This window comes from Pinus tabuliformis, chromosome 2_1 (genome assembly GCF_031772625.1).
Source record: "Pinus tabuliformis cultivar Carrire ecotype Pingquan chromosome 2_1, CPIR1, whole genome shotgun sequence".
NCBI classification, from domain to species: Eukaryota; Viridiplantae; Streptophyta; class Pinopsida; order Pinales; family Pinaceae; genus Pinus; species Pinus tabuliformis.
This window is the reverse complement of record NC_142299.1, coordinates 292,897,918-292,970,006: the sequence shown is the minus strand read 5'-3', so window position 1 is coordinate 292,970,006 and position 72,089 is coordinate 292,897,918. Positions and strand designations below refer to the sequence as shown.

Sequence of the window (72,089 nt, the reverse complement as noted above, 5' to 3'; positions counted from 1 at the left end):
AAAGACTCCACAAATTGTTATCAAGTCAATAAAAATCACACTACACCTAATTTCCCAAGATTCTTCAACATGGTATCAAAGCTAAGGTCACACAGTAAGGAAAGGGCATCTCAAGAACACTCATCAAGAAAGGACATCTACAAAGTCGAAGCATCAAGCCAAGAAGTCTCAATTACTTCAAGGATAAGAAAGTCTATCATCTATTATTCATCAAGGAAGACTACAAAGCAAGAAGAAGAGTCATACATAAAGGCACCCACAAAGAAGAGCAGATCAAAGAGGGACCTACATCATCTACAAGTCATCAAGAAAATCTCATCATCAAGCAAGTCCACTTGGAGAAGGAAACTTGAAGAACATCAAGACCAAAGGAAGGCAAGCCATCAAGTCCTCAAGGACAAATCAAGTCTACTACATCTCAAAATCTATCAAGTAAGCATATGTCCCCTTCTGAGTATACATCAATGTATTTTTGCAAGGAAAGCAATAAATTGGTAGACACTAATAACTTTCTTGCATGGAAGAAGAGGATTGATTTAATTCTCAAGGATAATGAACTCATAGAACACATCAAAGGGAATGTTACTATTCCTGCTAAGGAACAAACTCAAGAATTAGCCAAGTAAAATAAGGATGAGACAAGAGCTCAAAGGATTCTAATAGAATCCATCAAAGACTCTCTCATTCCTTATGTCTCCAAATTTGAAACATCAAAACAAATCTATGATGAACTAGTAGAGCTATTCTCAATAACCACAACTGGAAAGGAGATATATCTAAGAAATGAATTGTACAAGATGAATATATAAAAGGAAGGAATAGCTCCCTACTTCATGAAGATCTCTGAGATGAGGGATCAAATTCAAGAGCTAGGGGAATTCATGTCCGACAAAGAAATGATAACTGTAGTACTCAATGCTCCACCTGAGGATTGGGGCAACTTCACATCAAGCATATATGCCAAGAAGGAATCTACCACACTAAGTGAAATGTGGTCTATATGCAAGACTAAGCAAACCAGACTCAAAGCCAAGGAAGATATCATATCAAAGGAGCAAGAATTTTCTACCATGGCCAAGAGAAATGGAAAATTTGGCAAATTTGGTCAACGATAAACAAACAAAAAAGATATGTCCAAAATCCAATGTTATGGATGCCAAGAATATGGACACTACAAAATGAATTGTCCTAAACTTAAGAAGGACAACAACAACAAAAGTAAAACGGAAGAAGCTCATGTGACTCAAGAAGTGTTATAGCATCATTTACCACTTTTATATACTTTATGCTCTAAGTCATGGCCTTGGGCAATCCTTTCCCTTCAGACTTGGTCTAAATATTAAAAAATATTATTTTAAATTCCATACGTGACTCTGCCCTGCATAAAACACATACACACACAGGTTCAGCTATACCCAACCCACGTATATGATTTAAAATACAAAAAAAAATGAAATTCCTATTTTTTGGGAGGTGTTTACGGGTTACACCGGAAGCCTACCTACAGGATCAGGTGGCCTAACTGTTTCCCAATTGAAAAAAAAAAATCAAGTCATATAAATACACCTCATGGAGAAGGCCTAAGGGGACATAAATATAGGATATTGAAATTATATCCAACTTGTCCCTGATCGAGTCTGATTTATCCCTGTGCCTCCTACACTCTCAGATATAGGAAACCCCTATTTCCTCATTGTGATGTCCATCTCCTTTATATGGAATCCATGTCTATGCGTTTGAAAGAGGATTGTTGAGGCTTGGGCTAGACGGATCCGGAGGAAGGTTTCACTTGGAGCTGTGGACAAGTCAGGTTGTATTCTTCCACATTCTTTTGTAGTCATCAATAAAGAAGCCATGTCTTATTCCTGATGTTATGATCTTAATGCTTTAATTTGTGTTTTAATCTAACTAATGTATGATTTCATGTTTTATAATTTTATGATTATATGATCTAACATTTATATCACGAACATGATTTCAACTACTACTGGTATATGTTTTCTTGAATGAGTTACAAGTTTCAAAGCAGTGGAGGAAGCAAAGGGTTTGCAATCTACGAGAACAACCTCAAACGTAGGACCTTTGGGTAACACTCCTTCTTCTTACTTCAGAGGTTTAAATATTAAGACTCCTTGTTTATTTTATTCTTTCTGTTGTATGCCCTCTTCTCTGTTGAGGTGCTCAACCCATACCCTAGGGTGTATTATTCCCATAACAAGAAGTGAAAGAAGATGAAAAGAAGCAAAAGAAGGAAGATCCTTCGGATATCTACTATGACTAAGTCAAACTCTTTACTTAAAGGCTTCTTTGAAAGGTTTGAGTAGGATAGTAGCATGTAGGAATAGAATAAAATTGCATAGCTAGAAAAACCTTCTAAAATCTAGCAGGATGAAGTACATAGAGGTATAGATACTCATGTAGAAAGAGAATTTATAATTAAGAACAGAATGCATGGTTAGAAATAACTTCTAGAATATAGGACCATAGTAGATATAGCTCAAGATATTCATGAAGAAGGAGCATACCTAGAATAGGACCTCATCCAAAATGAAAGAAAATTGATCATGATTAAGAATCTTAGAAGACCTTCATCATAAAAAGGAAAGAAAATTTTGCAAGGTAAGGATCTTCAAGATCCTATGATGGAATATTCAAAAGAAGACTCATGAATAAGAAGCAGATGTTTCATTGGGATCCCATTTAGGGATTCAAGAAAAGGATGATATACAGGCAAGCTAAGATGGAGCAAGAAGGGCCATATCAAGGACAACCAAATGAAGCCAAAATGATCAAAGGAGAATCAAGATGAGGTATGTATGCATCAAATTTTAGTTATGTCATCATTTGTATATTATTGAGTCACGCGAATATTTATATGACATGATGAAGTAGGAAAGAATATCTTTCACCAATGACATGCTTGAAGGCATGTACTACAATGCAGTGAAGGTCAACAAAAGAAAATCCTCACATAAGGCGTATAAGATTGCTGACTGGGAAGCAAGAAGGAATGTTGACTAGTGCTAGAAACGAGCAATAAATAAGTGCTCCCTCAAGAAGTAGAAGGTAGTTGACCAATTATCCAAGATGAAGCAAATGAAGAAAGATATCAATCATGTGAAGTACCCCATGGTCGCAAGAATCACTATCTGGTAAAGATCCATTAAACATATCTCCTGAAAGAAGGCATGACAACTCATACAAAGGAACGAAAGACCGTTGATACCTATGAATTCCTTGGAGATACAAAAGGTGAAGATAACTGATTCTACTCCACAAAGATGTCATGAGTAATAAGCCATCGAGCAAAATTTAATGTTGAATCAATATCAGGATGAAGTCATGAAGTTTTACTAGATCAAAGCATGGGAGCAAGCAACTACAAATAAGAATCCATGAGAAGAGTATTTTGAAGCATGGACAAGATGACAAAGGAGTAGCTAGATGACAAGAGATCCTAATATATGGCAAGAAGACCACTTTCCACAAAGAGAGGAATCACATGAAAAACCAAGAAGGAAAGTGATCAATCGATAGTGCCCTAACAAAAGGAAGTTCAAATGAAGACTTCATGACATCAAAGGAAAGAAAAAAATCAAGCAACTGAAGAACCCACGAAGAAGAAGTTGTTGATGAATGGACAAGTCCCTAGGTAAGAAGGAGTTATAACAAGTTCCCAATTACAAAGGAACTTGGACAAGTACCTTGTCAAAGGATACTTGGGCATGTCTTCAAGTGATAGACACAACATTTTTGTCTTCACTTGCAAAGAAAGAGTGGGAGGATTGGGTAATCATCTCATATCCAATACTCTTTGAGGATGTGTAGGGTATCAAAGACAAGAGTAGGCAAGAGGACTAATATTATTTGAGGGTTGGGAACCCAAGATAAGAATATTCCTATAAGGTCATACTCAGTGAACACCCGGGTGGGTATGTACCTTGAGAGACATTGAATAAGGTGTCTATAAGTCATTGGTCTCACCAACATTGTGCTCTAATCTATTGAGATATAAAGTTGTCATTCAAGGCCTTGCTGTGGAAACAGTGATGGTTATTATGATGTTATAATAGATGGATTACAAATCAAATTTATCTTATGTGAATTCTTCAAGATTGAAACATAGCCAAACACGTTCTAAGGTTGTATGAATACCTCCCTAGTTAAGATGGAGTGTTGAAGGAAATATAACTAGGTCTGGTCTTCATAAATGTACTTTTGATATTTGTATTTATTGAAGAAAACAAATATTAATTTGATAATATATGTCAATGAGTTTCCTTCTCAATTAAATAGGTCTAGCACATGTTAAGGTGCTATAGGTGAGTCAAATAGTCAAAAGAAAATGTTTAATACCTTAAGGGAATGTTACACCATGTATATAATTGTATTAGAGTCAAAATGAATACCTCCAAGCAAAGTCAAAGTCTCCTTGCAACAACATCCTTCAAGCAGCAAAATGATGATTAAATATGTCAAGTTGGCATAAAGGAGGGAGAGTCCTCTATATATAGAGGATTTTGACTCCTCTAAATAGAAATCTCTCATATCTTTGAAATTAGAGAAGAAAAGGAGGCAAGTAAAGGTTGAACGAAGGACAAGAAAGGTTCTCCAAGTGTAGAGAAGACAAAGGGTCTGCAACTGAGATTAAGAAGATTGTTTTCTAGGAAAATTTGTAGCCACACATGCGAGAAAAAGAGGGTTGTCTCTACGGTTATGACAACAACAAATCACAATTGATATATCTCACTATTTGGGGCTAATAAACTAGGCCTATAAGTCCTCCCAATCAAGAGAAGAGGAAGGGAACTCAAGCGAAGGAGAACAAAGCCTACAACATCAAGTAAAGCACCACACATGAAAGGAATGAGGGTTGTAGGATAGTCATACTAATTCTGTACTTACATCTTAAGGAAGAACCTCATTTGGTCAAGAGGAAGGAAGGGATCATCATAAATAAGGAGTCTCATCATATACCAAGAAGAAGTACCTCTTCTAGAGCAAGTGCAATGAGGTTTACCAATAGTTGAAAGAAGAATGAAGTGCCAGAGGGAGGGGGATAAAGTGTATGGGAACAATGTGTCGAAAGAAGGAAGTGTCAGGGAACAAGGGGAAGAAAGGAGAAAGGACTTTACTTTTAGCTTGGAGGAAATTCTAGTCAAGGGTCTAGTGTTTGGCATTGATCAATAAAAAGTTTCAATAAGAGAAATTTACCAAAGGGTTTTCCTCTCAAGAAAATAGAGGTTTTGGCCCTGGCAGAGAGCCAACATTTTGTGTTCGGTGTTCTTATATTTTTTATAGCAGTTTGGTGAAGTACACACATATGCATTAATAAGAAGAAGAGGATTAATCTAACATTAAAAGTAAAAATACTCCACACATTGTGATCACTCATCAAGATGAACTGCCTGCCAAGAAGATAGTGTGTCCACATCTTCAAAGCATGGATGATCGTTGCCAACTCAAGATCATGTGTCGGATAATTCTGCTCATGCTCATTCAATTTTTGTGACTCATAGAACACTACATGTCCTTACTACATAAGGACTCCACCAAGTCCTTTCTTTTAAGCATCTATGCATACCACAAATTATTTTTATGGATCTGCAATCTTTAACACTCGAGCATTTGTTAACAACTACTTCAATTGCTCAAAATTGGTTGCACAATCCTCTGTCCACTCAAAATTCTTACCTTTCCTCTCCATTGATGTACTCAGATATGTAATTTGATATAAGTTCGTCATGAACCTCCTATAATAACCTGCTAACCCCATGAATGACCTTACCTAGTCCACATTTCTAGGAGCTTCCCACTCCATGACAACTATTATTTTCTTTGGATCCATTGTTATTCCTTCCTTGGAAACAACATGTCCCAAGTAATGTACCTTTTTTTGAAAGAAACTGAATTTTCTAATCTTGGCATAAAACTTATACTCTATCAGTAATCTCAACACTATTGCTAAGTGCTCGGCATGATCTTCATCATTTTTAGAATATAATAAGATGTATTCAATGAATACAATAACAAAGTTGTCCAAGTAAAGGACAAAAGACACTATTCATCAAGCACATAAAAGTAGTTGGAGCATTTGTCAATCCAAATATAACTAAAACCAACTCATAATCACCATACCTGGTGCTCAAAGAAGTCTTCTATATGTCCTCTTCCTTGACGCGTACCTGATGGTATCCTTATCTCAGATCAATCTTTTAGAACACTAATGTTCCCTTCAACTAATCAAAAATTCATCAATCCTCGGCAACAAATACCTGTTTTTGATGGTCAGCTTGTTCAAATCCCTGTAAACAATGCATAGCCTGAGAGTATCATTCTTCTTCTTCTCAAACAATACTAGTTCACCCCAGGGTGGTACACTTGGCCTAATGTACCCCTTGTCAAGCATTTCCTTCAATTGTAACTTCAACTCTACTAACTCTAGTGTGCTCATCCTGTATGGTTCCTTCAATGTTAGTGTTGTTCTTAGTACCAAATTAATGGAAAATTCCACTTCCCTATGAGGCAAAAACTCTGAAATATATGTTGGAAACACATATTGAAACTTCTCCAATATCAGGTACCTTCTCAATACCTACGCATCCTCAACATCCTTACTTTTATTACTAGAAATATGCATTGCAAATAACACACTTTTTTCTCTGATTGCTCTTTTCCTACATAGTTGTCACCATTCTAACTAATGTTGTCTTCTTCTTGCCCTACAAGATCCTTTGTTCTCCATTGTCATCCAAGCACTCAATGGCATTGTCATAAAAATACACTTTTCCCTATGAAGATACAACCAGTCCATACCCGAAAACATAGTAAATGATCCCAATGGAAATACATTCAAATGTGTTGAGGTAGGAATACTATTCAAATCAAATGCACAAGCTCTTACCCAGTGATACACTCTCTTTTTTGTATTTAAAGCCAACTGCACTAACCAGTGTTATGCATGCACTTCTTTATTCATACCACACTTATCCGCTAGGTCAGGACTAACATAATTATAATTAGATCTAGGGTCAATCAAAATGGAAAGAAGTTCATCACAAACCTTATCGTCCATCTTTATAATACTTGTCTGGTGATCTTCTTGTTTGTTACCAATGCTACATAAATCCATAGAATGCTCTGCCCAACATCTCCAACCGTCTGTGTTTCCTGTCCACTATAAATCTGAGGCCTAACACCCTGATTCTGCGTAAAATCCCTCTTAGGATTCTCCTTGTCGCATGTCCAACACTGCAACCATCTTGTACCATCATGTTTATTCTACTACCCTCCATGTTGTGACCCATTAAAATTCTTGTAAGGTGCAACATTCTTTCTCACCTACACCCTGAGGACTTGTTATTTTCAGCTGTCATTTACCTTTACCTTGGTCTTTCCCTTTCCACTGTTGTTGTGATTATGTCTTTCACTTTGACTTCTCATAGCAATGCTTGAATTTAACAATAAATTCCTCAGGTGAGTGACGCTCATAATACTCAATCTAATCTCTAAATGTTATTGGAAATCGACTGAAAAATCTCTAAACTTTGGTCTTGTCATCCTTAAGATACGATACATACCTCAATAACTCTAAGAACTTGGTTGTATAGTCCTCATTTGTCATCGATCCCATCTTTAGCTCATAAAACTCCTTGGATTTGATGTCATAGTACCACTCTCTGACTAGTAGTTCTTCGTGAAAAGTATTTCAAATTCATGAAACTCAACTCTTCTGTTGTGATGTCTCTAACCTGCTTCACATATTCCCACCAGATGTCTAATTTACCTTTGATGTTGAAGATAACTATTCTAACCTTCATATTCTCTGTGTATTCATGCAACTCAAAAAAATTATTCATCTGAAGTAGGCATGCTTCTGCATCCTCTGAATTATTCAAATCCCCTTGAAATGTAGGTGGCTTACCTTTCCTAAACTCATCTGGAAAATATCCCCTATCTCTCCTCCTATAAGGATGATAATGATGATGATCATAGTGTCAATCAAAAACCAGAACTAGAATAGAACCTGTGTCCATCACCTGTCCTATAAGGAGTGTCCAAGAGCTTATCATCTCTAATCGTTTCCTCTCTATCCAACCTCTGTAATTCTGAAAAACTTTGAAGGATTACTACATTGACTTCTAGTTATTTCTCCTGTGCCTGAATGTTCCTGCCATTATCTTCCTTGCAACTTATTATTTCTTCCTTCAAGCTTTTCAGTGTGTCTGTTAAGTTAGAAGAATTTCGAACACCATGTTGCTCATATGACCCATAGGGAGAATCTCGTGAACTATAGTCTACAATCTTGCTAGTCATCTTTGATATTTTTCCTGCAAGTACACCATGTCATCTAAAACAAAAAAATAACATAATAAACATGCCTAATTATTGTTCAGGGGAGGATATCTCATCTACAAGATCCACCATATTAGCACGATACAGGTATAATCATAATCACATCAACATATAACACCAATTTAACCACTATCCAGTTATCAATGTCTAATCATACCAACCAGATTCCATGACTTCATGCATGACAAGTACAACCATATCATTGTATGCATAACAATATATAAGCATTAGCATGCATGACCAATGCATGAATGGCATACACTCACGACAAACACATCTGATAACATTGCCATCAAATTCCACATGGCGACACCGCTACAACCATGACCATGATCTAGGTGGATACTGGCAGTAACCCACCTATTCCACTTGGACCTCCACCACTGTCTCGGTCAATTTGTCGGTTTCCTTAATTGTAGCACAATTTACTATTTTTGGCTCTTTTTTTTTGGGTTGTGAACTTCCGGAGCCATTTTGAGGCCCTAAACGATGTTTTGTTTTTGTTTTTTGTTTTTTTGTTTTTTTTTTTGTCTTTTTATTTTTTTGTTTTTTTGTTTTGTTTTTGTTTTTGTCTTTTTTGTTTTTTTTTTGTTTTTTTATTTTTTTATTTTGTTTATTTTGTTTATTTTTTTATTTTTATTTTTATTTTGTTTTTTTGTTTTGTTTCGTTTTGTTTTGTTTGTTTGTTTTTGGTTTTGGTTTTTTTTGTTTTTTTGTTTTTTGTTTTTTTTTTGTTTTTTTTGTTTTGTTTTGTTTTGTTTTGTTTTCTTTTTGTTTTTTTTTTTTTTGTTTTGTTTTGTTATGTTTCTTTTTTTTTGTTTCTTTTTTTTTTTTTTGAAAATGAAGGAAACATTGTTACTTCACTGCTATTTACAATTAAAGCTTGTAGTCCTTGGATATATGTTTCTAACAAGGCATTGTGTGCATCAAATGAAGATCGTATGCCAAAGTTACGACCCCAGGAAGTTAATTTACCAATTTACCCAAACAAGGCCCATGGTTTTGGGGATTCATCTCTTAGGGTTAGGTTTTTGGATGTTTCTGGTTTCCCAATGTTTCTTAATAAGAAATAGGCCTTCAATCCTCATTGTAACACAATCGAGAGGCATGTAGCCGCCACATTGCTTCTCATAGATAAGTTACCATCACCTGAGCTAGTTTATTTCCATTCTACATGTAAGAATATTTTAGTTCTTTGATACTAATGAAATGAAGTTTTATTTTTGCTGCATCTCTGAGTTTATGTTTATATCTGTATTTTATTATGTTTCTGCATAAGTCTAGATTAGTGGTATTAGATCGGTTCGCTCTTTCTCTGTTTTTCTTTGCATTGCCCCAACAAGGTCAGGGTATAATGAGTTAGGGCTCGAATTTGTTGAACCTTTGCAAGACTATCCTCACAAACCATAACGACCTCCCATGGTGGAAAAAAATAAAGATGAGGGAGCAGGAGGTCCCTTCAAAATATTGTTTGAAGAAGCCCTCGAGCGACAAAGGAGCACGATGATGGACATCTTTTCCTAGATCCTTCGACGGATGCCCACATGCGACACATCTTCATCCGCTACCCACTTTGCATGCACCACTCCCTTGAAGGTATGAGTCAACTTTGATATTCCCATATTTGAAGGCCAGATAGATGCAAACATTGTATATAGATGGTTAAATCTATTAGAAGTGTATTTTTCGGTTCATGATTTTTCTAATAGGGGAAATATTACTTTTGCACTCCGCAAAGTTGTCCCCCATGTATGGGGCTAGTGGGAAACCTATTGTGAGCATAAGGACGAGAGGGAAATCTCACTGTTTTTAGTGACACCCACTTCAAAATATTTATGAGATGCCATCAATGAGCAGTATTACCCTGTAGGGAGATATTAAGATAAGTACATAAAGTGGACCACACTACGATGGGGAAGGGACCAAGATGTATCGGAGTTGACAAATATTTTTCATACCCTTAACATGAAGTTTGGTATCAAGGATTCTGAGCGGCATCTGTTACTAAAGTACAATGGTCATATGAAAAAATACATCCAAGATTAGATGGAGTTCCTAGATATCTCCTTGCTTGGTGCTGCCTGCCGATACGTTATGAAGATCGAGTAGAAGTTTAAACATAAGAAGCGAGACTTTGGATGTGCGAATCTGAAGCAAGTGAAAGGCACCCCCAAATCCCAGAACATAGGACAAAGCCAAGGTAGGGTGACCCAGGACAACCCGTGAAAGCCGTAAGTAAATAACAACACCACAATGTCAAAGAAGGACATAGGAAGGCCGTGTGAGTTCCATAAGAGCCCCACTCATAACAAAAGTGAGTGTTAGGCCAAGCAGTCGCTGGTGGCTGAGCTGAAGGCCTCAGAATCAAATGGATGTTCTGACCCTGAGTCAGAACCCAGCAAGAGGAATGACAAAGGGAGGTAAATTATTGATGCAGATCCCAACGACATTGTTGCCACCACCAAGATCCAGAAGAATGAGCATGAAGATCGAGAGGAGGGGGAGCACCTCTTCCACTCATAGATGTGGGTGAAGGTTTCAACGTTGTAATTCATTATCAACAGTGGGAGCCAAAAGAACCTCATTTCAGAATAGGTTATGAAGCAGTTGGGTCTATGGACCACACCACACCCACAACTATACACCATCATGTGGCTTCACCAATGATGAGATCTGTGTGTCAACCAAGAGTGTCGCCTTCCTTACAGTTTCAAAATCTTCAAGGATGAGGTATTTTGCAATTTTTCTCCTCTTGAAGTTTTTGATGTATTATTAGGCCAACCATACTTGTGGAAGCATCATGCTGTATATGAGTCTAGGCCTCACACTATTATTATTTATTTGGATAATAATTTATACAGGATAACTACCACCATATCTTTGATCTCTTCTAAGAAATCTAGTAAGATCACCTTCGAGACTAGAAAATTTGTTTTCTTTTTTATTCCCTCTAAAAGTAAGGGGAAGATCATGGGCACATCCATGGGCCCTAATAAGGGTTCCTCCATGCAGCATAAGCAGGTGGATAAGGCCATCGAAGAATACATTGACATCTTCTCCTCACCCACAGGGGTACCCTTGCACTATCAGGTCAAGCATTCAGTCAATCCGACTACCGAAGAACCTCTACCCAACAGGCCTATATATCACCACCCCATTCTAGGAAATCAAGAGATCAAGTAGAAAATCTAGTAGTTGATGGAAAAAGAGCACATCCAACCAAGTTCCTCGCCTTGTGGGAGCTCGAATATACTTGTGTAGAAGAATGATGGAACCTAGAGGCTCTACATTGATTATCAGACACTAAACAAAATCACTCTCTCGAACATGTATCTAATCCCACAGATTGATGACCTTAGGGACCAACTCAAGGCTGCCAAGTATTTCAACAAGATTGACCTAAAGTCTAGCTATCGTCACATTCCAATAGAGCCCACAGATCTATGGAAGACTACCTTCAAATCCAAGGAAGGTCTTTTTGAACGGTTGGCTATGACCTCCATGTTGACAAATGCCCCAGTTACTTTTATGAGGCTAATGCATGACATCTTGCATCCCTTCACCAACTCATTCATGTTTTTTTATATGGACAAAATCCTCATCTTCAACAACAGTTAGGAAGAGCACTTGCAACACATTCGGCATGTCCTTCAAACTGTTCAGTAGCACAAAGTGTGTGAGAACTTGGAGAAATGCACCTTTGGCATGAGCCAGGTCTAATATCTCATTTACATCATAGATGAGCATGGCGTGCATGTGGATTTGACTAACATCGAATTCATTCAAGATTAGCCAGCCCCAACCACTCTAACAGAGGTTCGCAACTTTTTGGTACTTGGAAATTTTTATCCGAGATTCATGCTAGGATTCTCCCATATCATTTGTCTTTTGAGATAGATTACCAAGGTTAGAGTGAAAGAAATTTTTTCCTGCTCCGAGTCCCAACAAAAGGCATTTGTTTAGTTGAAGTACCACCTCTACTTTGCACCATTACTCACATTTTCATACTTGCAACAACCATTTGGAATTAAGGCAGATGCCTTCAACTTAGCATGGGAATCAAGTGGGCTATCATAGTGAGACATGTTGCGATACAATTTGAAAGTACCTCACCTATGATAAAGATATGTATTCCATCGTACATGCTTGCTGACAATGGAAGCATTACATTATGGGGAAGGAGACGGTCATCCACATCGATCACCAACCTCTTCAGTTTATACAAACACAAGGGAAGTTGTAGTATGATCTCCATCAAAATTGGTCTACATATCTGCAATAATTCCACTTTAACATTAAATACAAAAAGGGCAGCACCAATCACATTGCAGATTGCCTCAACCCATCCCCAGTTGCAGCATTGACTACTGTTCTCAACTCTTGTGGCCACGAGACCTCTAGATGTTCGAAATTATATAAAAATGATCTAGAGTTTGCCTCCACATACCAAATGCTAGTAGATGGAGAGCAATTTCTTGATTTCCACATCCAGGATGCAATATTATGCTACCTGGGCCACCTTTGTGTTCCTTCAAATGAGCGTTCCAATCTGATTTGCGAGGCCCACTACAGTCGGGTGATAAGACACTTTGGTGTGGAGATAATTATGGTTTTACTACAAAGTACTTTTATTGGCAAAAACTCCAATTGGATGTTGGGAAATACATTAGATATTGCACTGTCTGCACCATCACCAATCCAACCATCAAGAAGCAAGGCTTATACACTCTTCTTCCTACTCCCAACCAGCCATAGGAATCCATCTCTATGGACTATATGTCTGGCCTCCCTTCTACAAAGCATGGTAAAGACTTTGTACTTATGGTTGTGGACATATTTTCTAAGATGTCTATATTGGAGGCCTACAAGAACAATATCACAGTAGAGAACACTACCAAACCCTTCTTTGAATGAGTGTGGGTACATTTTGGGATCCTGCAGGCCATTATATCAGATTGGGATAGAAGGTCCCTGAGTACATTCTTGTCATGCCTATGGACACTATTGCACATGAAGCTCACCAAGTTGACTGCATTCCATCCCTAGACTGATGACCAGATGGAGGTCATTAATAGGATGATAGTGCACATACTCTGTATGTACAACTCCAAGTATACACGAACCTGAAATGAGAGTCTTCCCTATATGCAACACATCTATAACAGTTATCTCCATAGCTCGACTAGTCGCAATCCCTTTCAAGTGGGTTTAGGATTTCAACTGTTGTGTCTAATTGATGTTGCCAGGCCTCATGCGACTACACAAACTAAATCCACACATGTATTTTCTGAGGATGATAAAGTAACTATATTTATTGAATGCATCCAACACATCTGCTAGTAGGTTCACCACATCTTGGAGAATTCAAATTCTTAGTACAAGTACTGACATGATCAACATCGGGTGCCACACAAGTTTCAAGTCGGTGATAAATTTTAGTTGCATTTGCAAAAGAACACCTTACTAGAGCCCATCAGAAGCTCATACCACTATGATATGGACCTTACACCAGTACCAAGGCCATGGGAGACATTTCTATTGAGCTCAACATTCCCACATCCCTTGGCTTGTACGTAGTGTTCAATGTGGACCGCCTTTGACTATCCTTCTCGCCATTACTGGACACATCAAACAATGTAGAATAACTCATACAGATAGAGTTAAATGCATACGGCATGGAACAAGACACAACTGATCGGATCATGGACACATAGATCAAGAACACTCACCAACAGAAGATCCAACTATATCGGGTTGTCAAAGCTAGCCAACTCCTGCACCAATGTAAGTGGCTCACTAGGGACCAAGTTCAACATAAGTTTCCCCATCTCATGGAGGTACTCAACGCAATGGGTACCATTGCCTCATAAGGGGGGAGGAATGATCTAGGTGGATATTGGTGGCCACCTACCTATTCTATTTGTACCCCAACCATTGTTTCTTTTAGTTTTTCAGTTTCATTAATTGTAGCATAGTTTACTATTTTTGGCAGTTTTTCGGGACATGAACATCACAAGTTATTTTGAGACCTTAAATGATGCTTCTTTTTTTGAAAAGCCAACAAACATAAATAGTTGATTTATGTTTTGATTTGAAAGTTGTAGTCCTCACATAGATCTTTCTAGCGAGGTATTGTGCAGGTCAAACGAAGATCGTATGCCAAAGTTACGACCCCAGGAAGTTGATGTACCAATTTACCCAAATGGGGCCCATATTTTTTGTGCTTCATCTCCTAGGGTAAGATTTTTGGATGTTTAGGGTTTTCCATTGTTTCTCAATAATAAATATGCCTTTGATCCTCATTTTAACATAGTTCAGACCCATGTAGCTGCCACATCTCTTCTTAGAGATAAGCTACCATAGCCCAAGCTAGTTTATTCCATTTTGCAAGTAAACATATTTCAATTCTTTGATATTAATGAAATGAAGTTTCATTTTTATTGCATCTCTATCTTTATATTTATATATGTATTTTTTTTTTGTACTAGCATAAGTCTGTATCAAACCACCAACATACATGCACATCAATTACATAGACCACAAGCATAGAGAGCACATATATGCAACCATGAATGCATGACCAACACATCATTGATCCAGTCCAAGAGGTCATCAATGTTGTAATACCAATGTATAACACCCTCCTCCCACATTTACCTAAGTTAACTAGTCATATGGGATAAATATGTGACGAGAGACTACTATGATGTGACTCAAATCCCCATGTATAGTTAAGGACATGGAATCGAGAAAACCAAACCAATTTGACCTTCCACACATGCTATAGAACCTTTAGGAGCTAACTGATTCTTCTACGTGACCAACCCCTGAGGCAATTTGACCTTTCACTAATCTGGACCCCCAGCCGCTTCCATGACAAGCCATGCATGAAACTGAGGACTTCCATTCGATCCCATAGCAAGGGCATTCCAACGACAATGGACTTTTTCAGCTACTTCTCAGCCATCAAACTCAAATTCTGTACCACATTTTCAGGGCTAAGACTGAGGCCACTGCCGAAAACATCATGAAACTTTCAGGAATGTTAAATAATAATAGAACAAAGGTACTAGTACAAATATTTTATCATGACTTGACTGGACCTCTACTAGCCATGACAGGAATTTCGTCAAAAATGTCACAAATATGCAATCTATAGGTCATAACAACAGATCTAAGCATAAGGGTCTCATAATTTTCTAAGATTCATAAATGAGTGTTGTTGCCATATCACAATAACTATATTACCATCTATTAGGTCATATATTCATTGTAGTTTTTGTAACTAATCAAAACATGATGAGAACCATACAGCAAGTCTGTCATAAAACATACTCTTAACCAACATATAACCAACATAAATAACAAGGATATAACAACCATATAATCCACGTATAATCCAATACAGTTACAAATGAAATACTACAGAGAATGAGCTCTTATTAATGAATGCAAAAGTCAACCAAGTTTGGGACTTCCATGAACCACCTGGCCATAGATTGGTTGAACCAAATCTTTCTTTCAGCCAATCACCCTAATTCCATATTCCAAGTACGAATGTGGGGCCCAAAAAGAAACCACACTAGGTTTCCTTAGGCTTTACTGCAATCCCCTCCGGATCACTAGGCCCTAGACAATCATGGATGCCACCAAATTTCTCCACCTACACAGTGAGGAATTTGTGTGTCTCCTAGTCTCTAGGATTTACTGTATATCCCGCCATACAACAATCGACGATTCCTAGGTCTAATCAAGACTCCACCTTCCAAGTTTTACCATCTATCCCGCCATTCACTGGTCAAGGATTCCTAGGCCTGATCAAGGGCACACACCTTTACACTTTCCGTATATCCCGCCATTCACTGGTCAAGGATTCCTAGGCACACAAAATATGGCTTTACAGCAATCCCAACACAGTTCCGGGATTGTTAGGCCATGTGTTCCTTCTTTCATAGACCACCTCACTTAATTTCAAAACGATATGACAATCCTTCTTGACCAAATACAAGAGAACCCATCACACCATTGCTATCTGAAGATGGTAAGGCAAGGTTGAAGAACACTGTCACACTTGGAAAAACACATGCCAATGACAACAGAAGAACCAAATACACACATGCATGTATCATGCATGCCAAAACTAGAAAGAAATGACACATGCCAATTGACACCTGCAAATAATCCCGCTATAGCATCTAGATGATGCTCTTCCTTGCTTGATTTTTGTCTTCTTGGTCCTTTGGTTGTTTTCTTGATCCAATGCTAGAGTGCTCCAAGAAAACTCCAAGTGTCCAAGAGTGTGTGAGAGAGAGAATAGAAAGAGAGCTCCAAAACTAACTGAAAAAAATTACCAACTCATCCTGAGATACTTTTTTATTAATGAGACCTCTATTTTTTTCAATTTTCTATTATTTTCCTTCTCCTATTTCCCATTATTTGCATAAATAAAATGCCAATTAATGCCCCTTGCCTTTTCAAATATTTTTCTATGTTTTTTGTGAATTTCCTTTAGCCATACTAACCAAAATAAACACTCACTGGAATGTTTTGTTCAACATTTAGTTTGAAATATGTATCCTATAACTTAAGTTATTATTTTTCTTTTATTAATTTTATTACACATATTTTTAACGAAATTTTTTACCGTAACAATTTTTTAACTTTTATATTATGCTTGTAACCTTAAAGTATTGAACACTTCAAATATTAGATATGCTTGTGGCCTCAAAGTATTGAACACTTCCAATATTATATCAACTTCCAATATTAGATATGCTTGTGGCCTCGAAGTATTGACCACTTCCAATATTAGATCAACGGTTTAGAAGTGTAAAATCTGATTGGGCATATTATCCCAAAAATGACGTTTAACTATATTGTTAATTCGTATGAAATCGAAACATATAATTTAAATTTCATTGACTACCTCTTGAACCTCTGTGATATATATATATATATATATTTATATTTATATTTATTTTTATTTTTATTTTTATTGTATTCTCTCGAGGGAAGAATTTAGAGGAGATCCATTTCTTCATAGTTTCAAAATGAATATCGTTAATTAGCGTTATTTAATTTTCATCCTTTCAATGTATTACTAAAATAGGCAATCACTAAAGGTAATAACAACTCTTGACAAATATGCAATATCTAGTCACGCTCTCTGCCACCAATTCTTTTTGTAAAGAACATCAGCCTCTTTGTCATCATTAAATCAAACTTATTTCAAATTTGAGCATCAACCATTACCATTTATTCATCATTCAATACGTCTTTAAATATTTCTGTTTTGTGACTTGGTTGGGAAAATGACAAATGATCATCAATATGTTTTACTTCGTGGCAGGTATCAAAATGCCCCGTGCCAATACTAATAACTGGAGCAACCGACGAAACGCGACAACATCAGCGATGCTCCAACGAGCATTTGAATTAATGTAAGATGACTTCAATTATTTGCAAACCAGACTTTAAGTCAATTAAGCTGGGTAGACATGTTAATAAATTTGGCGTTGTAGCATGTTTCCGTTATTACAAAACTAAGTCAAATTATCACATTCTTAGTTATATAGCCAGTATATATAATTATGGATTATTATTTTATTTGATCTTAGTCCTGACACATGGGTTGCATGGGAATGTTGTAACCTAATGTATTTCTCTATTAAGAAATAAATGAATTATCAAATCTTATTTGATGTCACATACTATATGGATTATATATCAAGTATAAGCATATATTTTAAATTCTTATTCATAATGCAAAAGTTTTTGGGGTTGTTTTTAGTATTTTTCCTTTTTAATTTTATACTAATTTTATGGCCTAGTTTTCCGGCAGTGTTTTTTTGAAATCTTCTTTGAAAAAAAATCTACTGGTAAAGAAATTATAATATGGGGTTGTTTTTAGTATTTTTCCCGCTTAATTTTATACTAATTTTACGGCCTAGTTTGTCAGGTGGTGTTTTTTTTTAAAATCTTATTTTACAAAAAAGAATACGGGCAAAAAAATTATAATATGAATGCCAAAAAAGTGATATTTAATTTTATTTTTGGAAAATTTATATGTCATATATTAATTTTAATTTACATAATTTTTTTATAATATAATTGCAATAGACTTAATTCTTTAAGATTTAATATAAATGTGATAGGTGTATTTGTTTAGTATTGATTAGTAGTGAACTTGTTTAATATTGATAGGTAAGTATGATTATTTTTTAAACTCTATCTTTCATATAAATATATGAATATTGATTATTTTTTGAAATTCTATCTTTGCAATAAGTTTTTATTTAATTTGGATAGTGATGGATATAAATAGTACAATATCAAATTGTATGTAATGAAATATTTAAATAAGATACATTATAAATTACTACAATAATTTTTTATTTCATTTGGATAGTGATTTTTCCTTAAAATTTTACCGAAATTCTAATATATATATATATATATATATATATATAACTTTAGCTGGTAAATCTAAACTAATTGAGAGATTCTAACTACTCAAAGCTATTCCATATAACATATATCTAATTTTCATAACTAGTAAAGCTATTCCATATCAATTATATTTAAGTTAGTCTTAACCACCTGTTACTTCAAAAGGAGAGTTTTTTTTACATTTGTATTAAAAATATTTTTAAAAATATAAAATAATGGTGTAGTTATTTTTATTATAGTTATAGAGTTATAGTTATAGAGTTATTTTTATATTTGGTTAAGAGTTATTTTTTTGGAATTAAAGAAAAAGTTCACAGCTTACCATTCAAAATATCTGGCAAAAGCCTACCCCTTACAAACCATTAACTGATTAAAAACCTGCATCTGACCACTAGCTAATTTAAATTTCTCAGTGTAATTAGATAGAATGCTAAACTAATAATAAAATTTAACCCTAACCAGAATAAAATACACACATTATTATGGTATCACAGAACCAAAAACGGAATTACCGTCAAATTGGCCAAAGTCTCCGAGTTTATTTATTCAGATCAAAATGACGAAGATAAAGCAATGAAAACGTAATTAGTGTCAAATTGGCCAAAGTAGCCGAGTTTATTTATTCACCTCAAAATGACGAATATACAACATCCACTGGCTCAATGACAGAACCGGGAAATAAACAATAATCCGTAAATGGCTCTCCATATTAAAAACAAAATTAACAAAACAAGGAATCGTATGTGATTATCTGCAATAAACGGTGAAACCAGATCAAGTCATCGATCCTGAAAGCTTCTCTTCAAGTTCAGTACGTTCATCACAGTCGGCGGGGTAATGAAATGTTGGCCAACTGACTGAATAATTTCCCTTAATCTTCTCAGCATCGTCTCTGCAACTTTAAACACCCCATATCCACCCAAGACCAAAAACTCTCACACGCTTCGCTCTAACATGTCCCGATATCGCTGGAAAGAGTTTTGTTTCTGCAAAAGCATCTGACTGCGAAACCTTTTAATGAAATCCTCCGCCAGAATGTCGATCTCGTCCTCGACAGAGCACGTAGACATTCGCGAGCTCTCAATAGCTGAAACATAATTTCTAGGGTTATCAGAGGGCGACTCTGACTCAAGAATTGCGTGGGATATATGCCCCAATTCCTGCTCGCAATGTTGAAGAGCTTCACAAGGCATCTCATCGACGGGCGTCGAAGCATAATACATCGTCAATGACGTATTGTTGTCACTGGAATAATGCCCTTCGCTATCCTCAAGTCCAAACAGAGAATTCATCTTGTGAGAAATTGCAGCGAATATCTTCTTGTTCTTGATGAGGCCGAGAACAACAATCTTGGTCTTCATTGCGTGGGCTGCTTTTCCTTTGACAGCATTTGATTTCGATTTGAGCACAGAGCTCAGGACCGACCACACTTGCCTCACCACCCATGGGGACCCTGCTATCTTCATATTTCCTGCTGAAATTTACAATTCAGCCCAGTGGTGCATATAACAGTATAATCCTATGGATTATAACAACAATAAGTCTATTGCGTACAGACCTTACTTTGTCCCAACAGGCAAGCCACCTGATTTCCTTTCTTCTCCGTATATGTCCTTCCCACCTCTCTATATATAACAACAATTTGCGCGAGCGTTCGTCATCACCCTAAAAAGCACAGCACATGCAGAAGCGTGGTGTATAAAGAAAATATAGACAAAGGAGAGTAAAGTTGGTTAGTCTATTCTGAGTCCGCAGTTTCACAAAAACTGGACATTTCAGTATAGGCTGTCGAGTGCCAATAGAGAGATGTAGCAATGGAGGAGGCTGTTTCATAGCTTAAAAAATATTTCTTCTCTTTTCCAACAAAAAAATATCTACGTGTTCCATTAAACAAATTCGCACTATCAAAAGGTAGAAACGATGGAGGGTGGAGAGTGATTCTTGTTTCTGCTTTTCTGTGCTTTCTGAATCCATTTGTTATTTTAAAAATGTCGCATAGTTTTAGCACTTTAGACAATCAACTTCAGCACTTTCTTCAGTGCGGGCAGCTTCCGAGAAGCACTTATCGCGTGATACAGTTCAGCCTTCAGAGAACTTATAGGTCATTTGTGTTTTACTGGACTGAAAGTCAAAAGTTGATATTCTTTCCAACATGCTGTTTTATTTGAGCTAATGGATCCATGTGTAGTATGTTTTCAAAGCCTTGAACCGACTTCGACACATAGCCCCCGAGTTTGAGTGAGCGTCCAATTTCGGTTGCCTCCGCTTGTGTAAAATTTGGGTAAAACAAAATTATGTAAGTTAATTTTATTTGCTTTCCATATGTATGTGAGATACAAAATTCGATAAAATTATATTATATAAAATAATATAATTTTATAATTGTAACATATAAATCTGTGTTTACATAAAATTATTTCTAGCTTTATTTAATATTTTTTTTAAATTTCAATAAATATAATGTTAGAAACTATCCCATCAAATTTATTTAGAAAGATAATATATTAAATGCTCATGTATCATTAGCTCTTCAATGTAAGGGGCCTCCATCTTGTCATATTATTGTAAAAGGCTTTCTGTGGACTCTATCCTATTATTTAATTAAAATAAATATATTATTAATTAATAGATATATTATTAATTATATTGATAGGTATGTTTATTTCAAAAGAGAGTTTATGTAATTTCAATTGAAATAATCTAGATCTTTCTTAATTTTGGATCTATCAAGGATTCAAAAAAATCAAATATCTTTCTATTGTAAAAGAGATTTGAATCTATGATTTTGCATTTAAATACATCTGATCTCTCTGGATAATTGATAGATTTGGAGTTAAGACGGATGTAGACTGGTTTAATTATTAGTTTTATGTGTGCATAAATTTCTCTTAGTTTAAATAGGCTATATTATAGAAGAATACTATAAGAAAAACCAGGAGTCCAAAAACCACTAATGTTTACATGACATGACAACAACTCTTCCATATTGGACTCGATCTCAACAACAAAGAATGGAGCAATAATTTCAAGAGAGAGATTATTAATGTTTTTAAAGCAGTTGCTTTTAGTGAGACTTTTTGGAAGCTTTTCAGGTTGGTTTTTTTTGTCTAATTTCTCTAAAATCCCGTAGAAATTTATTGAAATCACAAGCTTGATGGGTAACCCCTGCACAGTCATATCACCCATAGCACCCTAGGGGTTAGCACCCATAGCACCCTAGGGGTTTTTCAGGGTGTTGAATCCATATATACAGTAAAAAAACCAATTTAAATAACACTAAAGACAGCTCCATTTTATAATACTTTTAATTAAAACATATATATAAAGATTCTAAATATTATATATTTCTTTCAGATTTAGTTGTAGAATGCACTTTAACACAATCACTAGATTTATTTCAAAGATTTTATGTTTTGGCTGTTTAGAAATTTGGGTGAAATTTTTTTTTTGCAATAATTTTTAATTATTTAAAATGTGATTTTGAAAATATAAGTTATTCAATGTTATTAAAAAAGAAACTTGTATTGAAACATTTAGACTAGACCACTTCAACTTACATTTAAAAAATCCCTCTAAAAATGACATCAATCATTGACAACACTTGTGAGAGAACAAGTTAACCCAGGTGTAGTGTAAATCAACTTGCGACCATTTTGGGAGCAAAGCTATGAGCTAAAGCACACTTTTACCACTTTCAAGTATTCTGATGGTTTGTTTTTAAGATTACTGAACCACCTCAATATACCTCAACACTATATTGAATCTTGCAGTACACAATTTGGCTCAAGGAACAAACTCTAATTTAGAAGACAATTTAGAAAGTTTTAAATTTCCATGAAAATATGTAAGAATTTTGTAATTTGAATGTTGAGAGATTTTTCAGTAAAAAAACACATAAAGAAATTATAAGTGGGCAAGTGTGCTTCATCTTCGAGACAATATGAAGAACCACGTGATGAGATTACTGACATTAGATTAAATAGATGAAGAGACATGTTTTCTAGCCTTTAAAATATAACAACTAGTTTTGACTAAAGAATTATCATTAATTAATAAACAATTTTTTTATTAAAATAAAGTAATAGATGAAAATTATCATTAATTAATAAATATATTTTTTAATTAAAATAGAGTAAAAGATGGAAATTAGTTGTAAATAAAAAATTAAATTAATTTTATTATTATTATTATTATTTCATCAAAACAAAAGTAAGTAATAATAAGGTCAAACTTAATTATTATAAAAAATAATAATAAGAAAATGGAAAAAATAAAAATAAAATAAATTAATAAACAAAATCAGCTTGAGCCCCTTCTTAACCATACAAAATCCTTCATCAAGGACTCTGCATCATTTGCCAATGAGTTAAAGAGTTCCAAACTTGATCCACATGACAAGCTTGTGAGCTTCGATGTGGTCTCCCTCTACACTAATATCCCTATCAACAGGGCCATCGAAGTCACCAAGCACATTATGGATCTTGATACGACTAATTTAGTTGGTATTTCTCTTACTTCTACTTTATTTTCATTCGATGCAGAATTCTATGAGCAAAGTATCGCCATGGGTTCACATCTCTCCCTTGTGGTAGCTAATCTATTCATAGAGGATTTTAAATCGGAGTCCTTAGCTTCTTCTCGTCTTCTGCCTAACATGTGGAAGAGGTTTGTGGATGAAACTTGTGTCATCTCGTCCCATGGTAAGGAAGAGATGGAACTATTTTTCCTCCATCTTAACAATCAATCTAGTTCCATATAGTTCACCATGGAATTTGAAAGTAATGGTAGTCTTCCCTTCCTTGATGTCCTCCTCTGAAGGAATGATGATGCCTCTTTTTCTCATCAGGTATGTCATAAGAAAACTCATATGGAATAATATTTTCATGCTAATTCTCATCATTTCCCAACTCAAAAGCTTGGTGTTCGCAACCCCCTAGCAACTAGAGCTTTAAAAGTTTTTGATGACAACCATATCAATAAAGAGAAAGGAAATCTCCTAAGTGTTTTCTTTAATAATGGGTATAGTAGACACCAATATACTAAGGCTTTCCTCAGAGCTGAAAAAGGTCCTAGTGCTAAGAAAGATACCAAGGATTAATTTTCCATTGTTCATCTTCCTTTTATCCAAGGGACCACTGACAAGATTCCGAGGATCCTAAGGAAGCATAAGGTGGCTTCAATCTTTAGGCCTTTAAATACCATCCAGATCTCCCTTAGATCTATAAAATACCAGTGGAACCCAAGAATATGAAGGGTGTTTGCGCTATCCCATGCTCTTCTGGGATTCCCTATATTGGTGAGACTGGACGCTCGAATAATCAAACGACTCGTGAGCATGCCATTTACATCAAGCATGGTAGGACCTACTCCTCTGCTATGACAGAGCATGCAGATAAGTCTAAGCATCACATCTGCATTGAGGATGCTCAAGTTGTTGCAAGGGTTAGTCATTTCCATCATCGTAAATCGAGGGAGGCCTTAGAAATGGAAAAAGACCCAATAATTTGAATAGAGACGATGGTTGGATTATTAACAGAAGTTGGGTCCATGTCATGTCCTCCTAGTTTATTAGGTTTCTTTTTGGGATTTATTTTTCTTGTTTACTTTTATATGTAGGTATTGGTGTCGTTTTTATAGTATTTTTTGTTGACTTATTCCTCATTAGAGTTTATATTCTTGATCTTTGGTGTTTTCTTAAGTATTTTATCATCCTATTCATTCTTAACTCCTTTTAGTATTTTTGTTATTTATTTAATGGGTCTTAACCCCATGTTTTATTTATTGATTACTTTTATTTGAATATATATATATATATATATAGATATATATATGTATGTATGTCTTTTGGCTTGTGTATATTTTTGTTTTATTTTGTTTATTTTCCACTAATTATTAATATTTTTTTAATGTATTAATAAATTGAACTAATTATTTAAAGGCATTCTCGGAGAAACTTGACGAAAGGATGGGAGGCGGGTGCGCTTAGGGTTTGACACTGCTCTTCATCTGGCAGACCATCACAGACTGCACCGCTCTGCCATTAACGTCCAACCATAAGACATCTACACCGCAATAAGGCACAGCTGCCACACGATGGAACCCCCCCAGGGAGACGACATAGTGCCTCCCCCCGCTAACATGGAAAATGCCCTGCGACAAACTAAAAATGTTAGGAAGGACCATCAAGAAGATATAGCAACAGAGAATGAAAATATGACAAGGAATAACAACGCAAATGAAGAACTAGGAGTGAAGTCAACCACCTGCAAGCCTGTAGTAGTTGACAGACCCAAAATCGAGCTCCCAAGTTAGCAGATTAACACTCAGATCCAATTTATGAAGGATCATGCTCTGATAGGAAAGTTCATAGGCCTTTGGCCAATGGAGAAAGCATTGCATGGCTGGATCACAGCCAAATGGAAGCCAAAAGGGCACATAACACTGCAATTAGGGCCTAAGGGCTTCTTTATTGCCATTTTCGATTGTTTGGAGGACCGAAACATGATACTGGATGGCGGACCTTTCTTTTTCAATGCAGCAAGACTATACCTGAGAGGATGGATTGAGCGCTTTAACCTGGACAAAGAAGATCTGAGCTGGGCCCCGGTGTGGTTGCACGTTTATTCTCTCCCTCTGGAGTATTGCGACGAAGACTCTTTACAAGACATTGGGAATGGCTTAGGCGAATTCATCAAAGTGGCAGAGGAGACAAAACTGAAGCGGTACACCTCCTATGCATGGATCTGTGTATACATGCACCTCAGCAAAGCTCTCCCAGATGTGGTAAGCCTTTACCATGATGATTATGAATGGTTACAAACAATAGATTACGAGCATGTACCATTCCTCTGTCGAAAATGCCCCACCCTAGGCCATTTATTCCGAGACTGTCCCTCCAATAAGAAATCCACGACCACCCCCTCATTGGACAAACCAGACTCACATGGGTTCATAAAAGTTCCTAATCGCAAAAAAACCCATAAAAAGCCCTCTTCCTCAATAAAAGAACCTGTCACCAACACCTCCTTGCCATCAACAAGCAACAGCTTTGAAACCCTGCTCCAGCCGGAGGCTCAAATAGTAGATAAACAGGAACAACCTGAAGCCATTCCTAAGAATACCGCCCATTCTGCTCCCTCAAGCTGAAAGAAAGCCCTCATTTCTAAGCAACCCGCAGATACCAAATCACCCTCTCCCAGTAACCCCCCAAAAAGGACTGCTCAAGGAATGGAGATAGATGGTACTCAGATGCAACTCACACTTGTAGATGATACAAATGAAAAAGCAGGAAGCAGTTCAGCACATGGAAGAAGAACCGGAGAGCTTTGATATCGGAGACCTAGATATACTGGGACTTGAACAGGCATGTAAGAAAAAAGAACATGACAAAATTCCTGAGCAACAGCTACAGAACTTAGAAGTAATCCTCTCAAGAGCACAAAAGCAAAGATCATTAGGTGTCCAAACTGGCAGTCAGTGGGATGGAAGAAATATCTTCAAAGACAATAAGAAACGAGGAAGGAAAACAGATCTTCAGAGAACCATCTGCATAGGGGAGATGCTGGTGGAATCTGGAAGATACTCCAAGTTTACCAAATATTATAATCCCCTTCCCAATCGTGAACCATGAATCTCATCTCATGGAACATTAGAGGGCTCAACAGCCCGAGAAAGGGTCGACTAATAAGGAACATGCTACAACGGGAAAAGCCTCAAATTCTCTTCTTGCAGGAGACCAAGTGTAATTCTACAACGTTGGATCAGATCCTCGCCAAAGCATGGCCAGGATGCAAAGAAGTGGTTGTGGAAGCTATAGGAGCCTCAGGAGGGCTAACCATATTTTGGGATGATAGAGCTATAACACTTACTAACATACATGCTAGTAAGCACTTCGTTCAAGCCATGTTTCATTTAACAAGGACAAACATTCATGGACAGTTAACCAATGTCTACTTTCCCCGGGAGGAAACAAACAAGGTAGACACACTGAATACCTTAACTCAGATCAACTTAGAAAGATCTCACTAACTTTGGATCACTGGAGGAGACTTCAACATGATTACAAGATTAGAGGAAAAAAGAGGAGGATGGGTCAAGTTGGACTGTGAAAGCACTCACTTCAAAAACTATATTCATAAAAATAGGCTCATAGATATGGAATTCAACAATGGCGTATATACATGGAACAACAAGCGTGTAGATGCACACCAAATAGCATCTCGGTTAGACAAATTCCTGCTCTCTGACAATGCAATACATCTTGGTGGGGATCTCTTGGCCTCTATATTGCCACTTTCTGGCTCGAACCACTGGCTGATTAAGCTTCACTGGTAAAGAACGGGAGACAATGTTTGTAGGCCCTTTCGCTTTGAAGCTTTCTGGCTGAATAACCCAGACTTTCACAACCTGATAACAGAGACATGGAAAAATTTCAATCCACCCGAAGGCACAAAAATGTACAAGTTCCAACAAAAGCTAAAAAATCTCAGGGAAAAAATAAAACAATGGAATCGCTTTACCTTCGGTAATATCTTTCAGGTGTAAGACGCTCTTGAACAAGAAATTCAAAAATTACAATAGAGAATCATAGCTAAAGTCAGATCTGAAACCATAGTAGGACATGAATGTCAACTACAAATGCAAATCTCAGAAAGAGCAAAACAGGCCGAGATTCTTTGGAGAAAAAAAAGTCGAGGATTAGATGGCTTAAAGAGGGTGAACGCAACACAAAGTTTTTCCACCATACAACTATCTAAAGGAGAATGCATAACAGCATTATTCACCTCCAAAATCGACAAGGGGAACATCTAGAAAAGCATGAAGATATAGAACAAGAACTCCTCACCCACTTTCGGAGGGTGCATCAGGAAATGGAGATTGATCAGCTGCCAGCTATAGACAAAATCACTAAGAATATTCCTAAGATCATCACTGACGAACACAATCAAATCCTCCTCAGGCCCATATCTTTACAGGAAGTGGAGATAGCTATGCGACAACTCAAAGTTGGGAAAGCACCTGGACCAAACGGCTTCACTTCAAAATTCTTTCATAACTTCTGGGATCTCATCAAGGAGGAAGTTTAGCAAGTAGTCGAGGAGTCCAAAGTTAGCAGATGGATGCTCCCATCCTTGAATGCCACCTTCATCGCTCTCATCCCTAAGGAGAAGCATAGCCAAACTTCGGACAAATTCTGACCTATTGCACTATGTAATGTCATTTATAAAATTGTCTCCAAAGTGATCGCCATACGCCTCAAGCCCTTGCTTCCCTTACTTATATCACTGGAGCAATCAGGATACGTGGAAGGAAGGCAAATCACCGATGGCATTATTCTCACTCATGAAATCATTCACTCCCTAAAGCAGTCCAAAAAGGCAGGTGTGCTCCTAAAAATCAACCTCTCAAAAGCTTTCGATACTTTAAGCTAGAAATATATTCAAAAAATGCTGCTAGCCTTTGGCTTTACCCCCCCTTGGGTTCGATGGATTATGATTCTCATCACCTCTACCTTCTTTTCAATTCTTGTCAATGGGATCCCTTCCACCCCCTTCCACCCGTCCAGAGGCATCCGACAGGGGGACCCTCTCTCACCCTTTCTATTTGTTATTATGGCGGAAGGTCTCGGACGTTACATCAAATATGCCCTACATAACCAGCAACTTCATGGCCTTTCTTTCTAAAATACCCCTGCTTTCACCCATTAGCAATTCGTGGATGACAATATGTTATTTGGTCATCCTTCAGTCCAGGAAGCCTGTAAACGGAAGTCCATTCTATCTGACTTTTCGGATGCCTTTGGCACATTCATTAACAAATAAAAATCCCAAGTCTTTTTCTTTGATACACCCCCCATCACTCAATCCTCCATAGCTAGAATTCTGGGATTCTCAATTGCAACTCTGCCCTCCAAATACCTAGGATCTCTAATGACAGCCTCTGCCTTAAAGCACTCATCATGGAAAATACTCTTAGAAAAACTGGAAGCCCGTATCTCTTCATGAACTTTCAAAGCTCTCAATATGGCGAGCCACCTAGTTTTAATCAAAGCAGTGCTACAATCTATGCCACTCTAACTTTTCTTAGTCCTGGAAGCACCCAAATGGGTTCTTAAAGCAATCAAAAATCTTCAATGGGATTTTTTATGGGGGGATACGAAAAAAGAAAAATAAAATTGGCTCTGATAAAGTGGTAAACAGTGTGCCACCCAAAATCTTCTGGAGGCACTGGCTTACGGGATCCTCAGCATAGGAACGAGGTCATGGGAGTGCACATCTGGTGGAAATGGCTCTCGAACCCTCATACTCCTTGGGCAATCCTCTGGACAGCTAAGTATGCTAATAACAGACCGGTGGATGATTTAATTCAGCTCAAAGAAGTTTGCACATGCTCTCTAATTTGGAATGTTGCCAAACAACATAAAGATCTAATCCAACAACACAACTTTTGGGAAATTAGGAATGGAGACAATGCAAGGTTTTGGCAGGGCTCCTGGTAGTAATGACCCAATTGAAGGATCTACTCACACCCCACCAGCTTCAGGATTGGGTAGAGCAACCGACGATTAAAGTAAATCAACTTTGGAAGGAAGATCACAACCACGGTTACAGATAATGGTTAAGTTCAAACCTCATTCTTGGGCGAGCCACGCAGTCCATCAAAGATAGCCTGGATACAGAACCCTCTAACAGGAAAATACGCCAATCAGATAAGAAAGACATCATTAGATGGGGTTATGAAACGAGAGGTACCTTCACATCCCAAGAAGCATATCATATAATACTAAGGGACCATACCATCAAGGATAGCCTCTGGCACAAAGTTTGGGAGCCACCAATTTGGCCGAAAATCTCCACCTTCCTCTGGTTGTTGTGCCAAAATAGAATCCTTACTTGGGATAATCTAAGGAAACGGAGTTTTCGTAGACCTTCCATCTGCCCAAATTGTAAATAGGCAGAAGAAACTAAGGAACATATCCTAAACTCATGTCTATTAGCAACCTGACTTTGGGAGAAAGTTAGCTTCAGATGTCAAAGAGATGGACGAAATAAGGAGAATTCAACCAGCACTATTCGCTCTTGGGCACCTCACCCTTACAAAAGCAAAATATTAAACGCCTTATGGAAGCTAATACCAGGTTTCCTCATGTGGACAATCTGGAAAGAGAGAAATAGCTGCATCTTCAAGGACCATTCATCTCCCATAGAAGTTCTATGGAACAACATATGTCAAAAAATACGTGAAACCTTGATGCTCCAAACTTGGCTTGATGATGATTTCCCCTCCACTCCACAGGAAAAAAATATATGGGTGAATTGGGACCTTCAGTGGAACCATGACCAGGTACACAAAAGGAAAATCCCTCCATCTAGAGCTACACCTAATAAATGGACTCCACCCCCACCACCCATGGTACAACTCAACTTTGACGGAGCGTCAAAAGGAAATCTAGGTAAAGCAAGATTTGGAGGAATATTCAGAAATGACAAGGGCAATGTTCTCTAAACATTTATGGGGTCAATCGGTTGGGATACTAATAACTAAGCTAAATTAGAAGGAGTATGGGAAGGACTTCTCCTTGCTCAGAGAAATAGATTCTTCCCACTCATAGTAGAAGGGGAGTCTCAGATTTTAATTAACATGATCAATCAGATCTTACAGGGAACTCCAACACAAAAAGTGGGTAGTAGTTAGCGATTGGCAGAAAGGCTGGAACAGATTGAAAAATGGCTACTCATTCATCGAGCTATTACCATCAGGCACACTCGTCGGAATGGTAACAAAGTAGCAAACTTCTTAGCAAATATTGGCGTTGACAATGGTAAGACTCTTCATGTGGGAGCTCTTAGCATTATAGCCAACACACATCAATTGCAGGATTTCAATGATCTAATGCAAAAGGAAAGTGCAAATGCAGAGGAAACACACCTGGATGCGGGTGAAAACAATAGCATTTAAATGACAAGACGGAGTGTCGATGGTTGAGAATCCATCTGGCTACTTGCATCATCCTGAGAGCCCATCGTAGAGGGATTAAAAACACCTTGCAGGTGACATTTATTGACTCCAAAAGCTGTGACGAGCTCACCTCATTCATCATTGGCCCCTACAGATCGTTATGTCAATCCTCCTCTGCTCCATGGCATTTGTTCCTCCCAAGCAGCTGAACCATGTATCAGAACTGCGACAAGCAGTCGCTGCCTAATCCTCCCCTTTCAGGATTTTCGTAATGGTTTTCATTACTCGCATTCCTGTCATTACCTCCTAGATTATGTCTCGCCCACCCCTGCTCATGCTCAGCATCACCTTTCTTCCAATTCTTCCACTGTCAATTTAGCTTACATCTATGCCATCGCTCGCCTCAGGCACCGCATGCGCAGTAGATGTGGAGGAACGCGTGGAGGTTATATCTACTCGCAAGCTTCAACCAGCTCCGCCTGTGATTCCTCGGACTCAACTACTGAAATTACCAACCCACAAATTTACCCCACTCATCGCTACCCAAGTACCAGAAGTGGTAGAGGTAGGCGGGACAATGCCGTCCACACTATGGATCTCCCAATTCCCCCTTTTTCTGCCCCTCACAACACCCAATTCCACTTCTGCAATGCCTTAAATAGGCCTATAATCACTGCAACCATTACAATTTCCTTAGAGGAAGAGTCTATGACGCAAGCTCCTCTGTCAACTCACGAGAACAAGTAGAGTCAGGAAATGCCTGGTAGTTACGGGAATAGCAACAAGCAGCGAGGTGAAAGCAACAAGGTTCTTCATGGCAAAGCCAATGAAGGTGACACTTCTGGTGAGGAGGACAAGCATAATGACACGAAAGATTCAGGCAGTAGGCAGAACGACTCTGGTAAGTGACAGATGGATGCAAAAGGCACTATGGAAGATCCACCTTCTCAGGGTCGAGGCGCATCTAAAGCGGATGACGATTGGTATCAGTTTTCCTACCCGATTGAGGAGGAGCCAGCTCTGGAGGAACCACCGGCCTAACACGTGGCCTCATGCAAAGGTCTTCAGCTCCCAGGTGGATACGTTTCACTATTTTGTTGTTTCCTGGCTTATGCAAAGGGTCCGGCCTCTAGGTGGATATGCTACTTTGTTTCGTGGTTTTGTGGTCTGGGTGTGTTCTATTTCTATGCCATGTGTTTGGTTGAATCTCCGCCAGGTGGACATGTCTCACTAATTCTTGGTTATGTCCCTGTTTTTGGTTTTAGAATTGCACTCCTTTTTGTCCATTTTGGAAAACCAAGGTCTACTTTGAAATAGTTTCTCTGGTTCAATGGCTGGTTTCCCCCATAACAGGGGCAGTCTTTAAAACTTCTTGGACTCGTTTCCCCTCTGTTGGGGCAGTCCATTACAAATAGTTTCATTTTGTGTTGCTGAATATTGTTGAACATCTCTGAGTTCAGGTCTCTCTGTAATTTTTTGTATCATATCAATAGATCAATACTACTTAGAAAAAAAAATGTATTAATAAATTAATATCATAATTTAAATATTATTGTTCAAATATAGTCATTACTTGAAATTATGGTCTCTACATTGTTGTCTATTTAAGCCTTTCTCATGGCTTGCTTCTTCATTTGGTCCTGATAATGAGCCACACTTGTTGGTTCGAAACACGTCAGCCAAAAATTTCTCTTATGTGATTTCTACCAAAAGACTTTTCTTAATTCATTATGGATCACAGAAGCCCGAGTTTAGAAAATAAAAATGATGAGGTTAAAATTAACTATTCTAAACAATAAAACTAGAAATAGTAATAACAAAATAAGAAAATAAATAAAATAAAATATAAATCCAAATAATAAATTAACTCAATTTTATTATTTGAATAAAAGAAATAATAATAACAATAATAATATGGTAAAAAAAAGTAAATAAATAAGAAATAAAGGAATAGTGTATTGTCCCCAATTAAATTAATTTTTTCTAATATGAATTTCTATTCTTGTAATTGGGTGTTGGGAAATAATTTTGCATGTAAACTTAGATAAAGTGGATGGAGGGAGTCCCCACTTAAGTTTTTAAGAGATGGAGGCCATCAACATTAGGGAAAAGGAAAGGTTAAATTGCTAGTGGAATATGTGGCCCACATAAAGTACACAATTGGGGAAGAAGGAATTCGAATTCCTTGAGGCAAATCGAATTGGTTGAGGGACCCACAATGAATGCATGGCCAACAATTATAAAAGAAGGAATGAGGGAGAAATAGTCTATTTGAAAATCAAATTTTCCATCACTGATAAGATCAACCAATATTGTGTTGTTTAGCACGCAAGTGTCTCTCAACAGAGATCTTAGTGCTTGCTTCAGTGGGCTTTGAGTGCCAACCGTAGGAGGGAGTTCTAGTTAGTTCCAAGTAATACCAGAAGTAGTGAGTCAAGTTACAATAGACGTAAGTTGAGTTACAACAACAGGGGTAGTAAAAATAAGGAGGTCGAGTTACAACTGAAGGGAAAGTAGCAACATGAGGGTCGAGTTACTACAACAGGAAAATAACAGCTAAGTTCCAAAAGTAGAGAGATTAGCAATCGTGCAGAGTAGGGAGAGTAAGAACAATGAAAACGAAGGAGAGTAACAATAGAGCATGGACTATGCAGCCAGTGGAGTGAGATCTGGTGGGGAAACACTATCCTGAGGATTTTGGAGCTGGGGAGATCAGAGATCATTTGGAGGGACATCTGGGGAGCATTTCTATAGTTTGGAGTGCAGAGATTGAAAGGATAAGTCACAGCAACAAAATTCATATTTGGAGGAGGGCCAAGCTGTGAAGGGTCAATTTTTGAATTTTTCAACCAAGGGAAACCCTTTCTGGGTTTTGGGCAAGGATCAAAGTCCCAAATTCCTAGAATTGTATGGGCACTATAAAGTGCAAAGATCAGGGGGCGAAGGAAGGTAGCAGTGTAGTGTTAGAGCAATAGCGCAATTTTCTAGAGGAGATGGTTATTGAAGCCATTGAGATTTCTTGTACTCATCACGTGGTGATTTTATCTTTCCTTGTCCAAGCCTAGGTGCACTTACTCCAACTCTTTATACCACAAGCTGGTATTATTAATAATATCTTGGCCAGTTCTGGGATTTGTAGAAATTTCTGGTTCATATGTATTGGTTTCTAAATTTTTTTGTGTTATTGTATTTGCATGTCTTTGTTATCATTGTAAAATTTCCATTAGGAACATTATAGTGGTATTGAGCATGATCTTGGCCAGTTGTGGAGCAACCCACAAGATCGTGGAAGATTTGGGCATGTATGTGTTGAAGAACGTGTAACTAGGTTCGGTCTTCATATTGACTAAGTAGTTATGTAATGAAAAGACAAAGATGATAAAATTTATTTTTGTAAAGCTTTCCTGGTGGGTTTCATGAGAAAGAAGTTTTTATAAGTCGAATACTTCTTCTTAATGTCTTTAGGGATTCTTCATTCAGTCATAAATATATTTTAGAGTCATGTATATGAAATATTGTTACACTTAAAAAGAACAATTTATTGAAGTAATTGTATGCTCCAAGACCTTGTCAAGAAGCTCCATAAGAATTCAGCTCAAGTATGATTGAACATGCCCCTTGATGTAGTCGGCCTACCCACAAAAGACTAGTCGTCTTAAAAGATGGAGACAACATATATAAAGGAGGAACTGTGTCTTCATTTAGAGGAATAAATTTGGTCAAGCTCTGAGATCAAGTCCGAGAAGAAGTTAATGTTTCGGTGCATTAGGAAGAGGAAATTAAAAAATAGAAAATAGAAATATAGCATATAATAAGCTCGTTCTGGTTTGGGTCTGTAGTGAACTTGTATATCAAAGATAATCAAAAGTTCACTTCAGCAAAAAGAATAGTAAAGAATAGAAGTTCACTTCAAGAAAAGAACAGTAAAGGGTTTTCTATATAGATTTGAAAGGAAGTATGAAAAGAAGGACCATACAACAAGAAATAAGGGACTGGAAGGTGTGTAGAAGAGAGACAATATCTATATCGGTCTTGATCTTAGATATTCCTAGAAGAGACTAGAAAATATACAAAGTATGAAGGAAGGTTTCCACAATAAGAAGGAGAGTTTGACATGGTGCATCATGTGGGTATAGAGAAGGATCAAAATAAATCTAAGAAAGTATGAAAATAATCTTATTGTGAAGGACTATTAGATTAGGGATTGAATTTCCCTAGTCTTGGCACAAAGGAGTGCAGAAAGAAAGATCAATCTAAGGTGACTAAAAGGAGTAATGACAAGGTCTTGGAAGCATCTTGAATTTAAGGGTCCAATGTTTGGAAATTTTCAATCAAGGCTTCAATAAGAGAAATTTTCAGAAGGGTTTTCCTCTCTAGGTTGGAGAGGTTTTTCCCTAGCTAAGAGCCAACATCTTGTGTTCTTGTCTCTTGTGTTTTTGGTAATTGTTTGATGAAGTAAGGAAAACACACACTAATAATAAGAAGAATATCAAGCTAAGAAAAATTTTAAAAGAACTTCACAAATTGTTATCAAGCCTAGAAGAATCTTACTAATACTAATTTCCTAGATTCTTCAACATGGTATGAAAGCTAAGGTGCAGATTTCAAAGGAAGGGAAAAAAAAGAGACAAGCAGTCTACATCAACAAAGAACCTTTTCTCCATATTCATCATCAAAAAGGTCACCAAGAACCTTATCAATATGACTACAAAACAAGGTAACTCAAAGTCAAAGATTATCATCTTGGAGAAGGTTGAATATCCAAGAATAAATCCTAATCTTCACTATAACAAAAGGAAAACACAATACCTTTCATAGTATCAGTGCTAGCCTAAAAATATATGTGTCATTACAACCCATGTCATACCACTACAATATTAATGACTTAAACAATCTCGATGATTGGTATTGAACAAAGCTCAAAGGCCACAAAGATAATTTCTCATCCTAGTCAAGTCAAGCAAGCTTCTACTCTAGCAAGGAGCATTGCAACAAGGTTGCAAGGATATAAAGTCATAACATACATTACAACAATATCACTTTAGAAGGAGAACACAATCCGACATCTTGGGTGGACACCATGACAATGCTCTTAAAATTCTTGATTTCGATTCCATATGCTCACAGCCAAGGAATCAAATAAACTCAACATATCATAAAAGGAAGTAGTGCTTGGTGCTTAACAATGAGAGGAAGATCCAAGAAAGGTTCTAGAACTCTATTGTACCAAACAACTCCGGCAAGAATCTCATGGAAAGAGATCATTCAAGAAAGCCTCAAGGTGAAGATTTCATCTTCACATGAAAAGTAAGTATCTTTTCATTCTATATTCAAGTTTGGTTAAAAGACTTCATGATTGCAAGGACATCTATGAATTGGATGGGTTATCAAGATTCCTTGCATGAAGAAGGAGAATAGACATAGTCCTCTAAGTACTGGAGTCATCAAAAGGTTTACTCTGAATTTATGAAAAGGGATATTTATGAAAGATTCCCTCACATAGAAAAATAGGAGACATCAAAGTGATGTATATGATAAACTCATTCTGTTAAGGTGCAATAAACAAGGTCAAATGAAATATGATCTAAATGAAAGTACAAAGGCATCAAAGGATGTAGGATATCTTCAAGAAGCAAAATGATGATTAAATATGTCAAGTCGGCCTAAAGGAGGGACAATCCTCTATATCTTGAAGTTGTCCACTCCTCTAAATAGAACACTCTCATATCTCTAAAATTAGTGGAGAAAAGGAGGCAAGGGTGAACGAAGGAGAAGAAAGGATCTCCAAGTGTAGCAAAGAAGAAGGATGGACAATCGAGCTGAAGAACATTATTTCTCTGGAAAGCTACAACCACACATGTGAGAAAAGGAGGGTTGTCTATGTGGTTATGACATCAACAACTCAGAGTTGATATATATCAATATCTGGGGCTAGTAAACTAGGCCTATAAGAACTCCCAATCAAGCAAAGAATAAGGGCACTCGAGTGAAGGAGAAAGTAGCCTACAACATCAAGTAAACAACCACACATGTGAGGAATTAAGGTTACAGGACAGTCACACTATGTCTTTACTTACATCTCAGGGAAGAAGCTCATTTGGTCAAGAGGAAGGAAGGGATCATCATGAATAAGGAGTCTCATCATAGACCAAGAATAATTACCTCTTCTAGAGTAAGTGCAACAATGTTTACCAATAGTTGAAATAAGAACAACATGTCGGAAGGAGGGGGACGAAGTTCTGGGGAACAAAGTGCCGGAAGAAGGAAGTGTCAGGGAACAAAGTGAAGAAAGGAGAAAGGACTTGACTTGTGCTTGGAGGACATTATAGTCAAGGGTCTAGTGTTTGGCAGTGATCAATAATAAGCTTCAATAAGAGAAATTACCGAAGGTTTTTCTTCTCATGAAAAGAGAGGTTTTGGCCCTCGCAGAGAGCGAACATCTTGTGTTCTTGTTCTTATGTTTTTTATAGCAGTTTGATGAAGTACACACACATGAATTAATAATAAGAAGAATATTAAGCTAACAAGAAAAGTAAAAAGACTCCACAAATTTTTATCAAGTCAATAAAAATCACACTACACTTAATTTCCCAAGATTCTTCAACATGGTATCAAAGGTAAGGTCACACAATAAGGAAAGGGCATCTCAAGAACACTCATCAAGAAAGGACATCTACAAAGTCGAAGCATCAAGCCAAGAAGTCTCAATCACTTCAAGGATAAGAAAGTATACCATCTATTATTCATCAAGGAAGACTACAAAGCAAGAAGAAGAGTCATACATAAAGGCACCCACAAAGAAGAGCAGATCAAAGAGGGACTCACATCATCTACAAGTCATCAAGAAAATCTCATCATCAAGTAAGTCCACTTGGAGAAGGAAACTTGAAGAACATCAAGATCATAGGAAGGCAAGACATCAAGTCTTCAAGGACAAAGCAAGTCTACTACATCTCAAAATCTATCAAGTAAGTATATGTCCCCTTATGAGTATACATCAATGTATTTTTGCAAGGAAAGCAATAAATTGGTAGACACTAATAACTTTATTGCATGGAAGAAGAGGATTGATTTAATTCTCAACGACAATGAACTCGTAGAACACATCAAAGGGAATGTTACTATTCCTGCTAAGGAACAAATTCAAGAATTAGCCAAGTAAAATAAGGATGAGACAAGAGTTCAAAGGATTCTAATAGAATCCATCAAAGACTCTCTCATTGCTTATGTCTCCAGATTTGAAACATCAAAACAAATCTATGATAAACTAGCAGAGCTAATCTCGATAACCACAACTGGAAAGGAGATATATCTAAGAAATGAATTGTACAAGATGAATATATAAAAGGAAGGAATAGCTCCCTACTTCATGAAGATCTCTGAGATGAGGGATCAAATTCAAGAGCTAGGGGAATTCATGTCCGACAAAGAAATGATAACTGTAGTACTCAATGCTCCACTTGAGGATTGGGGCAACTTCACATCAATCATATATGCCAAGAAGGAATCTACCACACTAAGTGAAATGTGGTCTCTATGCAGGACTAAGGAAACCAGACTCAAAGCCAAAGAAGATATCGTATCAAAGGAGCAAGAATTTTCTACCATGGCCAAGAGAAATAGAAAATTTGGCAAATTTGGTCAATGATAAACAAACAAAAAAGATATGTCCAAAACCCAATGTTATGGATGCCAAGAATATGGACACTATAAAATGAATTGTCCTAAACTTAAGAAGGACAACAACAAAAAAATTAAAAAGGAAGAATCTCATGTGACTCAAGAAGTGTTATAACATCATTTACCACGTTTATATACTTTATGCTCTAAGTCATGGCCTTGGGCAATACTTTCCCTTCAGACTTGTTCTAAATATTAAAAAATATTATTTTAAATTCCATATGTGACTCTGCCCTGCATTGGAGGAAGCAAAGGGTTTGCAATCTACGAGAACAACCTCAAACGTAGGACCTTTGGGTAACACTCCTTCTTCTTACTTCGGTGGTTTAAATATTAAGGCTCCTTGTTTATTTTATTCTTTTTGTTGTATGCCCTCTTCTCTGTTGAGGTGCTCAACCCATACCCTACGGTGTATTATTCCCATAACAGGAAGTGAAAGAAGAAGAAAAGAAGAAAAAGAAGGAAGATCCTTCAGATATCTACTATGACTAAGTCAAACTCTTTACTTAAAGGCTTCTTTGAAAGGTTTGAGTAGGATAGCAGCATGTAGGAATAGAATAAAATTGCATAGCTAGAAAAACCTTCTAAAATCTAGCAGGATGAAGTACATAGAGGTATAGATACTCATGTAGAAAGAGAATTTATAATTAAGAACAAAATGCATGGTTAGAAATAACTTCTAGAATATAGGACCATAGTAGATATAGCTCAAGATATTCATGAAGAAGGAGCATACCTAGAATAGGACCTCATCGAAAATGAAAGAAAATTGATCATGATTAAGAATCTTAGAAGACCTTCATCATAAAAAGGAAAGAAACTTTTGCAAGGTAAGGATATTTAAGATCCTATCATGGAATATTCAAAAGAAGATTCATGAATAAGAAGCAGATGTCTCATTGGGAATCTCATTCAGGGATTCAAGAAAAGGATTATATACAGGCAAGCTAAGATGGAGCAAGAAGGGCCATATCAAGGACAACCAAATGAAGCCAAAATGATCAAAGGAGAATCAAGATGAGGTATGTATGCATCAAATTTTAGTTATGTCATCATTTGTATATTATTGAGTCACGAGAATATTTATATGACATGATCAAGTAGGAAAGAATATCTTTCACCAATGACATGCTTGAAGGCATGTACTACAATGCAATGGAGGTCAACAAAAGAAAATACTCACGTAAGGAGTATAAGATCGCCGACTAGGAAGCAAGAAGGAATGTTGACTAGTCCTAGAAATGAGCAATAAATAAGTGCTCCCTCAAGAAGTAGAAGGTAGTTGACCAATTATCCAAGATGAATTAAATGAAGAAAGATATCAATCATGTGAAGTAACCCATGGTCAGAAGAATCACTATCTAGTAAAGATCCATTAAACATATCTCCCGAAAGAAGGCATGACAATTCATACAAAGGAAAAAAAGACCCTTGATACCTATGAATTCCTTAGAGATTCAAAAGGTGAAGATAACTGATTCTACTCCACAAAGATGTCATGACGAATAAGCCATCCAGAAAAATTTAATGTTGAAGCAATATCAGGATGAAGTCATGAAGTGTTACTAGATCAAAGCATGGGAGCAAGCAACTACAAATAAGAATCCGTGAGAAGAGTATTCTGAAGCATGGACAAGATGAAAAAGGAGTAGCTAGATGACAAGAGATCCTAATATATGGCAAGAATACCACTTTCCACAAAGAGAGGAATCACATGAAAAACTAGGAAGGAAAGTGATCGATGGATAGTGCCCTACCAAAAGGAAGTTCAAACGAAGACTTCATGACATCGAAGGAAAGAAAAAAATCAAGCAGCTGAAGAACCCACGAAGAAGAAGTTGTTGATGAATGGACAAGTCCCTAGGTAAGAAGGAGTTATAACAAGTTCCCAATTACAAAGGAACTTGGACAAGTACCTTGTCAGAGGATACTTGGGCATGTCTTCAAGTGATAGACACAACATTTTTGTCTTCACTTGCGAAGAAAGAATGGGAGGATTGGGTAATCATCTCATATCCAATACTCTTTGAGGATGTGTAGGGTATCCAAGACAAGAGTAGGCAAGAGGACTGATATTATTTGAGGGCTGGGAACCCAAGATAAGAATAGTCCTAGAAGGTCATACTCAGTGAACACCCGGGTGGGTATGCACCTTGAGAGACATTGAATAAGGTGTCTATAAGTCATTGGTCTCACCAACATTGTGCTCTAATCTATTGAGATATAAAGTTGTCAGTCAAGGCCTTGCTGTGGAAACAATGATGGTTATTATGATGTTATAATAGATGGATTACAAATCAAATTTATCTTATGTGAATTCTTCAAGATTGAAACATAGCCAAACACATTCTAAGGTTGTATGAATACCTCCATAGTTAAGATGGAGTGTTGAAGGAAATATAACTAGGTCTGGTCTTCATAAATGTACTTTTGATATTTGTATTTATTGAAGAAAAGGAATATTAATTTGATAATATATGTCAATGAGTTTCCTTCTCAATTAAATAGGTCTAGCACATGTTAAGGTGCTATAGGTGAGTCAAATAGTCAAAATAAAATGTTTAATACCTTAAGGGAATGTTACACCATGTATATAATTGTATTAGAGTCAAAATGAATACCTCCAAGAAAAGTCAAAGTCTCCTTGCAACGACATCCTTCAAGCAACAAAATGATGATTAAATATGTCAAGTTGGCATAAAGGAGGGAGATTCCCCTATATATAGAGGATTTCCACTCCTCTAAATAGAAATCTCTCATATATTTGAAATTAGCGAAGAAAAGGAGGCAACTAAAGGGTGAACGAAGGAGAAGAAAGGTTCTCCAAGTGCAGAGAAGACAAATGGTATACAACTGAGATTAAGAAGATTGTTTTCTAGGAAAATTTGTAGCCACACATGCGAGAAAAACAGGGTTGTCTCTATGATTATGACAACAACAAATCACAATTGATATATCTCACTATTTGGGGCTAGTAAACTAGGCCTATAAGGCCTCCCAATCAAGAGAAGAGGAAGGGAACTCAAGCGAAGGAGAACAAAGCCTACAGCATCAAGTAAAGCACCACACATGAAAGGAATGAGGGTTGTAGGATAGTCATACTAATTCTGTACTTACATCTTAAGGAAGAATCTCATTTGGTCAAGAGAAAGGAAGGGATCATCGTAAATAAGGAGTCTCATCATAGACCAAGAAGAAGTACCTCTTCTAGAACAAGTGCAATGAGTTTTACCAATAGCTGAAAGAAGAACGAAGTGCCAGAGGGAGGGGAACAAAGTGTCGGAAGAAGGAAGTGTCAGAGAACAAAGGGAAGAAAGGAGAAAGGACTTGACTTTTAGCTTGGAGGAAATTCTAGTCAAGGGTCTAGTGTTTGGCATTGATCAATAAGAATTTTCAATAAGAGAAATTTACCAAAGGGTTTTCCTCTCAAGAAAATAGAGGTTTTGGCCCTGGTAAAGAGCCAACATTTTGTGTTCGTGTTCTTATATTTTTTATAGCAGTTTCGTGAAGTACACACATATGCACTAATAAGAAGAAGAGGATTAAGCTAACATTAAAAGTAAAAATACTCCACAAATTGTGATCAAGTCAAGAAGAATCACACTACACCTAATTGCCCAATATTCTTCAACATTTGCAACCTTGTTCTCCTTACCCTTGATGTACTCGATCTCAAAGTCAAACTCACTAATCGTGGCCAACCATCAAGCTTTCCTAGCATTCAAATTTGGTTTGTCAAATAGATACCTCAATCCACTATGATTACTCATCAAGATGAACTGCCTGCCAAGAAGATAGTGTGTCCACATCTTCAAAGCATGGATGATCGTTGCCAACTCAGGATCATGTGTCGGATAATTCTGCTCATGCTCATTCAATTTTTGTGACTCATAGAACACTACATGTCCTTACTACATAAGGACTCCACCAAGTCCTCTCTTGTAAGCATCTATGCACACCACAAATTATTTTTATGGATCTGCAATCTTTAACACTCGAGCATTTGTTAACAACTACCTCAATTGCTCAAAATTGGTTGCACAATCCTCTGTCCACTCAAAATTCTTACCTTGCCTCTTCATTTATGTACTCAGATATGTAATTTGATATAAGTTCTTGATGGACCTCCTATAATAACCTGCTAACCCCATGAATGACCTTACCTAGTCCACATTTCTAGGAGCTTCCCACTCCATGATAGCTATTATTTTCTTTGGATCCATTGTTATTTCTTCCTTGGAAACAACATGTCCCAAGTAATGTACCTTTGTTTGAAAGAAACTGAATTGCTAATCTTGGTATAAAACTTATACTCTATCAGTAATCTCAACACTATTGCTAAGTGCTCGACATGATCTTCATAATTTTTAGAATATAACAAGATGTCTTTAATGAATACAATAACAAAGTTGTCCAAGTAAAGGACACAAGACACTATTCATCAAGCACATAAAAGTAGTTGGAGCATTTTTCAATCCAAATATAACTAAAACCAACTCATAATAACCATACCTGGTGCTCAAAGAAGTCTTCTATATGTCCTCTTCCTTGACACGTACATGTTGGTATCCTTATCTCATATCAATCTTCGAGAACACTAATGTTCCCTTCAACTAATAAAAAATTCATCAATCCTCGGCAACAAATACCTGTTTTTGATGTTCACCTTGTTCAACTCCCTGTAAACAATGCATAGCCTGAGAGTACCATTCTTCTTCTTCACAAACAATACTAGTTCACCCCATGGTGATACACTTGGCCTAATGTACCCCTTGTCAAGCATTTCCTTCAATTGTAACTTCAACTCTACTAACTCTAGTGTGCTCATCCTGTATGGTTCCTTCAATGTTAGTGTTGTTCTTGGTACGAACTTAATGGAAAATTCCACTTCCCTATGAGGCAGAAACTCTGAAATATATGTTGGAAACACATATTGAAACTTCTCCAATATCAGGTACCTTCTCAATACCTACACATCCTCAACATCCTTACTTTTATTACTAGAAAATATGCATTGGAAATAACACACTTTTTTCTTTCATTGCTCTTTTCCTACATAGTTGTCACCATTCTAACTGATGTTGTCTTCTTCTTGCCCTACAAGATCCTTTGTTCTCCATTGTCATCCAAGCACTCAATGGCATTGTCATAAAAATACACTTTTCCCTATGAAGATACAACCAGTCCATACTCGAAAGCATAGTATATGATCCCAATGGAAATACATTCAAATGTGTTGAGGTAGGCATACTATTCAAATCAAATGCACAAGCTCTTACCCAGTGATACACTCTCTTTTTTGTATTTAAAGACAACTGCACTAACCAGGGTTATGCATGCACTTCTTTATTCATACCACACTTATCCACTAGGTCAAGACTGACATAATTATAATTAGATCTAGGGTCAATCAAAATGGAAATAATTTCATCACAAACCTTATCGTCCATCTTGATAATACTTGTCTGGTGATCTTCTTGTTTGTTACCAATGCTACATAAATCCATAGAGTTCTCTTCCCAACATCTCCAACCGTTTGTGTTTCCTGTCCACTGTAAATCTGAGGCCTAGCACCCTGATTTTGTGGACAATCCCTCTTAGGATTCTCCTTGTCACATGTCCAACACTGCAACCATCTTGTACCATCATGTTTATTCTACTGCCCTCCATGTTGTGACCCATTAAAATTCTTGTAAGGTGCAACATTTTCTTTCTCACCTACACCCCGAGGCCTTGTTATTTTCAGCTATCATTTACCTTTACCTTGGTCTTTCCCTTTCCACCGTTGTTGTGATTATGTCTTTCGCTTTGACTTCTCATAACAATGCTTGAATTTCCCAATAGATTCCTCAAGTGAGTGATGCACATCATACTCAATCTAATCTCTAAATGCCATTGGAAATCGACTGAAAAATCTCTAAACTTTGGCCTTTTCATCCTTAAGATACGATACATACCTCAATAACTCCAAGAACTTGGTTGTACAGTCCTCATTTGTCATATATCCCATCTTTAGCTCATAAAACTCCTTGGATTTGATGTCATAGTACCGCTCTCTGACTAGTAGTTCTTCGTGAAAAGTATTTCAAATTCATGCCAACTCAACTCTTCTATTGTGATGTCTCTAACCTGCTTCACATATTCCCACCAGATGTCTACTTTACCTTTGATGTTGAAGATAACTATTCTAACCTTAATATTCTCTGTGTATTCATGCAACTCAAAAAAATTATTCATCTGAAGTAGGCATGCTTCTGCATCCTTTGAATTATTCAAATCCCCTTGAAATGTAGGTGGCTTACTTTTCCTAAACTCATCTGGAAAATATCCCTTGTCACTCCTCCTATAAGGATGATAATGATGATGATCATAGTGTCAATCAAAATCGAGAACTAGAATAGAACCTGTGTTCATCACCTGTCCTATTGGGAGTATCCAAGAGCTTATCATCTCTAATCGTTTCCTCTCTATCCAACCTCTGTAATTCTGAAAAACTTTGAAGGATTAATACATTGACTTCTACTTATTTCTCTTGTGCCTGAATGTTCCCGCCATTATCTTCCTTGCAACTTATTATTTCTTCCTTCAAGCTTTTTAGTGTGTCTGTTAAGTTAGAAGAATTCCGAACACCATGTTTCTCATATGACCCATAGGGAGAATCTCTTGAACTGTAGTCTACCATCTTGCTAGTCATCTTTGATATTTTTCCTGCAAGTACACCATGTCATCTAAAACCAAAACATAACATAATAAACATACCTCATTATTGTTCAGGGGAGGATATCTCATCTACAAGATCCACCATATTAGCACGATACAGGTATAATCATAATCACATCAACATATACCACCAATTTAACCACTATCCAATTATCAATGTCTAATCATACCAACTAGATTCCATGACTTCATGCATGACAAGTACAACCATATCATTGTATGCATAACAATATATAAGCACTAACATGCATGACCAATGCATGAGTGACATACACTCACGACAAACACATATGATAACAGTGCCATCAAATTCCACATGGCGACACCGCTACAACCATGACCATGATCTAGGTGGATATATGCAGTAACCTGCCTATTCCACTTGGACCTCCACCACTGTCTCTGTCAGTTTGTCAGTTTCCTTAATTGTAGCACAATTTACTATTTTTGGCTCTTTTTTTTGGGTTGTGAACTTCTGGAGCCATTTTGAGGCCCTAAACGATGTTTTGTTTTTGTTTTTTGTTTTTTTGTTTTTTATTTTTTTTGTTTTTTATTTTTTTTGTTTTTTTGTCTTTTTGTTTTTTCGTTTTTTTGTTTTGTTTTTATTGTTTTGCTTTTGCTTTTGTCTTTTTCGTTTTTGTTTTGTTTTTTGTTTTGTTTTTTTTTTTTTTTTTTTTTTTTTTTTGTTTGTTTGTTTTTGTTTCTGTTTTTGTTTCTGTTTTTTGTTTTTGTTTTTGGTTTTTTTGGTTTTTTTTTTTTTTTTTTTTTTTTTTTTTTTGTTTTTTTGTTTTTTGTTTTTTTTTTTGTTTTTTGTTTTTTTTTTAAATGAAGGAAACATGGTGACTTCACTGCTATTTACAATTAAAACTTGTAGTCCTTGGATATATGTTTCTAACAAGGCATTGTGCGCATAAAACGAAGATCGTATGCCAAAGTTATGACCTCGAGAAGTTAATTTACCAATTTACCCAAACTAGGCCCATGGTTTTGGGGATTCATCTCTTAGGGTTAGGTTTTTGGAAGTTTCTGGTTTCCCAATGTTTCTTAATAAGAAATAGGCCTTCAATCCTCATTGTAACACAATCGAGAGGCATGTAGCCGCCACATTGCTTCTCATAGATAAGTTACCATCACCTGAGCTAATTTATTTCCATTCTACATGTAAGAATATTTTAGTTCTTTGATACTAATGAAATGAAGTTTTATTTTTGCTGCATCTCTGTGTTTATGTTTATATCTCCATTTTATTATGTTTCTGCATAAGTCTGGATTAGTGGTATTAGATCGGTTCGCTCTTTCTATGTTTTTCTTTGCATTGCCCCAACAAGGTCAGGATATACTGAGTTAGGGCTCGAATTTGTTGAAAATTTGCAATACTATCCTCACAAACCATAACGACCTCCCATGGTGGAAAAAAATAAAGATGAGGGAGCAGGAGGTCCCTTCAAAATATTGTTTGAAGAAGCCCGCAAGTGACAAAAGAGCACGATGATGGACATCTTTTCCCAGATCCTTCGAGGGATGCCCACATGCGACACTTCTTCATCTGGTACCCACTTTGGATGCACCACTCCCTTGAAGGTATGAGTCAACTTTGATATTCCCATATTTCAAGGCTAGATAGATGCAAACATTGTATATAGATGGTTAAATCTATTAGAAGTGTATTTTTCGGTTCATGATTTTTCTAATAGGGGAAATATTACTTTTGCACTCCGCAAAGTTGTCCCCCATGTATGGGGCTGGTGGGAAACCTATTGTGAGCAGAAGGACGAGAGGGAAATCTCACTGTTTTCAGTGACACCCACTTCAAAATATTTATGAGACGCCATCAGTGAGCAGTATTACCCTGTAGGGAGATATTAAGATAAGTACATAAAGTGGACCACACTACGATGGGGAAGAGACCAACATGTATCGGAGTTGACAAATATTTTTCATACCCTTAACACGAAGTTTGGTATCAAGGATTTTGAGTGGCATCTGTTACTAAAGTACCATGGTCATATGAAAAAATACATCCAAGATTAGATGGAGTTCCTAGATATCTCCTTGCTTGGTGCTTCCTGTCGATACGTTATGAAGATCGAGTAGAAGTTTAAACATAAGAAGCGAGACTTTGGATGTGTGAATCTGAAGCAAGTGAAAGGCACCCCCAAATCCCAGAACATAGGACAAAGCCAAGGCAGGGTGACCCAGGAAAACTCGTGAAAGCTGTAAGTAAATAACAACACCACAATGTCAAAGAAGGACACAGGAAGGTCGTGTGAGTTCCATAAGAGCCCCACTCATAACAAAAGTGATTGTTCGGCCAAGCAGTCGCTAGTGGCTGAGCTGAAGGCTTCAGAATCAAATGGATGTCCTGACCCTAAGTCAGAACCCAACAAGAGGAATGACAAATGGAGTTAAATTATTGATGCGGAGCCCAACACCACTGTTGCCACCACCAAGGTCTAGAAGAATGAGCATGAAGATTGAGAGGAGGGGGAGCGCCTCTTCCACTCATAGATGTGGGTGAAGGTTTCAACATTGCAATTCATTATCAACAGTGGGAGCCAAAAGAATCTCATTTCCGAATAGGTTATGAAGCAGTTGGGTCTACGGACCACACCACACCCAGAACCGTACACCATCGTATGGCTTCACCAAAGACGAGATCTCTGTGTCAAGCAAGAGTGTCGCCTTCCTTACAGTATCAAAATCTTCACGGATGAGGTATTTTGCAATGTTTATCCTCTTGAAGTTTTTGAGGTATTATTAGGACACCCATACTTGTGGAAGCATCATGTTGTATATGAGTCGAGGCCTCACACTATTATTATTTATTTCGGTAATAATTTATACAGGATACCAAAGGTAGCCCCAGCTACCACCATATCTTTGATCTCTTCTAAGAAATCTAGTAAGATCATCTTCGAGACTAGAAAAATTGTTTTCTTTTTTATTCTCTCTAAAAGTAAGGGGAAGATCATGGCCACATCCATGGGCCCTAAGAAGGGTTCCTCCATGCAGCATAAGCAGGTGGATAAGGTCATGAAAGAATACAGTGACATGTTCTCCTCACCCATAGGGGTACCCTTGCACTATCAGGTCAATCATTTAGTCAATCCGACTACCAAAGAACCTCTACCCAACGGGCCTATATATCACCACTCCATTCTAGGAAATCAAGAGATCAAGTAGAAAATCCAGTATTTTATGGAAAAAGGGCACATCCAACCAAGTTCCTCGCCTTGTGGGAGCCCGAATATACTTGTGTAGAAGAATGATGGAACCTAGAGGCTCTGCATTGATTATTAGACACTAAACAAAATCACTCTCTCGAACATGTATCTAATCCCACAGATTGATGACCTTATGGACCAACTCAAGACGGCCAAGTATTTCAACAAGATTGATCTAAAGTCTAGCTATCATCAGGTTCCAATAGAGCCCACAGATCTATGGAAGACTACCTTCAAATCCAAGGAAGGTCTTTTTGAATGGTTGGTTATGACCTTCATGTTGACAAATGCCCCATTTACTTTTATGAGGCTAATGCATGACATCCTGCATCCCTTCACCATCTCATTCATGTTTTTTTATCTGGACAACATCCTCATCTTCAACAAGAGTTAGGAAGAGCGCTTGCAACACATTCAACATGTCCTTCAAACTGTTTAGCAGCACAAAGTGTGTGAGAACTTGGAGAAATGCAACTTTGGCATGATCCAGGTCTAATATCTCAGTTACATCATAGGTGAGCATGGCGTGCATGTGGATCTGACTAACATCGAATTCATTCAAGATTAGCCAGCCCCAACCACTCTAACACAGGTTCTCAACTTTCTGGTACTTGGAAATTTTTATCGGAGATTCATGCTAAGATTCTCCCATATCATTTGTCTTTTGAGATAGATTACCAAGGTTAGAGTGAAAGAAATTTTTCCTGCTCCGAGTCCCAACAAAAGGCATTTATTTAGTTGAAGCACCACCTCTGCTTTGCACCATTACTCACATTTCCATACTTGCAACAACCATTTGGAATTAAGGCAGATGCCTTCAACTATGCTATTGGTGCAATCCTCACTTAGCATGGGCATCAAGTGGGCTATCATAGTGAGACATGTCGCGATACAATTTGAAAGTACCTCACCTATGATAAAGATATGTATTCCATCATACATGCTTGCTGATAATGGAAGCATTACATTATGGGGAAGGAGACGACCATCCACATCAATCACCAACCTCTTCAGTTGATACAGACACAAGGGAAGTTGTAGTATGATCTCCATCAAAATTGGTCTACAAATCTGCAACAATTCCACTTTAACATTAAATACAAAAAGGGCAACACCAATCACATTGCAGATTGCCTCAACCCATCCCCAGTTGCAGCACTGACTGCTGTTCTCAACTCTTGTGGCCACGAGACCTCTAGATGTCCACAATTATATAAAAATGATCTAGAGTTTGCCTCCACATACCAAATGCTAGTAGATGGAAAGCAATTTCTTGATTTCCACATCCAAGATGCAATATTATGCTACCTGGGCCACCTTTGTGTTCCTTCAAATGAGCATTCCAATATGATTTGCGAGGCCCACTACGGTCGGGTGATAAGACACTTTGGTGTGGGGATAATTATGGTTGTACTACAAAAGTACTTTTATTGGCAAAAACTCCAACTGGATGTTGGGAAATACATTAGATATTGCACTGTCTGTGCCATCACCAATCCAACCATCAAGAAGCAAGGCTTATGCACTCTTCTTCCTACTCCCAACCAGCCATAGGAATCCATCTCTATGGACTATATGTCTGGCCTCCCTTCTACCAAGCATGGTAATGACTTTGTATTTATGGTTGTGGACATATTTTCTAAGATGTCTATATTGGAGGCCTACAAGAACAATATCACAACAGAGGACACTACCAAACGCTTCTTTGAATGAGTGTGGGTACATTTTGGGATCCCACAGGCCATTATGTCAGATTGGGATAGAAGGTCCCTGAGTACATTCTAGTCATGCCTATGGACACTGTTGCACATGAAGCTCACCAAGTTGACTGCATTCCATCCCTAGACAGATGACCAGACGGAGGTCATTAATAGGATGATAGTGCACATACTCTGTATGTACAACTCCAAGTATACACAAACCTGAAATGAGAGTCTTCCCTATATGCAACACATCTATAATAGATCTCTCCATAGCTCGACTAGTCGCAGTCCCTTTCAAGTGGGTTTAGGATTTCAACCGTTGTGTCTAATTGATGTTGCCAGGCCTCATGTGACTACACAAACTAAATCCACACATGTATTTTCGGAGGATGATAAAGTAACTAGATTTATTGAATGCATCCAACACATCCGCTAGTAGGTTCACCACATCTTGGAGAATTCAAATTCTAAGTACAGGTAGTGACATGATCAACATCGGGTGCCACACAAGTTTTAGGTCGGTGACAAAGTTTAGTTGCATTTGCAGAAAGAACACCTTACTAGAGCCCATCGGAAGCTCATACCACTCTGATATGGGCCTTACACCAGTACCAAGGCCATGGGAGACATTTCTATTGATCTCAGCATTCCCACATCCCTTGGCTTGTACTTAGTGTTCAATGTGGACCGCCTTTGACTATCCTTCTCGCCATTACTGGACACATCAAACATTGCAGAATAACTCATACAAACAGAGTTAAACGCATACGGCATGGAACAAGACACAGCTGATCAGATCATGGACACATATATCAAGAACACTCACCAACAGAAGATCCAACTATATCGAGTTGTCAAAGCTAGCCAACTCCTGCACCAACGTAAGTGGCTCACTAGGGACCAAATTCAACATAAGTTTCCCCATCTCATGGAGGTACTCAATGCAATGGGGACCATTGCCTCATAAGGGGGGAGGAATGATCCATGTGGATATTGGTGGCCACCTACCTATTCTATTTGGACCCAAACCATTGTTTCTTTTAGTTTTTCAGTTTCATTAATTGTAGCATAGTTCACTATTCTTGGCAGTTTTTCGGGACATGAACATCACAAGCTATTTTGAGACCTTAAATGATGTTTTTTTTTTTTTGAAAAACCAACAAACATAAATAGTTTATTTATGTTTTCATTTGAAAGTTGTAGTCCTCACATAGATCTTTCTAACGAGGTATTGTGCAGGTCAAACGAAGATCGTATGCCAAAGTTACGACCCCAAGAAGTTGATGTACCAATTTACCCAAATGGGGCCTATATTTTTTGTGCTTCATCTCCTAGGGTAAGATTTTTGGATGTTTAGGGTTTTCCATTGTTTCTCAATAATAAATATGCCTTTGATCCTCATTGTAACATAGTTCAGACCCATGTAGCTGCCACATCTCTTCTTAGAGATAAGCTACCATAGCCCAAGCTAGTTTATTTCCATTTTGCAAGTAAACATATTTCAATTCTTTGATATTAATGAAATTAAGTTTCATTTTTACTGCATCTCTATGTTTATTTTTATATATGTATTTTGTTTTGTACTAGCATAAGTCCGTATCAAACCACCAACATACATGCACATCAATTACATAGACCACAAGCATAGAGAGCACATATATGCAACCATGAATGCATGACCAACACATCATAGATCCAGTCCAAGAGGTCATCAATGCTCTAATACCAATCTATAACACCCTCCTCCCACATTTACCTAAGTTAACTGGTCATCTGGGATAAATATGTGATGAGAGACTACTATGATGTGAATCAAATCCCCATGTATAGTTAAGGACATGGAATCGAGAAACCCAAACCAATTTGACCTTCCACACATGCTATAGAACCTTTAGAAGCTAACTGATTCTTCTAGGTGACCAACCCCTGAGGCAGTTTGACCTTTCACTAATCTGGACCCCCAGCCGCTTCCATGACAAGTCATGCATGAAACTGAGAACTTCCATTCGATCCCATAGCAAGGGCATTCCAATGACAATGGACTTTTTCAGCTACTTCTCAGCCATCGAACTCAAATTCTGTACCACATTTTTAGGGCTAAGACTCAGGCCACTGCCGAAAACATCATGAAACTTTTAGGAATGTTAAATAATAATAGAACAAAGGTACTAGTACAAATATTTTATCATGACTTGATTGGACCCCTACTATCCATGACAGGAATTTTGTCAAAGATGTCACAAATATGCAATCTATAGGTCATAACAATAGATCCGAGCATAGGGGTCTCATAATTTTCTAAGATTCATAAATGAGTGTTGTTGCCATATCCCAATAACTATATTACCATCTATTAGGTCATATATTCATTGTAGTTTCTGTAACTAATCAAAACATGATGAGAACCATAGAGCAAGTCTGTCATAAAACATACTCTTAACCAACATATAACCAACATAAATAACAAGGATATAACAACCATATAATCCATGTATAATCCAATACAGTTACAAATGAAATACTACAGAGAATGAGCTCTTATTAATGAATGCAAAAGTCAACCAAGTTTGGGACTCCCATGAACCACCTGGTCATAGATTGGTTGAACCAAATCTTTCTTTCAGCCAATCACCCTCATTCCATATTCTAAGTACGAATGTGGGGCTCAAAAACAAACCACACTAGGTTTCCTTAGGCTTTACTGCAATCCCCTCCGGATCACTAGGCCCTAAACAAACATGGATGCCACCAAATTTCTCCACTTTCACAGTGAGGAATTTGTGTGTCTCCTAGTCTCTAGGATTTACCGTATATCCCGCCATACAACAATCGACGATTCCTAGGTCTAATCAAGACTCCACCTTCCAAGTTTTACCATCTATCCCGCCATTCACTGGTCAACGATTCCTAGGCCTGATCAAGGGCACACACCTTTACACTTTCTGTATATCCCGCCATTCACTGGTCAAGGATTCCTAGGCACACAAAATATGGCTTTACACAAACCCAACCCGGTTCCGGGATTGTTAGGCCATGTGTTCCTTCTTTCACAAAACACCTCACTTAATTTCGAAACGATATGACAATCCTTCTCGACCATATACAAGATAACCCATCACACCATTGCTATCCGGAGATGGTAAGGCAAGGCTGAAGAACACTGTCACACTTGGAAAAACACATGCCAATGACAACAAAAGAACCAAATACACTCATGCATGTATCATGCATGCCAAAACTAGAAAGAAATGACACATTCCAATTGACACCTACAAATAATCCCGCTATAGCTACTAGATGATGCTCTTCCTTGCTTGATCTTTGTCTTCTTGGTCCTTTGGTGGTTTTCTTGATCCAATGCTAGAGTGCTCCAAGGAAACTCCAAGTGTCCAAGAGTGTGTGAGAGAGAGAATAGAAAGAGAGCTCCAAAACTAACTGAAAAAAATGACCAACTCATCCTGAGATACTTTTTTATTAATAAGACCTCTATTTTCTTCAATTTTCTATTATTTTCCTTCTCCTATTTCCCATTATTTGCATAAATAAAATACCAATTAATGCCCCTTGCCTTTTCAAACATTTTTCTATTGTCTTTGTGAATTTACTTTAGCCATACTAACCAAAATGAACACTCACTAGAATGTTTTGTTCAACATTTAGTTTAAAATACGTATCCTATGATTTGAATTATTATTTTTCTTTTATTAATTTTATTACACATATTTTTTAATGAAATCTTTTACCGTAACAATTTTTTAACTTTTATATTATGCTTGTAACCTCAAAGTATTGAACACTTCCAATATTAGATATGCTTGCCACAAAGTATTGAACACTTCCAATATTATATCAACTTCCAATATTAGATATGCTTGTGGCCTCAAGTATTGTGGCCTCGAAGTATTTACCACTTCCAATATTAGATCAACGATTTAGAACCGTAAAATCTGATTGGGCATATTATCACAAAAATGACGTTTAACTATATTGTTAATTCGTATGAAATCGAAATATAATTTAAATTTCATTGACTACCTCTTGAAAAATATATATATATATATGTGTGTGTTGGATTGTCTCGAGGGAAGAATTTAGAGGAGATCCATTTCTTCATAGTTTCAAAATGAATATCTTTAATGAGCGTTATTTAATTTTCATCCTTTCAATGTATAACTAAAATAGGCAATCACTAAAGGTAATAACAACTCTTGACAAATATGCAATATCTAGTCACGCTCTCTGCCACCAATTCTTTTTGTAAAGAACATCAGCCTCTTTGTCATCATTAAATCAAACTTATTTCAAATTTGAGCATCAACCATTACCATTTATTCATCATTCAATACGTCTTTAAATATTTCTGTTTTGTGACTTGGTTGGGAAAATGACAAATGATCATCAATATGTTTTACTTCGTGGCAGGTATCAAAATGCCCCGTGCCAATACTAATAACTGGAGCAACCGACGAAACGCGACAACATCAGCGATGCTCCGACGAGCATTTGAATTAATGTAAGATGACTTTAATTATTTGCAAACCAGACTGATTCGGGAAGTCAATTAAGCTGGTTAGACATGTTAATAAATTTGGCGTTGTAGCATGTTTCCGTTATTAAAAAACTAATTCAAATTATCACATTCTTATATAGCCAGTATATATAATTATGGATTATTATTTTATTTGATCTTAGTCATGACACATGGGTTGCATGGGAATGTTGTAACCTAATGTATTTCTCTATTAAGAAATAAATGAATCATCAAATCTTATTTGATGTCACATACTATATGGATTATATATCAAGTATAAGCATATATTTTAAATTCTTATTCATAATGCAAAAGTTTTTGGGGGTTGTTTTTAGTATTTTTGCTTTTTAATTTTATACTAATTTTATGGCCTAGTTTTGCGGCAGTGTTTTTTTGAAATCTTCTTTGAAAAAAAATCTACTGGTAAAGAAATTATAATATGGGGTTGTTTTTAGTATTTTTCCCACTTAATTTTAGTTTCAAAATCTACTGGTAAAGAAATTATAATATGGGGTTGTTTTTAGTATTTTTCCCACTTAATTTTATACTAATTTTACGGCCTAGTTTTTCAGGTGGTGTTTTTTTTAAATCTTATTTTACAAAAAAAAATACTGGCAAAAAAATTATAATATGAATGCCAGAAAAGTGATATTTAATTTTATTTTTGGAAAATTTATATGTTATATATTAATTTTAATTTACATAATTTTTTTATCATATAATTGCAATAGACTTAATTCTTTAAGATTTAATATAAATGTGATAGGTGTATTTGTTTAGTATTGATTAGTAGTGAACTTGTTTAATATTGATAGGTGAGTATGATTATTTTTTAAAACTCTATCCTTCATATAAATATATGAATATTGATTATTTTTTGAAATTTTATCTTTCATGTAAATATATAAATAGTATAATATCAAATTGTATGTAATGAAACATTTAAATAAAATACATTATAAGTCATTGCAATAAGTTTTTATTTAATTTGGATAGTGATAGATATAAATAGTACAATATCAAATTGCATGTAATGAAACATTTAAATAAGATACATTATAAATTATTACAATAAATTTTTATTTCATTTGGATAGTGATTTTTCCTTAAAAATTTACTGAAATTCTAATATATATATAACTTTAACTTGTAAACCTAAACTAATTGAGAGATTCTAAGTACTCAAAGCTATTCCATATAACATATATGTATTTTTCATAACTAGTAAAGCTAAAATATAAAATAATGGTGTAGTTATTTTTATTCTAGTTATAGAGTTATTTTTTTGGAATTAAAGAAAAAGTTCACATCTTACCATTAAAAATATCTGGCAAAAGCCTACCCCTTACATACCATTAACTGATCAAAAACCTGCATCTGACCACTAGCTAATTATTCTAGGATAAATTTCTCAGTGTAATTAGATAGAATGCTAAACTAATAATAAATTTTAACCCTAACCAGAATAAAATACACACGTTATTATGGTATCACAGAACCAAAAACGGAATTACCGTCAAATTGGCCAAAGTCTCCGAGTTTATTCATTCAGATCAAAATGACGAAGATAAAACAATGAAAACGAAATTAGTGTCAAATTGGCCAAAGTAGCCGAGTTTATTTATTCACCTCAAAATGACGAATATACAACATCCACTGGTTCAATGACAGAACCGGGAAATAAACAATAATCCGTAAATGGCTCTCCATATTAGAAACAAAATTAACAAAACAAGGAATCGTGTGTGATTATCTGCGATAAACAGTGAAACCAGATCAAGTCATCGATCCTGAAAGCTTCTCTTCAAGTTCAGTACGTTCATCACAGTCGGCGGGGTAATGAAATCTTGGCCAACTGACTGAATAATTTCCCTTGATCTTCTCAGCATCGTCTCTGCAACTTTAAACACCCCATATCCACCCAAGACCAAAAACTCTCACACGCTTCGCTCTAACATGTCCCGATATCGCTGGAAAGAGTTTTGTTTCTGCAAAAGCATCTGACTGCGAAACCTTTTAGTGAAATCCTCCGCCAAAATGTCGATCTCGTCCTCGACAGAGCATGTAGACATTCGTGAGCTCTCAATAGCTGAAACATAATTTCTAGGGTTATCAGAGGGCGACTCTGACTCAAGAATTGCCTGGGATATATGCTCCAATTCCTGCTCGCAATGTTGAAGAGCTTCACAAGGCATCTCATCGACGGGCGTCGAAGCATAATACATCGTCAATGACGTATTGTTGTCACTGGAATATTGCCCTTCGCTATCCTCAAGTCCAAACAGAGAATTCATCTTGTGAGAAATTGCAGCGAATATCTTCTTGTTCTTGATGAGGCCGAGAGCAACAATCTTGGTCTTCATTGCGTGGGCTGCTTTTCCCTTGACAGCATTTGATTTCGACTTGAGCACAGAGCTCAGGACCGACCACACTTGCCTCAACACCCATGGGGACCCTGCTATCTTCATATTTCCTGCTGAAATTTACAATTCAGCGCAGTGGTGCATATAACAGTATAATCCTATGGATTATAACAATAATAAGTCTATTGCGTACAGACCTTACTTTGTCCCAACAGGCAAGCCACCTGATTTCCTTTCTTTTCCGTATATGTCCTCCCCACCTCTCTATATATAACAACAATTTGCGCAAGCATTCGTCATCACCCTAAAAAGCACAGCACATGCAGAAGCGTGGTGTATAAAGAAAATATAGACAAAGGAGAGTAAAGTTGGTTAGTCTATTCTGAGTCCGCAGTTTCACAAAAACTGGACATTTCAGTACAGGCTGTCGAGTGCCAATAGAGAAATGTAGCAATGGAGGAGGCTGTTTCATAGCTTAAAAAATATTTCTTCTCTTTTCCGACAAAAAATTATCTACGTGTTCCATTAAACAAATTAGCACTATCAAAAGGTAGAAACGATGGAGGGTGGAGAGTGATTCTTGTTTCTGCTTTTCTGTGCTTTCTGAATCCATTTGTTATTTTAAAAATGTCGCATAGTTTTAGCACTTTAGACAATCAAGTTCAGTACTTTATTCAGTGCGGGCAGCTTCCGAGAAGCACTTATCGCGTGATACAGTTCAGCCTTCAGAGAACTTATAGGTCATTTGTGTTTTACTGGACTGAATGTCAAAAGTTGATATTCTTTCCAACATGTTGTTTTATTTTAGCTAATGGATTCATGTGTAGTATGTTTTCAAAGCCTTGAACCGACTTCGACAAATAGCCCCCGAGTTTGAGTGAGCGTCCAATTTCGGCTGCCTCCGCTTGTGTAAAATTTGGGTAAAACAAAATTATGTGAGTTAATTTTATTTGCTTTCCATATGTATTTTTCTAGAAAGAAAATCTTTATATTATATTGAGGAGATATACAGTAAAAAGTTCAGATGGTCCTGTAGCATCTGAAAAACCATGTGACAGATAACCATCATAAAAACATGAACCTGTTTACAGTATTTTGAGTAGAAAAACCAAAACCACCTCATAGTTTCAGTAGATAGCATGTGAAAAAACCATATAGCAGGTAACCATTGTGAGAGCATGAACCTGATTTACAGTATTTTGAGGAGAAAACCAAAAACCATAGGAAACATTCAGCTGATGGGGAGGAAAAGAGCAGACACAGATGATAGGACAAATTTGGCAGGAAGTGAAGAGTCTTCAAAAATTTTCAGATTCCGCCATCTCCAAAGTGACCAGATGGTGATGGGCAGAATATGCCAGAGAGATTTTTGGCGCCCCCACCAGGCAAAAGCTGCTTTCAATATGTATGTGAAATACAAAATTCTATAAAATTATATTATATAAAATAATATAATTTTATAATTGTAACATATAAATCTGTGTTTACATAAAATTATTTCTAAATTTATTTAATAATTTTTTTTGAAATTTCAATAAAGATAATGTTAGAAACTATCCCATGCAAATTTATTTAAAAAGATAATATATTAAATGCTCATGTAGCATTAGCTCTTCAATGTAAGGGGGCTCGTGATCTTGTCATATTATTGTAAAAGGCTTTCTCGTGACTCTATCATATTATTTAATTAAAATAAATATATCATTAATTAATAGATATATTATTAACTATATTGATAGGTATGTTTATTTCAAAAGAGAGTTTATGTAATTTTAATTGAAATAATCTAGATCTTTCTTAATTTTGGATCTATCAAGGGCTCAAAAAAATCAAATATCTTTCTATTCTAAAAGAGATTTGCATCTATGATTTTGCGTCTAAACACATCTGATCTTTCTGGATAATTGGTAGATTTGGAGTTAAGACGGGTGTAGACCGGTTTAATTATTAGTTTTATGTGTGCATAAATTTCTCTTAGTTTAAATAGGCTACATTATAGAAGAATACCATAAGAAAAACCAGGAGTCCAAAAACCACTAATGTTTACATGACATGACAACAACTCTTCCATATTGGACTCGATCTCAACAACAAAGAATGGAGCAATAATTTCAAGAGAGAGATTATTAATGTTTTTAAAGCAGTTGCTTTTAGTGAGACTTTTTGGAAGCTTTTCAGGTTGGTTTTTTTGTCTAATTTCTCTAAAATCCCGTAGAGATTTATTGAAATCACAAGCTTGATGGGTAACCCCTGCACAATCATAGCACCCTAGGGGTTTTTCAGGGTGTTGAATCCATATATACAGTAAAAAAACCAGTTTAAATAACACAAATCAAGATTTCACCTCAAATTTTCCACTAGATTCCGGCACCGGAAATTCCAAAAAATCACACTAAAAACAGCTCCATTTTATAATACTTTTAATTAAAACTTATATATATATAGAGAGAGAGAGGGGTTCCAAATATTATATATTTCTTTCATATTTAGTTGTAGAATGCACTTGAGTACAATCACTAGATTCATTTCAAAGATTTTATGTTTTCGTTGTTTAGAAAGTTGGGTGAAATTTTTTTATTTGGCAATAATTTTTAATTATTTAAAATGTGATTTTGAAAATATAAGTTATTCAATGTTATTAAAAAAAATTGTATTGAAACATTTAGACTATACCGCTTCAACTTACATTAAAAAAATCCTTCTAAAAATGACATCAATCATTGACAACACTTGTGAGAGAACAAAAAATCAACTTGCGACCATTTTGGGAGCAAAGCTACGAGCGAAAGCACACTTTTACCACCTTCAAGTATTGTGATGGTTGGTTTTTAAGATTACTGAACCACGTCAATATACCTCAACACTATATTGAATCTTGGAGTACACAATTTGGCTCAAGGAAGAAACTCTAATTTAGAAGACAATTTAGAAAGGTTTAAATTTCCATAAAAATATGTAAGAATTTTGTAATTTGAATGTTGAGAGATTTTTCAGTAAAAAAACACATAAAGAAATTATAAGTGGACAAGTGTGCTTTATCTTCGAGACAATATGAAGAACCATGTGATGAGATTAATGACATTAGATTAAATAGATGAAGAGACATGTTTTCTAGCCTTTAAAATATAACAACTAGTTTTGACTAAAGAATTATCATTAATTAATAAACAATTTTTTTATTAAAATAAAGTAATAGATGAAAATTATCATTAATTAATAAATATATATTTTTAATTAAAATAGAGTAAAAGATGGAAATTAGTTGTAAATAAAAAATTGAATTAATTTTATTATTATTATTATTATTTCATCAAAACAAAAGTAAGTAATACTAAGGTCAAACTTAATTATTCTAAAAAATAAAAATAAGAAAATGGAAAAAATAAAAAATAAAATAAATTAATAAACAAAATAAGCTTGAGCCCCTTGTTAACCATACAAAATCCTTCATCAAGGACTCTGCATCATTTGTCAATGAGTTAAAGAGTTCCAAACTTGATCCAGATGACAAGCTTGTGAGCTTCGATGTGGTCTCCCTCTACACTAATATCCCCATCAACAAGGTCATCGAAGTCACCAAGCACATTATGGATCTTGATACGACTAATTTAGTTGGTATTTCTCTTACTTCTACTTTCTTTTCATTCGATGTGGAATTCTATGAGCAAAGTGTCGCCATGGGTTCACGTCTCTCCCTTGTGGTAGCTAATCTATTCATAGAGGATTTTAAATCGGAGCCCTTAGCTTCTTCTCATCTTCTGCCTAACATGTGGAAGAGGTTTGTGGATGAAACTTGTGTCATCTCGTCCCATGGTAAGGAAGAGATGGAACTATTTTTCCTCCATCTTAACAATCAATCTAGTTCCATATAGTTCGCCATGGAATTTGAAAGTAATGGTAGTCTTCCCTTCCTTGACGTCCTCCTCTGAAGGAATGATGATGCCTCTTTTTCTCATCAGGTATTTCATAAGAAAACTCATATGGAATAATATTTTCATGCTAATTCTCATCATTTCCCAACTAAAAAGCTTGGTGTTCGCAACCCCTTAGCAACTAGAGCTTTAAAATTTTTTGATGACAACCATATCAATAAAGAGAAAGGAAATCTCCTAAGTGTTTTCTCTAATAATGGGTATAGTAGACACCAATATACTAAGGCTTTCCTCAGAGCTGAAAAAGGTCCTAGTGCTAAGAAAGATACCAAGGATTAATTTTCCATTGTTCATCTTCCTTTTATCCAAGGGACCACTGACAAGATTCCGAAGATCCTAAGGAAGCATAAGGTGGCTTCAAGCTTTAGGCCTTTAAATACCATCCAGAGCTCCCTTAGATCTATAAAATACCAGTGGAACCCAAGAATATGAAGGGTGTTTGCACTATCCCATGCTCTTGTAGGATTCCCTATGTTGGTGAGACTGGTCACTCGAATAATCAAACGACTCGTGAGCATACCATTTACATCAAGCATTGTAGGACCTGCTCCTCTGCTATGACGGAGTATGCAGATAAGTCTAAGCATCACATCTGCATTGAGGATGCTCAAGTTGTTGCAAGGGTTAGTCATTTCCATCATCGTAAATTGAGGGAGGCCTTAGAAATGGAAAAAAGACCCAATAATTTGAATAGAGACGATGGTTGGATTATTAACAAAAGTTGGGTCCATGTCATGTCCTCCTAGTTTATTAGGTTTCTTTTTGGGATTTATTTTTCTTGTTTACTTTTATATGTAAGTATTGGTGTCGTTTTTATAGTATTTTTTGTTGACTTATTCCTCATTAGAGTTTATATTCTTGATCTTTGGTGTTTTCTTAAGTATTTTATCATCCTATTCATTCTTAACTCCTTTTAGTATTTTTGTTATTTATTTAATGGGTCTTAACCCCATATTTTATTGTTGAACCATATTTTATTTATTGATTACTTTTATTTGAATATATATATATATATATATATATATACAGACATATATATATATATATATATATATATGTCTTTTGGCTTGTGTATATTTTTGTTTTATTTTGTTTATTTTGCATTAATTATTAATATTTTTTTAATGTATTAATAAATTGAACTAACTATTTAAAGGCATTCTCGGAGAAACTTGACTCAAGGATGGGAGTTGGGCACGCTTAGGGTTTGACACTGCTCTTCATCTGGCAGACCATCACAGACTGCGCCGCTCTGCAATTAACCACCAGCCATAAGACATCTACACCGCAATAAGGCACAGCTACCACACGATGGAACCCCCTCATGGGGAGGACATAGTGCCTCCCGCCGCTGACACGGAAAGCGCCCTGCGACAAACTGAAAATGTCAGGAAGGACCATCAGGAAGATATAACAACAGAGAATCAAAATGCGACAAGGAATAACAACACAAATGAAGAACTAGGAGTGAAGTCAACCACCAGCAAGCCTGTAGTAGTTGACAGACCCAAAATCGAGCTCCCAAGTTAGCGGATTAACACTCAGATCCAGTTTATGAAGGATCATGCTCTGATAGGAAAGTTCATAGGCCTTTGGCCAATGGAGAAAGCACTGCATGACTGGATCACAGCCAAATGGAAGCCAAAAGGGCACATAACACTGCAATTAGGGCCTAAGGGCTTCTTTACTGCCATTTTCAATTGTTTGGAGGACTGAAACAGGATACTGGATGGTGGACCTTACTTCTTCAACGCAGCAAGACTATACCTAAGAGGATGGATCGAGCGCTTTAACCTGGACAAAGAAGATCTGAGCTGGGCCCCGGTGTGGTTGCACGTTTATTCTCTCCCTCTGGAGTATTGGGACGAAGACTCTTTGCAAGACATTGGTAATGGCTTAGTCGAATTCATCAAAGTGGCAGAGGAGACAAAAGTGAAGCGATACACCTCCTATGCATGGATCTATGTATACATGTTGTAGTGGTTCTAGCTAGGGTACTAGACTAGACTCTATATTTAATATCGACCGAGGTGCGTAAGCTTAGAGGCGTGGTCTAAAATATATAGACATAAAGAATCTTTGGCCAAGTGATTAGGATGTAGGATACAAGGCTTCTTTACGGAAGACCGGAATATGTAGCCTATCATTCACACACCTAGATTACCCTACTGATATGCTTGATTTCAGTGCTTGTTATGAGATGCATCTATCAAATCAAACCATGAACATAAGTATTGTGTATGACTGTAACAACAATTTTAACCTCCTTACAGAGATATCACCCAGAAAACCCTTGTTTGGTGAACACACACAGCATGCAAAGATATTTACACTATCAAACTATATAAAGAGAGCATAAATGAACTGTGAAGCAAAACAAAGTTTATGATAATGTCTCTATAAGTCACACAGGGATCAAATCCCTTACAAGACTCCCTTCCAGATCCTAGTGCTGACCATTCAACATAACCATAAACCATTCATAAGCGCACACCATAGACATGCAATGAAAATCAAAGGCTATTGAAATAAAAAACTATGTAACCGCTATGCAAACCATGAACTGTGTAAATCGAAAGCTATGTAATCGTACTGTGATGCAAACCATATGCTATATAAATCGAATCCAATATAAATGCTGTGCGAACATGTGATAACTGAAATGTAACAAAACAAATGAATAGTATACCAATCGAAGAACGCAGGGCCCGTCCGCGCCTAAGGGTATACTGGTTATAACTGATCAGCTATCAAATCAAATCAACGCAAGAAGTATACACACGTTGTGACTGCGAATAGGTCTGTGTATTAACTTAAAACTCTGTTCTGAGAAATACGATTCAACAATTCAACAACTAAACTCTAAACATAACCCTGACTGTATTTACACATGCGTACGCACAACCATGTCATCGATACAATGAATGTACATTCGGCTGTTGCCGCTTTTATCACATAAGCCTTTTCAAAATGTTTCCATGCCAAGTGTTTCAAAAAGAACAAAAAAACTAAAATGAAAATGGAACAATGCTGTTGCTGCTTTTGTCTGTCAGAGTGCCCTGCTTTGACTTGAGTTGACCGCATACATAGGAGGCTCGATTTGGCTGGGAGATAGGTGTTTGTCCATGCTTGGACATTCTGCTTTTCGCCCATGCCTTTCGTTCTAGCTCATTTGCTGTGCCACATGTCAAACGATAAGCTCATTACAGGATGTGGGTACTTCCTGTAACCAAGTCATCAAAAAATTCCAATTCTTGAACATAAAACCCCTAAATTAATTTCTATGCAATTTAATAACTATAAAACAATTAATAATCAATATTCAAGGATTTTGAGGGATATATGATGAAAATGTATGGATAAATGACATGTTTTTGGGAAGGAAAAAGGGTCTTGGGATGATACCAACATCTCTCCCCGACTTAAGGACTTAGCATGTCCTCATGCTATCCCGGAAGTACTCCCCTTGAATTCTGTCCCTGCATGGATCTCTGCTGCCTTGAGCAAGGTATCTACATTCTTCTGCACCTGGTGATCTTTCTGTCCCTTGAGCTCCTGCTTTAACTTTTTATATTTTTCTTTAAGAGCCTTCTTCTGATTATACCACTTAGTGGCCCAGTTGGAAATCTCAGTTTGCTCAGTCTCCAATTCACTGATTCTTTCCTTTAGCTTTTCATTTGTTTTCTGTGTTTCTTTGCTTTGCGCCCTGAGCATTTCATTTTCCCTTTTAATGACTTTTTCCAGCATGTTAGCTTCCATGAACTCTTCCTTCAATTCCTCAATTTGTTTTTCTAATTTCTTCTGTCTTTTTGTGGGAGGTGGTGAACATTTTTCCTGTTTGTTATGGCTCTCTACCTCCATGTCAACTTCTGGTGCTGGTAGTGAATGGTCACCACTCCCAACATCCATTTGTGCAGGTGCATGAGATTCAAACTGGTCTTCTTGCAGCTGAGTTTTTGGTGTCCTCCTTGTTCTTCGTGAGTAGGTGGTAAAAATTTTGTCTTTCTCAGCCCTCTTGGCATCCTCTTTTTGCATGTTCCTCGTCGTTATGCTACCCACAGGTAGAGGTGCTCTGCTGGCTTTGGACACTGGAATTTCCTCATCAATGTCCTTCATAAACCCTGAATCTTCTTGCACTTCCTCTTTTTCCTCCTCATCTCTGATTTGATTGATATCTAAGAATTCTTTCCATGGCTTCCCTCGCTTCTGCAACTCATGTTCAATGAGGATTTTAACTAGGCCAAAATGGTACAGGCTTTTGTCTTCATTCCCTTTTTGCTTCTGAATACTTTTGGCCATCTTTGTTAAACTTTGCAGCAGAAAATATGGCACACTGATTACACATTGTTTCTTTAAATGGAGGAGTAGCTTGATGTGGTATAGATAAAAAATATTATACCTACCTTCACAGGTTATGAACTTTTGAAGAATGTAAACCATTTCATCCCAAGGATGAACTAACCAGCTTCTTGGAACACCCTTCTTCCAGTTTACTGAGGAAACTCTAGATCTGGACATGAACTGTGTCCATGATTTCTCCTTAAATTGTTTGGTTTTAAAGTACTTCTCTCCCTCAGGACTGAGTCCAATTGCCTGAGCTATAGTATCCTCTGAGATTCTGAAGGAGAAGGTGCCTATTAGGGCCTTTTCTCCATTAAAGGTGAAGGCAAATTGCTTGGTGATTTCCTCATTACTCCCATGGAATTTTTCCAGAAAAGGTAACCACTGTGCTTCTCTAAGAATCTCAATGCAATCCTTATGGATTGTGAGCTGTCAAATGTACTGGGTTCGACCCTATTAGCCATGGTGATGGCAGAGGGTTGTGCCTCTAACCCTTCTCTGTCTATACCCTTTAAAATTCAAGCACAGGAATGTCGAGTTGGTTACCTGGTATATATCGCTTCCTTCAGTCTCCAATATGGTGTTTGGCCGGTCGATATGACTGTGATGGGAGTTAGAAGTAGAATGGTGATGCTGTCCCTTTTCGGTGCTCACTGGTTTCACTGTGTAAACCGACCCCAAACGGTGATACTCTCCTCACGCTCCTTGCTTCAGATTTTCACTTTGTAACTCCACCCAAATGATAGTAATCTCCTCGCGCTCCTTACTTTTGATTCTCACCTTGGAGGTTATGGGAATTGAGGGTGGAAAGGGTGATGAAATAACCCTGTACTCACTTCACCATATAATCATTCATTTAAAAACAGAGTGCTGTACGCTTGCATGCATGTTATCACAAGAACGCTGAGAGCGTACCCATAGTGCTGGGCTATAATGCTGGGTGGCGAAGTTATGATTCGGCTGTGTGTGGAGTCAAATATATATATATAGGCCGCTTGGTATGATTTGACTGTATGGAGTAAAATATATATATATAGGCCGCTTCCACATCTATCTCATCCTTTCTATTAAAAATACACAGCTCACCACGTGCCCTTTTCAATGAGTATTCGGTCACATAGAGAATGTTGGTATGCCTGTAGGGATATGACAAGGTGGATGTGTTGGTAATGGGTGTTTGGGGTATGGATAGGTTAATGTAGGGGAATGATGAGAATTGGTGGGATAAGGGTGATAGATTGATGTATATGGGTGTCCTTGAAATCAATTACAACAGCTTATAGTCACCAAAGTTACATTAAAAACCAATCTAGGAAATTAAATGCTTAAGAACAGAAATACATTACTCCTTTGTTGATCATTTGACATGCTGAGTTGCTAATTCTTTTTGACTGTTCTTTTTGACAGGTCCTCTGACGGAGGTTGAATGCACAGGTCACAGGTCTTTTGAGAAATTTTTTTGAAGATATAACAGGTCCCTTTGAAAGATTTGAATGTACAGGTCCCTTAGAGAACTGAAGATGTAATAGGTCCCTTAAGAAAACTGAATGTAACAGGTCCTTTGAGAAAACTGAAGATGTTCATGCAGCTCTTTGTATTGTTATAGGTTCACTGAGCTTGCCATTTGCTGAAGTGTTGGTGCCCAAATCCTTGTAAAAACTTGGTGGAAGTCTGTTGAAGTAGCCTTTGGTGTCAAAACTTTGTTTTAACAGGTCCCAACTGAATGTTTTAAATAGGTCCCATTACTGCTGGTTGGAATGTCTTAACAGGTGTCAATTGCTTTAACAGGTCCCTTCTGAAAATCTTAAACAGGTCCCATGACTGCTGGTGTTGGACTACTGGTGTTGGTAGCATAGATGTCTGAACAGAATAGGTCCCCCTGCAAAATATTTATAACCAGGTCCCTCTGAAATAAAATCATGACAGAACAGCTTATTTGTTAAAGTCTGAAATTACTGCTGGTAACAAGCTGCTGTTGGAAATTTACAATGAAATATAGAATAAGAAATCTGAAGTATTTACAAGGGAGAGATAAAAGTAACAGAACAGATGCCTCTCTCCCCGACTGAAAGGTTGACTTGTCCTCAAGTCATGATTCAACTGAGAAATGAAACAATGAACAAAAGAAAGAGAATTCAGACCCGCCAATAAATTGGTTTTCAGGTAGGAATTCGGGGTTAGATTGTGCCAGATACTGGTTTTCACATCTAACCCATTATTATTTTTTTTTAGTTTTTGTTTTATTTATTTATTTTTTATTTTTATTATTTTTTTGTTTTTTTCTTTGTGTTTTTTTTTCTTTTTGATTTTGAAATTGAAAGGAAATGAAACTAAGGCAGTGATACTGCAGCTGAGGGCTGCAGTATCTCAACCTCTTCTTGCTGAGATAGTGTATGGAGAAAATCCTGCTTGCTGATGGGCTTGTTGTACAGCTTCAGGCGATGACCGTTGACTGTGAAGGAATGACCTTCGCCATCAATAGTTTGGAGCTTTACTGAACCATTGTCATAAGCCTGAACAATTTCATAGGGGCCCATCCAATGGGTGGTGAACTTAGCTTTATGATCCTTGAATTTTGAATCAAAAAGCAGAGCCCAGTCACCTTCCTTGAAGTGCTTCTTCTTAATGTGTGAATCATGCCATTGCTTCCTGTGCTATTGCATGAGGATGGTGGTTTGTTCTGCTTGCTATCTCATCTCATCCAGCTGGTTCAACTGCTGGATTCTCTCCTTTTGTGCTTGATCCAAATCAATTAGTTAATCTGCAGCTAATTTGAAAGTGTGAATTTGGAATTCAATAGGAAGCATGACATCCTTACCGTACACCAATTGGTATGGTGTAAATCCGGTGGTATCTTTCCAAGTAATCCGGTAAGCCCAGAGTGCCTCTTTGAGCTTTTCTTCCCAGTTTTTCCGGTTCATTGCAACAGTTTTGGTAATGATCCCCTCCAAGGTCTTGTTGGTTGATTCCACCTGCCCATTGGCCTGTGGATGGTAGGGGGTACTTTTCCTATGCTTTATTTGGTACTTGTCTGTGATGTCCTTCATAAGATTTGATGTGAATTGGGTACCTTGATCAGTGACAATTTCTCTTGGCACTCCATACCTCACAAAGATCTCCTCAAAAAGGAAATTGACTACTGTGTGTTCGGTTGCTCTTACCAGTGCTTTTTGCTTCTGCCCACTTTGTAACGTAATCAGTACATACTAGGATGTACTGCTTACCATTAGAGGCTGGGTTGATAGGTCCTATGAAGTCCAAAGCCCACTTATCAAATGGTTCCAAGTGAACTTGGGGCTGAAGGGGCATCTGATCGGTAGCTGTTGGTCTGCCCATTCTTTGGCAGTTGTTACAACTCTTTACATACTTCTTGGCATCCTTGAAAATGGATGGCCAATAGTATCCAAGAGTAAGAACTTTGAAGGTTGTCCGCTTCGTTGCAAAATGCCCACCACAAGGTTCATCATGGCAAGATTTTAAAATGTCAATTACCTCATCATTTCGTACACATCTCCTAATGATCATATCAAAACCAGTGTAAAAGAGATCACCATTAAGCCATGGATATCTAGCACTTTGTTTGATTAGTCTTTTCCTTTCCTTTGCAGTGAAATGTGGAGGTGTTCTACCTGTAGACAAGTAATTAGCTAAATCAGCAAACCAAGGAGTTACGATGGAAATTGCAAATAAGTGCTCATCCGGAAAAGAATCCTCAACAGGAACAATCTCACCTGGATTTTGCAGTCTAGACAGAAAATCTGCCACCTAGTTTTCTTTGCCTGGTCGATCTAACACTGTGATGTTAAATTCCTGTAACAATAGTAACCATCTGGTAACTCTGCCACTAGTTATTGGTTTATTCATGAGATGTCGAATGGCAGAATGATCAGTATGTACAAAGACTTCATAACCAGTTATGTAATGGCGGAATTTATTCACAGCATAAATGATGGCAAGTGTTTCCTTTTCTGTAACTGTATAGTTTAGCTCGGCAGGGGTGAGATTTTTACTAATGAAATAAATTGCATATGTACAAGATTCTTCTTTTTGGCCTAAGGATGCACCTATTGCAGTGTCAGATGCATCGGTAAAAATATGAAATGGTAAACTCCAATTAGGCCCCCTCAGGATTGGTGCAGTGGATAGTTTCTTTTTGAGTTGTTCAAATGCATGTTGGCAGCTCTCAGTCCAATTGAAAAGTACATCTTTGGCTAAAAGTTTAAACAAAGGTAAGGCTATCTTGCTAAAATGCTCAATGAATCTGCGGTAATAAATAACATAGCCAAGAAAACTTCTTACCTCTCTCTGATTCTGTGGAATAGGCAAATCGGCAATAATCTGGATCTTGGCTGGGTCAACCTGGATGCCTTGAAAAGAGATATAATGGCCCAACACTATCCCTTCATTTAACATCATGAAGCACTTTTTGTTGCTGAGGGACAGGTTAGCTTCAATACACCTTTTCAAAACTCTCTCTAGATTTTCTAATGCATGTTCAAAAGAATTGCCATATACTGAAAAATCATCCATATACACTTCAACACAATCATGAATCAAATCGGCAAAAATAGCTAACACAGCTCGCTGAAATGTAGCTGGAGCGTTACAAAGTCCAAATGGCAAAACATTGTAGGCATAGGTGCCCCAAGGACAGGTGAAGGTGTCCTGGTCTTCAGAGGCAATCCGGATCTGGTTGTAGCCACTGAAACCGTCAAGAAAGGAAAATGATGATTTGCCGGCTAGGGTGTCTAACACTTGATCAATGAATGGCAGTGGGAAGTAGTCTTTGAGCGTTGCTTTGTTCAGCTGTCTGTAATCAACACAGATGCGCCACTTGCCATTTTTCTTGGGCACAATAACCAATGGGGATACCCACTGACTGTCAGAAATAGGATATATAAAGTTGACTCTCAAAAGTTTTTGCAACTCCTCTCTGACAATGTCTTGGAGCATGGGGTTCATTCTTCGTTGTGGTTGCCTCACCGGTTTAATGGTGCTATCTGTGTAGATGTGGTGAGTGCATGTGTCAGGGTGAATCCCATGCATGTCATTGTAATCCCAAGCGAAGGCTTTTTGGTACTTCGTCAAGAGTCTAATCAATTTCTCTTGTTGAGATGAGTCTAGGTGGTTGCCTATGTTCAAAGTTTTCCCTGGACTGATCTCTATGACTTGACTCTGTGTATTGGTGATGGATTGAACTGGAAAGATATCATGAAATGTAGATTGCAAGGAGTGGATAGTGCATGTTTCTTGAAAGTTTTGAGCCAGAAGTACATCTGCAGCATTATATTGTTCATTTCTCAAATTTTCAGATACATCAGGTTGAGAAAGAAATAGTTCTACCAAATCATTATTGTCTTCGTGGAAATCATAGATCTGGTCAATGCTAAAAACAGATTGTACTTCCTCTTTGTTATTAAATTTATCATCAAGCCACAAGTTATGTGTTACTGCAGTTGATTGTGCCGATGGATAGAGGGTGAGTTGTTTCCTTTCGGTTCCTCTAGAGATAATCATGTTACCTGATCGGCATCCAATAAATGCATCAACAATCGCTAACCATGGTCTACCTAGAATGATAGGATGTCCTCCTAGATTGGATTTGGGTTGAAGGACTAGGAAATCCACTGGATACTCCCAAGAGTCCAGTGAGACAATGATATCTTCCAAAATCCCCTCAGGAATGACTTTGGACCTATCAGCTAGTTCAAGAACAATCGTGGTATGTTGCAAATTCATAAGCTGGAGTGTTCTCATGGTTTCAAGGGTCATGACATTGATTGCGGCTCCTAGATCTATCAAAGTGTTTGGAATCTGTATGTTGTTAATGATGGTGGTCACTTTTGGAATGCCCGGATCAACATACTTCTCCATGGAGATGGTATTGGTCATAAGGCCTGCTAAATTTCCTAAAACATGAATGGTCTGAGGATCAATCCTCTTTCTAGCAGGTTTCTTGAGACACATGTCTTTGATGGCTTTGGTGTAGATAGGAATGTCCTTTATAGCTTGCAGCAAAGGGTTTTTTATGTAGACATTTTTAAGTTCATCCAAGACATCAAATTGTGGTGGAGGCAGTGGTGGTTTTACTTGAACCAAACGGTCTGGAAAAGGTGGTTGCAGTGATTGCATCTATTTGTCCTTGGTTTCACTGCTTGGTTTTGTTTGAGTGGTCATTTCATTTTCTTTTTCTAAGTTTTCTTCTTGCTGGTCTGTTATTGGAGAATCCTTTTGAAGCACCCTACCAGACCTCGGATTAATGTTTTGCAAAGGCAGTGTGGAGTAGGAAGTTCCTTCCTCTACATTATAGGCTGGCCTCTCTACTTTATTGTTCGGATTTGGGACAGTTTGAGCAGGTATTTGTGTGGGTCTGGGAGGTTGTGGGTTAGTTGGAAATTGAAGTTGTGGTACATTTATTTGTGGAGGAGCAGGCAAGGTCTGTTGAGAGGGTTGGGGCTGATAAACAACTTGCTGAGGGTGCTGCTAATATGTTGGAGATTGTGATGGATATGGCTGTTGGTACTGCTGATATGGCTGTGAATAAGGTGGGTATGATTGTGGATATGAATGGTAGGATTGGGAATACGGTTGAGACGGTCTCCATTGATTTTGTTGTTGGTTTCCATGCTGCCATGGCATAGGTATATTCCATGAGTTTTGTGCATACATCTGATCATTCATAGGAAATTGCATATTTTGATTAGGAAACATACCTTGGGGTGCTTGCCTTGGCTGCCATGGTCGCTTTGCACCCATGTAGTACACGTTCTCCATCTCTGTGCTGGCTGCCATGTTACAGTTCTGCAAAATTTTAACTTTAGGACAGTTAAACA

General features: G+C 37.1%; 2 protein-coding genes across 2 annotated transcripts; both read right to left on the bottom strand.

Moving 5' to 3' along the window:
• Positions 1-19,739: 19,739 nt before the first annotated feature.
• On the bottom strand, positions 19,740-20,270 carry LOC149199943 (uncharacterized). Its single transcript, XM_089400777.1, has one exon. It carries the CDS (start codon positions 20,268-20,270, stop codon positions 19,740-19,742), a length of 531 nt encoding a protein of 176 aa, XP_089256903.1.
• A 36,287-nt stretch (positions 20,271-56,557) lies between these two features.
• Positions 56,558-57,088, bottom strand: LOC149199942 (uncharacterized). Its single transcript, XM_089400776.1, has one exon. The coding sequence runs from the start codon at positions 57,086-57,088 to the stop codon at positions 56,558-56,560; it is 531 nt and encodes a 176-aa protein (XP_089256902.1).
• Positions 57,089-72,089: the final 15,001 nt, after the last annotated feature.

Excerpts from the sequence above, each read along its gene's own strand:
- LOC149199943 (XM_089400777.1), bottom strand. The coding sequence starts at position 20,270 with ATGAAGATAGCAGGGTCCCCATGGGTGGTGAGGCAAGTGTGGTCGGTC.
- LOC149199942 (XM_089400776.1), bottom strand. The coding sequence starts at position 57,088 with ATGAAGATAGCAGGGTCCCCATGGGTGTTGAGGCAAGTGTGGTCGGTC.